At 37.3% G+C, this 72,089-nt stretch overlaps 5 protein-coding genes across 5 annotated transcripts in view; 1 reads left to right on the plus strand and 4 right to left on the minus strand.

The window, feature by feature from the left end:
• The window catches only part of nck2a (NCK adaptor protein 2a), a 35,930-nt gene extending 14,106 nt beyond the window's left edge, over positions 1-21,824 (minus strand). Inside the window, exon 1 of the mRNA XM_087804305.1 lies at positions 21,592-21,824. The gene's annotated coding sequence lies outside the window, so the exon portion shown is untranslated. The remainder of the gene's footprint in view (positions 1-21,591) is intronic.
• Positions 21,825-34,228: 12,404 nt separating this feature from the next.
• Positions 34,229-40,675, plus strand: fhl2a (four and a half LIM domains 2a). Its single transcript, XM_087804060.1, has 6 exons — positions 34,229-34,312; positions 37,352-37,529; positions 37,596-37,770; positions 39,675-39,844; positions 39,910-40,096; positions 40,163-40,675. Exons 2-6 carry the CDS (start codon positions 37,374-37,376, stop codon positions 40,312-40,314), a joined length of 840 nt encoding a protein of 279 aa, XP_087660186.1. The 5' UTR covers positions 34,229-34,312; positions 37,352-37,373; the 3' UTR covers positions 40,315-40,675.
• A 54-nt stretch (positions 40,676-40,729) lies between these two features.
• tslig2 (tRNA splicing ligase complex subunit 2) lies at positions 40,730-43,927 on the minus strand. The gene is made up of 4 exons (XM_087804230.1): positions 43,799-43,927; positions 43,579-43,715; positions 42,887-43,112; positions 40,730-41,570 (listed from the first exon to the last, which is right to left on the minus strand). Exons 1-4 carry the CDS (start codon positions 43,922-43,924, stop codon positions 41,514-41,516), a joined length of 546 nt encoding a protein of 181 aa, XP_087660356.1. The 5' UTR covers positions 43,925-43,927; the 3' UTR covers positions 40,730-41,513.
• A 2,940-nt stretch (positions 43,928-46,867) lies between these two features.
• gpr45 (G protein-coupled receptor 45) lies at positions 46,868-50,166 on the minus strand. Its single transcript, XM_087804111.1, has 2 exons — positions 50,079-50,166; positions 46,868-48,341 (listed from the first exon to the last, which is right to left on the minus strand). The coding sequence occupies exon 2, from the start codon at positions 48,245-48,247 to the stop codon at positions 47,099-47,101; it is 1,149 nt and encodes a 382-aa protein (XP_087660237.1). The 5' UTR covers positions 48,248-48,341; positions 50,079-50,166; the 3' UTR covers positions 46,868-47,098.
• A 5,872-nt stretch (positions 50,167-56,038) lies between these two features.
• Positions 56,039-57,300, minus strand: pou3f3a (POU class 3 homeobox 3a). Its single transcript, XM_087803780.1, has one exon. It carries the CDS (start codon positions 57,298-57,300, stop codon positions 56,083-56,085), a length of 1,218 nt encoding a protein of 405 aa, XP_087659906.1. The 3' UTR covers positions 56,039-56,082.
• Between the last annotated feature and the right edge of the window lie 14,789 nt (positions 57,301-72,089).

Raw genomic sequence — 72,089 nt, forward strand, 5'->3', positions numbered from 1 at the left:
TCCCTGGAATAAATAGAGGAAGTGGAAAATTGCGAAAGAACAGGGGCTTTCTAAAGATTGAGAATGAAGCTCCACGCTATTAAACTCCCTATTTATAGCGTGAATAATCCTGTAAATTTGCTTTTAAATCCAATCCGCTGCATCCATTTGATTTATGGAAGCCGTCAATAAGCTCCAGTGTTGTGTAACACTCAGCAAACAGCTGTCTGCGTGTTGTGATCTACATCTCGTGAGCTGTACATCTCTGCTGCAGGGCCAACGTCAGCAGCTATGAGCAGCAAAACAATGCATAGAATCCTGGATAGTATCTTTATTTACTCTTTAAATCAATTAGTTACCGAGCAGCAGAGCAAGAATAAGTCATTGATATGACATTTTATTTGATTATTAGAGTCTGACTTTTGCTTTATTCTAAATACCATCTTATTTGATTTATTTTATGTATGTGTTTTATTTAAATAAAAGTTTCTGATTCTGATTCTTCATTATTCAGTTGCTTTATTCTGAAAAACAACCACATTTTTTCCACTAGGGGTGTCTGAAAACATATATGGTGATATATCGCAATATTATTTTACACAATAGTATACATTTATGGAAAGCAGTTTGACATTTTTTTCTTTACAAAATAAATAAATAGATGTATTTTTTCATTTTTGGATTGTAATATATACAGTATTTTAAGTAATTTATAGATTACAGTTCAATAAAATGTGTGTAAAATAAAATAACTATATACATTTTCACTTTATAATTAACATTCATGCAATGTTCTTTTTTGTGTTGCAATTAAACTTCAGCCCGCTAGATGGCAGAAGTCATTACGTCCTACTGCAGCTAAAGGAACAATTAAATCCCGCAAGATCCCGGCGACGACTGAGGACGAGAGGATACAGTTGACTCCAGCCTCTTTTTAAAGTTGATTCTTTGGACATATTTTGGTCTAAGAACAAATGAAAGCAGTTACGACTCTGGTGTTGCAGAATTTACAGACGACATGAATCTTGACAGAGTCAAGTACTTGGACAATACTACAAATATATCCTTGTTACTACTGTATCAGAATATAGAATAATATATCAAAATATACCGTAGTTTTGCCCGTCAATCGTATTTGTGGTGCCAAATTCTTGCTTGTACACACTCCTATTATCCAATGTAACAATGTAACATCAATAAACTTGTCTGGGTCATGTGACACTTTACTGAATAGTGAAGTGTGAAAACGAAAATGAGCAACAACAGCAACAACAAAACGTCTTTGTATGACTGCTAGTGGCCGGAAGTTTATTGCAAAAGAAAAAGAAACGGTGTGAATTTGTAAATACTTTTTTTTCTTTTTTTTTCTATATTATACACATTTTACCGATTCATAAACCATAAAATATCCATTTTAAAATGTGATTTGAAAGCAAAAAATATAAATTGATTCAGTGCCGTTTAATAACAAAACAGTATAGTAAAAACCACAGCTATGTTCAAGTGTATCAATATATTATTACATTCCTAGTAAAATGTAACTTAATAGTTTTCAACGGAGGAATGCTGGAGCTCTTCTATGTAGGTTAAGGATAATCAAGCAAGAAATGAAAAGTACATTAAAAAAAGACACGCTGAATTATTTAGTAAAGAATGTTGGTCCTTTAAAAAGTCACAGCTCCGAAGTGTCTCCACCATGTTTGCCATCTACCACAGGCTGCCGAGATTCAAGCGCAACAGTTTCGCTTGTACTTGTGAATCTGCCCCGGCTTGTTGCCGCGGAAGCCGTCCGACCGGATTTCTGCTCAGGCTGGAGACAGCAGAGAAAACACTTTCCCCCCCGAGAGACGACTTGAAGTCGACCGTGACTGAGGTTCGCGTGGCAACCGTGGACCGAGCCCGACGGGGTCAAGGCAGAGCTTTAATGAGCGGAGATGTTTGTTTCCGACCGAGAGTTTACAGGCGAGTGTCAAGGACGAGTGGACGGTGATGTCACCAGATTGAGAAGCAGAAGGTATCTGCAACGCCTCAGGCTGCAGAGGCCAGGATTATAGTGAGCTTTTATTGCAGCCATGTGCGTGCATGACAGCTGATAGAGGTGTAAGAAAATATATATACACTAACGGTATCACGGAAAAAAAAAAACAGTATCAATATTCAACAGCATCGTGTTGATTCTTCTAAGGGGTCTTTCAAATTGCATTTTTTTTTACCATAGTTTATATTTCTATACAAATACATTATTTTTTCTTTTTTTACAATTATCACGCAAATATTCACTGTGGTTGTTCATTTTTGTGTTGCAATTATACTTTCATTACGTCCTAAAAGCAGCTAAAGGAACAAGTGAAATCCTGCAAGATTACGGTGATGACTGAGGATGAGAGGATACAGTCGACTCCAGCTTTTAAAGCTTTTGGTTTTTAAAACAAATGAAAGCAGTTACGACTTCGTCAAGAGTCATGTGGTCTGTAAGTTATGCAACACCAGAGTCAAGTACTGGACGATACTACAAATATATCCTAAATTATCTTTCTTTCCAACCACCATCAGCTAATTAACCATTTACCTCCTGACAACTCTTGCACCAATTGTGCTTTAACTTGTTTTACGTTGTTATGTTTCTGTGTTTTTAGATTTTAGTTCATTCAAATGTATATATATTTATATATATTATATATTTAAAGAAATAATTTCATGGTGTGCAGTACCTATGACAATAAACGCTTTGAATCTCATATCAGTTACCCCTGTATTGTGATACCAATCGTTTTACCAGATTCTTGCCGATTCACACCACTTTTATCATGTGATACTCAAAAATAAAGCCTGGAAAAATAGGCAAAAAAAAAAAGTGTTTTTGTAATTTCATTTTTCAGTAAAATGTCACATGACCCAGACGAGTTTCTTGATGTTACATTGGATAATAGGAGTGTGTACTGGCAAGAATATGGCACTACGAAAACGTATCGCGATTGAGGGGCAACACCAAGATATATTTTGATATATTATGATATATTGTGATACTGTAGGAACAAGGATATATTTGTAGTATTGTCGAGTACTTGTCTCTGGTGTTGCAGAATTTACAGACCACATGACTCTTGACGAAGTCGTAACTGCTTTCATTTGATTTAAAACCAAAATTTGTCCAAAGAATCTTTAACTCTTTAACTTTAAAAGCTGCTGGAGTCGACTGTATCCTCTTGTCCTCAGTCACCTTGCGGGATTTAATTGTTCTTTAAGCTGCAGTAGGACGTGATGAGTGCTGCCATCTAGCGGCCAGAGATCCAATTGCAAAACAAAAAGGAACAAACTGTTAATTTGTAAATACATTTCTTCTTTTATAAAAATTGAATTATTTTATATTATACAAATTTTATTGAAATATAAAACATACAAAACTATGATAATAAAAATAAAAAATGGATTTGTAAAGCAAAAAAATAATTAAAATAATATATATATATATATATATATATATATTTTCTTGCCAAAACACCTTTACTTGTAAATAAACCCGATTAAATAACCAAAAATACATAAAAGCAGGTCATCTGGTGGATGGAACAGAAGGAGCAGAATCTTCCAAATTAAAATCATAAACAGCAGATATGCCTCTCGATAGTGTGGGCTGGTGTCATAACAACGTGTAACGTGGGAGTGAAAAGCGATCATCTCTTGACAAACGACGAGGCGACAGGTAGCAGTATCGGGGGCGCCTAAAGCTCTGGAGGCCTCGTGCGATAATTAAAAATGTCAGATAATTCTTATAAATAGCTTTTCGGCATATCACGCGGCTCCTCTTATTTCCGTATTCTTTCTAGAGGGAATACTGCGTTCATCAGGTTCCCGAGTCGGCACCTGAGGCCGATTACATTATCGTCTCTAACTGAGAGTTAAATGAAGACTTGATGAGCGACTCGTCATCCTTGATACGACCTGATTTGGAAAATCGAAAACTATCCTGAATATGCATTCCGGTGTTCCCTAGGCAACCATGTCATCTGGCATGAGAGAGGAATCCACTTCACATCGTCTTTTTTCCACGTGTCAAGAGTGGACGCTTTTGTTTTCGGAACAAGACTCAATCACACGTCTACAGAGGAGCCTCCATCTTTTAAAAGAGTTAAAAGGGATTTGAACTAACAACTCGAATCCAAAACGCTTTTCCTCTTGAACTGATTTCATGAGTGACTTAATTAATATATTCAACCAACATCCTGTTAACCATTTCGACACCACTCCCTTCTCTGCTCCACAAACTTCATTTCTTTCCTCAAATCTACATCCTCCGCATTCTTTTCGTCGTAATCCCTCTCGAGTAAATGCCGGACCACTTCCTGCCATAACTATTGTTCCTTGAGAGTTTACCTACTTGTCATTTTAGAGATTAAAAAGCGACATTTTAAAAGTGGTCTGTCGATAAACATGGCGTCGCTTTTTGATACAGTTATCGAGATGTTTTTAGCTACTGTATAACACAGACTAATCCATCCTGATTGTTGTTTCCAAGTTGTTTTAAATGTAGGCATTAGCAATACTGTTAGCATAAAGCTATCTTTTTTTATTTATGGGAATTTAAGATAAACAATATACACCTTTTTTGTCAAGCAAACCATTGGGGATGTGTCTTTATATGTTCAAATAGTGGTGTGAGAATATCTATACACTTAAATATCACAACTTTTAACAGGCAAATAGTTACTTTATTTATCTGGTTTATTACAAATATAGATAATACAATTTTAATCCAGTAAAAAAAATTAAATGATTTAAAAGAAACTCATCATATATTTGTTCCTACAGTATCGCAATATATGGTATCGTTGCCACTGTATCGTGATACGTATTGTATTAAAAGATTCTTGCCCATAACCAACCCGTCTTCCATGATACAGTTGTATCATTTCACTTCATATTGCTCAGTGTACTGTCAAATAAAAGCTTGAATAATGTATCACTTTATCCTCCGTAGCTTCAGATTTTACATTAAATCGTTGTGTATAATTGTGTCATTAAATAAATGCCGCTCTTGCGTAACTGCTGCGGTGATGAAAGAAGGTCCAGATTCCCAGAACCAACCACGGAGCAGCTTTCATGTAAACGGTGAGTCATGTCGCTCTGGCTTCGAGCCCGGCTGCCTCGGAACTGGACCACGGAACAATGAGGGAAGTTGACCCGGAATGATTAATCATATCAGACGCTGAATAACAACTGAAGACGCTACAGGAGCGACGAAAAAACATGAGGTAGCTGGTCACGGTAATAGAAGTTTATCAGTGCCATCACAATATTGAAAGGTTAAATTTAACCCCTTGTGTTATCGCAGGGTCAAGGTGACCCAAAGGCTTGGAATCAAATGTGTTTGTAGTATCCCTTGTGTTGCCTCTGGGTCAAGAAATAACACAAAGGGATACAACAAATATATTTCTGGGGAGGAGGCTTCAGGTCACTTTGACCAAGAGATAACAAAAAGGTTTATATTAAAATGTTGAAACTTAGATTATTTTATTTGTTTTTTCAATAATCAGATTCAATAATTTGCATATTGAAAGGTTGTTTTTTTTAATTATGGAATTAAAACATTGGATTTTTTTCTTCAGGTGAACGTTTATTGTTGTGTTTTTTTTTGCACGTATAGTTTGATATTCTTATTCCAATAATTCGAAAAAAAATTGTCAAAATTTATATATATTTTCATTTTTAGACTTTTAAAATTCAACTTTAAAATGTTGGTATTATAGTGACAACCCTATGGTTATTCTTTAGAATAATTTGGAATATTTTTCAAATGTTATTATTTAAAACATAAATAAAAATAATCAACCTATCAATATACAAAACTATAAAATTAAATGATTCCATATGAACAAATTCCACCTTTTAATTTAGAAATAATTGAATTCACATAATTCCACAAAAAAAACAATTCAATTCCATCAACATTTCGATAAAAAATAGTTGAAATGTTAAATACAATCATTTATATTCTGATGACACTGATCTACTTCCATATAAAAGGCATCACACGTTTTAGTTATGGTGGTATTTTTTGGCTGATATTGGACATTAGTTTTAATAATTCAACTCCACAAATGCATCAACAAAGCGTTTCCCACAAACACAAACTAGAAATGAGATATATTTCAGCGACAGCAGCTTCCTCTCTGAAGGAAAGACGAGATGCTGAGCTCCTGTGGCACTTCAGACCTGCTGTCAGTTCAGGGGGAGGCGTCGCTCAAAGGCTCTTTCAGCAACACAAAGACCAGAGGGACGGTAAAGAGGATTATAAAAAACGAGGGGATGTTTAAAGGGGGGGAAAAAAGGTCTGGCAAAGCTTTCTGTGTTTGGAACTCAGGTCAAGCACGATCACAATTCAGCCAATGGGAAAATATTTGAGTCCTCCCCCGACCCCCCCTGACTGGTCCCACACGGGTGAGACGAGTAGAAAAACTGACTCAGTGGCAAATTGGTGAATGTTGTGGTGAAAGAAAGTGAAACTAGAGATATTTATTGGACAATAATAGAAATAGGAACAGTAATAGCTAACGTGGAGTTTGTAAACTGTAAAGTGGTTTAAGACGCAGATAACATTTAACCAATTAAATAAATTTCATGTTGTTACGACCATTGTTTTCTCAGATTATCACTATGTAATAACATTTAATGGTTGAATTTAACGTTTCAAAAGTTGAATCTTCCTTTTTTTTTTCAACAATTGTATTAATTAACTTTCATTTATACATCTTTGTTTTTATTGAATAATACAATTCAATAATTTGTATATTGACAGATTGAATTAGATTTTTACTTTAATTATTCCATTTTATTTTTTTCTATTTGAATACTCTTAATGTTTTTGTTTGTTTTCTTTAAACAAAAAAAGTATAATACTCTAATTCCAATAATTCAAAAGCACATTTTCTTTAATCAACATATTAGGAAAAAAATCCCTTTAAATTCAATATAAAATGTTGGTTTAATGGTACCACCTTTTTTTGGCTGAATTATACATTGTATTTGAAAAGGCTACAAATTATCAAAAATATTCTGTTTAGAAAATGTATTTTTTCATTAAAGTCTGAAACTCAAAAAGTAAGAAAAAAATGATTCAATTTATTTTTTAATTAAATTATACATTAAAATACATCAAAAGATGTGCAACCTCAAATCAATTAAGAAGTAATTAAACTACTCTATTTATTCTAATTAAAGCTTAATACAAACATATACATTTGAAATGTTTATTTCAACCATTCAATAGTCTGATGGCTCTGATATACTTCCATAGTTTGTGTTGTGGGAACATACGTGTTTCTTAATGGCTAATCTATGCGTGTCCCAGCCTCTCGCCCTATGTAGCTGGGACACGTTCCAGCCTTGCCCCCGACTATAAAGAAATGATTGGCAACCGTCAGAGACTCACTGGCACGTGAAGAAAAGGTAAACGCATCAGTCGTCTCGTCCGGCTTCACATCATTTTCCAACGTCCGGGCAGTTTAGGAGCAATTTGACATGAGATGTGTCGCACCGAGCCGTCCTCACTTCTTAAGCCCTTCTCACATCAATACATCCAAAGATTGTTGAGCCAGTCTCCATGACAACAATCACCGTGTGGTCCCGGAACCGTTGACAGAGGGGATTCTCTCGGGAATCCAAACCTTCAGCCGCTTTTTTTCGATTGCCAATATGGCCTCACAATGGGAAGATACAAACACTCCTCGGTCATCTGGCGTGGTTTAGAACAGGATTCATTCAATCATCATCATCAACATCATCATCACTCAGACAAAAGCAATAGAAGCCAATTATCCTTGAGTCTGTGTTTGCTCTTAACTTATGACGTACATTTTCTTCCATGGATTCAATGATTATCCTCGTCTACTTTCTTCTATTAAACATATTAATGAGAAAATACATCGCAACCTTAAATCAAGAACGGTTATTGTGATTAAACAATGGCTTGTGTGAAGAAATTAAAAAATGTTATAATTAAATATACTACATCTTTCTTCATGTTCTGTTTTTTTTGTTTTCATTTTTAGGGACAGAAATAGCTTTGTGTAAAAAAATTAATTTCTATTAGAGCTGCACGATATTGGAAATATGTGCAATTTTCGATATTGGTGTTTTGAATTGCGATATCGATATTAATGCGATATTTAAAAATTGTATTTCTTTCACCCATAATAAAAATATTGCGAGTACTGTAGTGGAGGTCTAGGGGTGTATAAAAGGAAAACTATGAGATATTTCCCTTTCGTTTATTTCCGCGCTTCTGTGCCGACACAATCGTAAGAAAATATCACTAATAACGCTCAGTTTCGCGGGACTTGCATCGGTTTCCCGATAAAAAGGGCGACATCAGAGAGGAGCCGCCGGCGTGTCGCGATATCATAAATCCACCTCCTTGTACACGGACACATAACATAAACCACCTGACGCTAACAACTTAGCTTGTTAGCATACGGCGAAGACAGACAGGTTTACACTTGTTTGGAGGTTACGCGATCTTATGAGAAAACAACTGAGACGTGATGAAAATTACTTACAATATGTTGCTTTAACAAATGAGGTTGAAAGAGATGAGTGACTGGATCAATAGTGTTTGAGAAGATTATAAGTTAGTCTTACTTCCGTGTATATACTGAGCCACGCTAAGTCAGCGCGCCAGCAAGATGCGTCGCCATAGCAACCGAGCCTAGCGAGCTGCGGTACACAGCTCACAGACAGACGGAGACGTAAATGACAACGAGACATAAAAGTACAAATTGACAACTTTACGTGCGCATTTAAGAAATGCTTGATTTATGCAATGAAAAATTATAAATGATCGCACATGTTTTCGATATGCATAACGCACTTGTCAATATTGCTATATCGTGGAGCCATAATTTCTATTGGATTTTCTTTTTTTGATGAATATAAATTTGATTAAAAATAAATGTTCGATCTACAACTGACAAGTACTTTTTGACATAGATTAACTGTTTTATCGGAGGTCATTTTGAAATTTCCATTCTACAAATTCCAGATGAATCTTTGTATTTTATTACGTTTTAAATCTAAGGAAGGAAAAAAAAAAGCTTCTATTTAGAACATGGATCAAGACTTTATCTTATTCAGGACAAAGTCTGTGTAAGTTATTGCATAATAAAACATCTATTTAAATAAAAAACATTGTCTAAACAGATTCTTAAAACAAAACAACGTAGAGTAGATCATGTGTATGAAATAGAAAAAGTAGCAAATATGTGCGAAAAAAACCCACGATGATTCTTGTGAGATAGAACCTTTGAAAGGTTGGAGTTTGTGTAAACACAAAACAGGATATTTGTTTGCATCAACAGGTGTATGTTGGCAGAGCTGCGGTGAGAAAAAAAACACTGTAATGTATGTGTTACTTTGCGTGGGTTACAGTTACCATCACTTCAAAATGTAGAACTCGTTTCTCAACTTCACTTGACAAAATATGAAAAGCATTTTGCTAATCATTATAATAAAGGAAATACATCATCTCCATAAAAGTATTGTTTATAATTATTTTGTAGTATTTAAACAAATATCAGTACGAGTTGTTAAAGAAACGAGAAAAATATTACATCGTTTCATTGAAACCCTCAGAAATCAATCATTGGAGTCTTTCTTCAGCCACGAGCTTTTAACATAATCCTTTGTTCCGACGGCGGAGGAGAAGCTTCTATTTTTAATTTCTTCGGCGCTACATGCCGTCTGGTATCTGCGTCTCCTGGCAAAACAACCAAAGGCAACAGCACGGCGGAGCAAACATCGCGAGCTCAGCTTTGATCTGCAACAACGCTTGTTTTTTAACTCGACTGGAGAGAAAAAGAGCCGAGAACGCGGAGCTGCTGCTGCGAGTGTCGGACTAAACGGTTTTGGAAATGTCATTTTGAAGCGAAAAGCTGGAACTGCAGTCAATTTTAAAGCAGGAAGAAGATAAAAAAAAAATATTCTCATGACTCAACAGACTCTTAGTAGATCAAGTAATCCTACGACGTTCAAGGAGTGGCACATTTTTTTTTTATTGTCTGGCCGTCCTGACACTCGTAACCGTTGCCCAAGCAACGTCTTTACAAGCGCTTTGGTTTTACTATGAAGAAGGTTCTTGATATCAACAACTGTTTCTTTATGATAATCCTCATATTAACTCGACTTGTTTAACACACGTTCAAGTTTATTCTCTGGGTGTGATTCAGATTCATTTAACTTCCGGAGATCTCCTTTAAAAATGTCAGTTTTTTAAATCAAAGAAGCAAGAGAGAAAGGGAATCTTTATTGTGGAGCTTCCATGGTGACTGGTTTACACCAGTGATGGGAAATTAAAGTTCATAAAGGGCCACAAGGCATACAGTATCTGTTGTGAGGGGCCATCAAGCTAAAAATAAAGGAGCCAAAAATATCTAAAATAAAACTATATATTCTAAAATTATTATTTGATTGTATTTAACATATTTTTTTATTTAAAAAGAAAGCAATTTTTAGTGTTTTATATGCATTTTATATTCAAAATAATCTTAAATATGTGTTAATTTAATGTGACAGAGCTGAAGATACTAAGGTTTACTTCACAAAAAGAAGTTCAGAAATGACTTTATTTTGGGAGACAGTTGGAGACAATGTCAGTGAGAACAAATTACCAAGATGGAAAATAGGAGAAAATAAGAATTCAGGCATATTTGGTGGACGTACTAAACCAAGTTTTAGTGTAACATGTTTGGTTCTTTACAAAAACAAAAGTATAGAACATGATGAAAAAATAAAGCAACTTTACATAAGGAACTATAGCTAAAAATGTATGTATTTTTCTAATCCTACAGTGGGAAAATGTTTACTGAAAAAAAAAAAAAACACAAAACATTTTCAGGACCTGTTAATCATGAATAAAATATGTCAAATTTTAGATTAGTGTTGCTCTTTTTTTAAGACGGAATAGAAAAAGTTATTACATTTATAAAAAATACAACAATTGTATAAAGACAACATTACGCAGCTTAAAATGTCTAAAAGTCTATTATTATTCACCGTCTGACACAAAAGTGAATCAATGAAATCACGAGGGAATCGAACTACAACATCAGTGGGGTGGAAAAACTTTGCCTGCAGCAGAGTCTGAAGGTTCAAGCATCAAACAACAAATCTACATACCTTCAGAGGACTGAACGTTCGCAAGAGTCTGCTGGAAATTAATGAAAAATGACTTTTAATGAGGAGAATCCGAAAGAAAAGAATCTATTCCAGTGTTTTGTTTTTTTACAGCTTTAAGGATGTTAGTTACTGACTTGTTGTCATTTTGTCTGGTCATGTGATGATTGATGACGAAGACACTTTTATTTCTAAGCCTAAAATACCTCAAAACTAGAGTAAATAAGCGATGAACTCATTGATATCCAGCACTTCAAACTCACCTTGCACCACACAAACTGGTCTATCTTCGTACCTCCTGATCCACGAGTCTCCACAATCCTCCCTGAGCTACAGATTGTGAATTATTCCCTTTGATCACCTTCTACCTCCAGGCTCGGAGCGAGGACACACTGGTGTGCGGTGAAGACATGCACACGTGTTGAATGCTTAAATAACTCAGCCCAGGAGAAAGTGGGTCTGGACTTGTTCACACATTGGGATCCAAAGTTGGTCGACTTCAAGCCACCGTGATGAACAAATTTAAAATCAATTTCCGAAAAAAATATAAATAAAATCAACATTTTTTATTTACAACGAGATCAATCTTAGGATAAACAAGGAATAAAAATCAGAGGAATGGGTAAATACTAGGGACTAGTGATATAGTTTTTTTTTTCATGATGCTGTACAAATATTTGACGGCACTGTATTGGTTTTCATGTTTTATAATATATTTTATAATATTTAAAAAATGAAATAATCAAATGATGTGTATGATTACTACCATAAAAGTGGATTAAAGTCAAGTGTATTTTTAAAAAATGTAGGTTAGTAAGTAAAGTGTATAATTACTAATTTAAAAGTGCATTTAATTTAAGTGTATTCTAAAAATCATGTGTATAACTACTACCATAAAAGTGAATTTAATTTGAGTATTTTAAAAATTGTGTGTATAATTACCATAAAAGTGAATTTAAGTCAAGAGTATTTTAAATAGTATGTGTATAAGTACTACCATGAAGGTGAATTTAAGTCAAGGGTATTTTAAACATCATGTGTATAAGTACTACCATAGAAGTGAATTTAATTTGAGTATTTTAAATAGTATGTGTATAAGTACTACCATGAAGGTGAATTTAAGTCAAGGGTATTTTAAACATCATGTGTATAAGTACTACCATAGAAGTGAATTTAAGTCAAGTGTATTTTAAAATGTATGCGTATAATTACTACCATAAAATTGAATTTAAGTCAAGGGTACTTTAAACATTATGTGTATAATTACTACCATAAAAGTGAATTTAAGTCAAGGGTACTTTAAACATTATTTGTATAATATTACCATAAAATTGCATCAGAAACAAGTTCAACTGCTGAGAGATGAGCTGAGCAGTTAAGCGATTGTTCTATCAAATCAGAAAGTTGTGGTATTGTATTATAAAAGTGAAGGTGCATAAATAAATAATGTGGCAAATGTGAAATTCTAATAATAAATTATTCAAACTAATAAACACATAAATAATTAAAAAATAAACTTGTAATTTATTTAAATGTAATCATTATTTGGAGTTTAATTTTATTTTTTTCACTGAGAATGTCTAACCTTTTTGGCAGTATATTTTTGGTGGTCAAAATTCCGTTGCCTCCCAAGTAAGTACATATCTTGTACAACCATACACATGACAATTTGTATTTGGGTTTATACCCCCTGAATATTGAGGGTAAACAAGAAAAAAAACGAAACGTATCATAACTATCTTCAAGAGATTCCACAGATATCCTGCCTCAGTTTATACGTTGCATTTATTCATCTTTCTTGCACAGCCTCGTGTTTAAGTCAGAAATATGTTGGGAATGTTGAACGGAAAAAGCATTTCATGTTCAGCGGAATTTGTTCAGTGCATCATCGCGTCACCGGTTTAAAACCGGTTTGGACGACTTGAAAGGACATGATAAGAGTCTGGAGCTGCAACACTAAATGGAAAAAAACTGATTATAAAGAGTTGTACAATGTTAGGAATTACAGTAGTGGTTGGTAGTACTGTTAAACTACTCAATAATACGTCTTTCACATGACAAATAGAAAGTTGACTCTAAATCATTTGAGCTGGTCTGAAAATATAATTTCAAGTCAGTTTGTTTAAACAGATACTTGATAGGAACATGAAAAAAACGTAACGTCTTCCAGATAAATCTGTTTTGGTCTATTTATGAAGCAAATAGAAAAAAATATTAATAAAATCAAACTTTATTTTATACAATGAGATAAATATTGGGATAAAGAAGGAACAAAATGACTATATTTCCCATTTATTCCCCTTCACTATTGAGGCAAACAAGGGAAAGATAATGACTTTCTTTATGGATTCAACAATAACTTACTGCAACAATAATTTAATTAAAAACTATTGTTTAAATTAATGCAAATATTAAATTAGATTGACTTTATTAATCCCTCTGGAGATCTGCTTCGGGAAATTGGGTTTCCAGTTCACCGCAGACAATTGTTTCATAAAAACAAGAACAAAGTGCAAATAAAAATAACAAAGTGCAAGGGATGACAAAGTGCAAATAAAAAGAAAAAAGTGCAAATATAAAGAGATAGATCAAAGGAAATAACGCAAAGAAAAGGATTCAAAGATCAACATGGAATAAGAGTTGCAATCATTTTTTTTTAGTAAATGACTGTAAATTAATGTTTTTATGATCTTCTCACATCCGATTCAACCATTAGTCGAAAAAACAATATAGTGATTAAACAAGAGCTAAAGTAATTACACCTAATGATGACCATGAACAACAGAACCATGACGAAGAAACAGAAGGAACAATCAATGAAGTGGTTCGAATGTTACCTCCAAGGACTCCCGAGTTATTGATCCGTCACTGGTGCGAAAACCTCCACGACAACTTGATTGATCATTTATTGACCTCCCTCTGCCACATTCTCTTCATTCCGGGCACCAGTTTGTAGATTAACAAATAAGTTAAAGATCCGTAACGTCAAGCTACATCGTGATTGGAAGACATACAGGGCAGACCCGGATACATATTGAAACAATATAACTTATCCTGGCACTTTTAAGTTTGTATCTAGTCATAGAAGGTCTGACTATAAATCAAAAGAAAAGTAAGTACTATCTAAGGCAACACCAGACACTCCATCATGAGATGATGAAACTAGAGCAGCATATTCTTAAAATAAAACACATATACGCTGATTTCTAAATATTAACAACTTGCACGGTTCAGAAGAAAAGTTAAAAAAAAACAACTTGCCAGCATCTGATAAATGTTGAAAAGACAATATAGGTCACAGTCCAGTTACAACAGCAGATATTGAAAAAGATGCCCTGAAGCTGAGTTTGACAGCGAGTATACAGTATTTTTAAAAGAAATTATACCAGAAAAAAAAACTGTTGTGTGCTCGGTCGAACCCTCTCGGGAGCCCGGTGGCACTTCAGAAGCTCATAAATAAAGCAGGATTTCCTTCAGCGGCAGTCATGGGTATCTGGTTGAGAGAGCGTGAGCGGGAGAAAAGACGGGGGACACAAATAGATCGAGTCTAATAGATTGTCCCATTGAGAAAATTAATCCACTCCCTCGCAAACAAGACACGACATGTCCTTTTTAGAATCCGTGTTCCAGATGAGCTCGGTTGACAATTCTGCTCGGTGATCTCGACAATCGTGCACGTCTGGAATTTGTGCCGCATAAAATATTAAAGGGTTGATTTAGACAAAACATCGAGTCAAGTGCTCTTTTCTGGATTGAGGGACTCCATTTCCTGCTGAGGGCCGAGACCTCGCAGCTGTGGTGGGCCTTCTTGGATAATCCAAGACAAAGGAAGACAGGAAAAACTAAAACTAAAAAATAGGGAATAGAATAATGGGAGGTGCTACAAGGAGTCGTTAGAATTGTAATAGTGTCACGATAACAACAGTTTTGAGTATGTACCAACATGTATTAAGATACTTTTTCAAATAAAAACAGTACATAAAATTTTTCGATTATTTCAATTGGAAATCTAAGCATGTACAAGGTTTTAAATGATGTACCAAATTAGTACCACCGTATACCGAACAACCTTAAATTTGAACAAATCAAAATTGCTGACAATAATCTCACCTCTGAATTTTCCCCTCAAAGGGATTGAACTTAACTTTAATAAGTACTCATTTCTATACTCATATATCTACAATTCAACTTGCAAATTGGGGGAAACCAAAATAGACGCGAGTGAAAGTCATCGGTCCGTCAATCCATTACCGGGATGGAGCGGATCACCGTCATCTTCCTAAATGGCACCTTGGACTTAACACTCCCTGGGGGGTCGTGCAGTGGCTCTTTAATCGGCCCTGAAACATTATATCAATCCGGTGCCGGTCTCAGATCATACCTGGATACATCTCGTCAGATCCCAGGGGTTTTCATACCGTCAGGTCCCTCTGACCCCTATCGGGGTATTTCATTTGTTTTTAAAACAAAAGTCTGGTTTATTAACAAATCCTTCTAAAGAGTATCAAATCTTTTACTTAAACGTTTCTCAATAGTCGCTGTAAAGACCCCCCCCCCCCCCCCCCCCATTCTAGTTATCAAGAAGCACAATGTCGTGGCCAACAAAGGTCTTTCTCAACGGCTATATAAACTCGACCAACACCCATTGCTTTGTCTTCGGCAGCCCTTGGGTAGAGTTAGCGACCGCACGGTTTGTGACAACAAAGTCCACCAACACCACAGTTCTGCCTCAAACACAAGCACTGGTTTGTACTTTGTTTCCCTTACACATACAACATTCATATAAAGTGCTTATGAAGCCATGATCTGAATCACCAACAACATTCAGCCTCAGTCTTCTCAACAGGAAAGGAATAAAAAGGACTGTTTATATTTTATAATAGTAGTAATGCAACAACAAAAATATGACAAATATTTTGTATCTGGAAATGAACATAATGGGAATATAAAAGGCCTTGAGTATCGATAAGCTTCATTATCTCAATATTTTTTCGCCCGATACTGTATTAATATTCAACAGCACTGTATCAATTTCCCATATATTGTGTGTGTCAATGGTTATTTAACAATTAACATTCGAAATATTTATAGCATTCATTCATTTTTATTGTTAAAAATTAAACTTTCTTAAATGGCAGCAGCTAAAGGAACAATGAAATCCCGGCGGTGACTAAGGACGAGGGGATACGGTCGACTCCAGCAGACGATGTCTGGACATATTTTGGTTTCAAAACAAATGGAAGCAGTTACGACCTAGTCAAGGGTCATATGTTCTGTATATTCTGCAGAGATGGCAGCAGTCATTACTTCTTCAGCAACTAATGGAACAATAAAATCTTGCTACTAAGGACGGGAGGATACAGTCGACTCCAGCAGCTTTCAAAGGTGACATTTGGAAAAAGTTTGGTTTCGCAAATAAAAGTGGTTATGACTTTGTCCAGAGTCATGTGGTCTGTAAATTCTGCAACACCAGAGTAAAGTACTCAACAACACTACAAATATATACTTGTTACTACAGTATCACAATACGTCATATTGTTGTCCCTGTACGTATCATGATACATATTGTATCCGATCCAAATATACCAGTTTCTTGTCAATAAACACTCCTAATAAGGCCTATTTAGAAGTATTTACAAGTCATACAGATTTAAATCTTCTTATGTAGTAATTTAATGCGAGAAGGTGTTTTCTGTAGCTATGCACTTTCACTGCAACTTTAACTTTTGTAGAACTTCTTTTTTTGTTTGGGAAAATGTAATGTAATGTAAAACAAAAAAAAATGTAAGATGTGAATCCAAAGAAAGAAAATTCAATATCAAGAAAGCATTAGTTCTTATTTAAAACACAAGATGCATTTTTTAAACACAAGCTAAATACAACACAGATTGCCCATATTTTTAAACAACAAAGTTCAAATGAAGACAAAAAGGATCAGTAGGACTAAATGAAGCATCTGGTTTTCAAGTATAGATTCACCGCCACTCTTCAGGGAGAGCTCCTCACAAATGTGAATCGGATCGTTTACTGGAGGATTTGCGCTTTTCCGACGAGTCGGCAAGAATGGCGAAGGATTGTTAATGAAGCTCGACCTCCGAGGAAAGAAAAACCAAGCGTGGGCTGCGGAGCTCTGGAAAGTGGTTCTGACTGTCAAAATACAGATAAGCAAAGTCCAGGAGCTGAGCTGGATATGATTCTGTCTGTGACCCGCCTGGTCGTCCAATAAACAGCCATGGGGGGTGAAATCAAATTAATTAAATCAAATAGAGCATGAAAGGACGTTTGGAGCAAAGTAGAGAAAAGGGGAATAAATAAAGAGAATATAAAGACACAGATGTTGTTATTGTTATTGTTACCATCTTGAAAAGTTTATGCTCTGTTTGCGAGTGTGTCCATCCCAGTGTTTTGTCAGTTTGGTTTTTGAAGTTTTGAAGAAACAAAAAAGACCAAATACAATATTCTGAGAAGAACAAAGCTCGTCCTCAACATTAATAAATTATTACCAAGTACATGATTCTGGTCCAGGAAAGAACAAAGAGAAATGTACATATAATCGTAATTGTAGGTTGTATTTTCTTGACTCATAACTAAGATTTTTTTCTGTGAATACCTTCTCCATGATTTTGTCTATGAATACACGGTTAGACCGTTTGTTAAACAGTAACCAACGCAATATATGTTCTTTAATTATTAATAAAGTTTTATTGACCAGAGAGGTTGAGTCGTCCGAGTATTTCACGTCCCAATAAACACTGCTGTTTGTAACTTGTACGTCTTATATATCTTCAGAGAAACTACTCTTCAGAGACACAAACATAATTTCCCCTTATTTAGCTATTTTTTAAACACATAATTGAGAGTAAAATTGAGGAAAGAAACATGATCACCTTCCTTTTCAGTCAAAACATTTATTCTCAATGTGAAGACGTGATTTTCAACTTATGGTTGTAAAACCATGATTAAAACCTCCATGATAGACTAGATCGATAGATTTTATTAAACTGAATGCATTTTAATTTTTTGGCTGGCTTCTAAATCATATTTTAATTAATCATATAGTTATATTATAGTTTATAGGTGTGTAAAATAATAAAAAATGTGTTTTTTACTAACAAATAACATGCAATATTGTTTATTTTTGTGTTGCAATTAACTTCCTGCCCCTAGATGGCAGCAGTGGTTACTTCCTCAGCAACTAATGGAACAATAAAATCTTGTCAGATCCCGGCACAACTAAGGACGAGAGGATACAGTCGACTCCAGCAACTTTCAAATGTGCAAAAGATTGGTTCCGCAAATGAAAGTAGATGTGATCTGTAAATTCTGCAACACCAGAGTCAAGTACTCGCCAATACTACAAAAATATCCAGTATCACAATATATCCCATCAGTGCCTCTCTATCGCCAGATTCTTGTCAAAAAACACTCCTAATTATGACCAGGTTTTAACTCCTAAGGCGACAACAAAACAATCTGTGACTTGCAAATGCAGTTTGAAGACTTAAAAACTTTATTTGAATGCGTTTTCTCTGACCTTGAAGTAAGCAAAAAAGTATCATCGACGAAACAACGATTGACAAAACAGTCCCGCTCCATCTTAGACGCCTGTAGCATCAACACCACGACCGACGCTTCGCTAGTTCACTCTCTACACCTTCATCCATCAATGGAGCGTCTCTGCCAGGCCTGGATTAGGCCTGAAGCCCAACGCTGAGCAAGGACGCTGGAACTGAGGGACGCTGGCGTGGAGTTTGGGGCTGAAGTCTGGCTCTTCTAGAGGACGTGGATAATTGGAATGAAGGACCAAAAAAAAGTGGACAAACTTTTTTTAAGAACTAGAACAAGTTCAATGAAAGTTTCACTCCGAGTCTGGTAAACACCGTAGAGCGTCTCCGGTTTTGTGAGCGACTTCGTATCTGAACCATCAAGTTGAACACACAGGAATCCATTATTGCACTCTTCTTCCACATACCTGACATTCTGAGCAAACATTGTCTCCGGGTCTTACAGTGGTGCCTGAGCTGAAGGGTGTGACTGCGGAAGAAGGTGCGTCGAAAGAAAGTTGAGCTTAAATCTGCTTTCTATGGGGATCAGAAATACTTAAGTGATCAGAATCTACCTCAGGGAAATCTCCAGTACGTTTAATAGACTATTCCGTACTAGGGGAAAGTTGTTTTCTGTTCAGGCACCAAATGATTTGTCCGTATTCTGTCCCTAAATGGTCAGATTTATTGAAAGAATGATAGATTATGTTTTATGTTGATGTTAGCAGGAATGTGGAAACAACTTCTTGGTGACCAATTTAGGTTGTGTTTACCAACCTTTCTAAATATTTGCAGAAAATCACTTCCGTTTATAAAATAAGTCAGGCTTTATTGATGGAGAAAATGTTTTCCGTTAAAACTGACACTCGTTTAAAACTTGATTTTGCAATGTTCGTTTTGCAAAAACTCGATAAATAATCTCTATACTATCCATTTTTGTCCATTTGTCTTGGGCTATGTGTATGCACCGTACACCAATAGGTGCATGAAAATATTTTATAGACTTGTTTATCGCAATATTTCTCTTCATTGTAAGATGTCGATATTCAACAGCACTGTATTGATAAAGAAAAAAACATTCTACTATTCAGATGGAAGAAGTCATTACATCCCGCCGATGACTGAGGATGAGAGTATACAGTCGACTCCAGCTGCTTAATAAAGCTCAAGAGTCATGTGGTCTGTAAATTCTGCAACACCGGTTCCTACTATATCGTAAGTTGACGTATAATTGCTACTGTATGGTGATATGTATTGTTACTTCAAATTATTGTCAACACGTTTCATAAATACACAACTAACAATAATGACCAGTTGAGGACATGAAGTTCTGCTTCAAGAATGAAAGCGACATATAATAATGTGACATCATCACCAGTAGCAGAAAAAACATCAGCACTTAAACACAAGTATACTACTTTATCGCGGCAACGAGAGACAAACAAAATACCCTGCTAACTTACAACACATATATTTAGGCCAAAAAAGGTCAAATTAACAAAGTCAAGTCAGAGACATCTTTGCTAGCAGCAAAACGATTGGCCGTGTGAACCCAAATAACTAGAAGAAAACGAATAAATGACAACATTAAAGTTCAACAAATGTCTTAACTCAATCTTGGACCTCTTTGTACTCATCAGTATCTTTTTGTACAAAACTCTCTTTTCATTCAATATTTACATTAGAAAATGTACTTAAGCCCCGCCCACTGAAAACACTGTTTTTCTAGAGATTAAATATTGTTTACCACACCCACTCCCCTGTGACTGGTCAAAAATGTATGTTTGTCACTGCTCATCGTCAATCCTGAAGTCTCCACCTCCAAAGGACTCGTTGTATAAACAAAGCGGGGTGTGATTACAGCTAGGTATGATTATGGTTCCACGCACACGGCTCAGGACCAGAGGAGAGAAATCTTTTCAGGCTGTTGCTCCTAAGCTTTGGAACGATCTTCCTCTCTCTTTGCGCTTGATGGATCTACTGACTCCTTTAAGAAACACCTTAAGACGTTTCTATTTGTTCAGGCTTTTCCTTGAATTTCTCGAACTCCTGTGTTGTTCTCAGTATTATCTTGATCTTTAAAGTATGTACTTTTTTTTTAGTATTGTTTTGATTGTCTAAGCGCTTTGTGACCCTGGTCTCGAAAAGCGCTATATAAATAAATATTACTTACTTACTTACAGCTGGCTGGAGGAGGAGTGTTAAGGCCATTATTACATCATAATGCCCTCGTAACCTCTCGTTCGCTGAGATTTCAGAGGGGAGATAACTTTATAAAGTAATACGTTTAAAAATACTCATTATGAGGGACTTGGAGAGGAAGACTTTAACGTTTGAAACATGAGAGTAAAGTCAGTAAAGTCGGACGTTCACATTTGTTGCCATGGTCAGTACATATACACGACACATGTTGTAGTACCTTCATCAGCCACCAGCTACAATTGACCATTTATAACGCGCACCAAATGGTGACATGTCATGTCATATAAGAGGTTTTTCACACATAAAGTGAAACAAAACCACGAGTAATGTGTGTAAACAATATTAATATTGTTATATTAAAGAAAAATAACCTGGGAAAATAAAGGATTGTACACCAGTCATTGAGACGCTTTGGCTACAAAGTCCATTCAAAAAAAATACACAACAACATATCTATGAATACTTGCTCAAAATTCTACTCCCAGAGTGACTGAGGCTGTTAAAACAGGGTTGCTGGTTCAATAGCGAGACGGTGTTGTGTCACTGCAGTTACAGACAAAGACCCTGCGTCAAGTCCACGACAACCTTACTACGGAGACGCAACTTTCTCCACCGCGATTCAAGTTTTTCCTCGCGAACAAAAACCCGGAGAAAGTGTAAAAACAGGGTGAAAGTGCGAGTAGAATCCACAGGATCTTACCTTCGTGTTCGCTCCTGGGAGAAGACACAGCGACACACTTGACGCGAGAAGCAGGAACGAAGCGAGTAAACAAAGAGTAACTTGACCCGCATGGAAGCGTCACGTTTGTGACTCAAAGTGTCTCAGTTGAGGGAGTATAAAAAGTGTGACAAACAAACGTGGACTGAAGAAATACTACTGGAGCTTGTTTTTCTGTCGCAGGCTTGACTGCTGCCTCCACCTCGACCGCTCGAGCGAGGTAGCGCGGCTACACAGCTAACTTCCGCCTTCAAAATAAAACTCCCGGTGAGTAAATTCAACACCGTTTGTTTTTTTTTTGCTCGTTCACCTTCACGATTTAATAGAACAAACATAAACCCTTGCGTGTTCAGAGATATACTATATAACTGTTAGAATGGACTGTCAAGAACAAAATGTACACAATTTGAAACAAAATTACGATTTCTTGAAACAAATGTGTTTTAGGAAATTGTAATATTTTTTCCCAAAGTTTGTAGATTTGTTTCTGGAAGTTGTATTTTTGTTTCAGAGTTTGTACATTTGTTATATGAAATTTTACTTTTGTTTAAGAGTTTTTACATTTGTTTCAGGAAATTGTACATTTTCAGAGTTTGTTCATTTGTTTCAGTAAGTTGTATTTTTGTTTCAGAGTTTGTTCATTTGTTATATGAAATTGTCCTTTTTTTTCAAGAGTTTGTGAATTTGTATCAGTAAGTTGTATTTTTGTTTCAGAGTTTGTTCATTTGTTTCAGTAAGTTGTATTTTTGTTTCAGAGTTTGTTCATTTGTTATATGAAATTGTCCTTTTTTTTCAAGAGTTTGTGAATTTGTTTCAGGAAATTGTCCTTTCTTTCAGAGTTTGTACATTTGTTTCAGTAAGTTGTATTTTTGTTTCAGAGTTTGCACATTTGTTTCAGGAAATTGTACATTTTCAGAGTTTGTGAATTTGTTTCAGTAAGTTGTATTTTTGTTTCAGAATTTGTTCATTTGTTATATGAAATTGTCCTTTTTTTTCAAGAGTTTATGAATTTGTTTCAGGAAATTGTCCTTTTTTTCAGAGATTGTACATTTGTTTTAGGAAATTGTACTTTTTGCTTCAGAGTTCGTAAACACTTCTAGGCCACCGTAGTCAAGCCAAGAGAAAGAAGAGGAAAATACATTTTGAAAATAAATAAATAAAAATACATACTTAAATATGATTTATCTTTAATCTGATTTTATATCATTTAATAAATTATTTTTAGTTTTATTCACAGATTCTAAGTATTTGATAGCTTCTAAAATGGAACATAAAATACATTAAATGAAAAAAAAAGTTCTGTATATATATAAATTCGATTTAAAAATGTGATATAAAAGGGCATTATTTTACCCCAAAGTACAAAACATTGCCTATAAAAAAGTTTGCCCTTTAAGAACAGAATGCATTGAATTTAATCAATTTTATCGACCTTAATATGTTCATAAAGAAAGTTGTTGTAAACTATCGTCTCACCTGGAACTTCTACTGAACAAAGTTAAATATTGGCTTTATTTTGAAGCACTTTTTCGTTTCCGTCTGTATCACAGTGTAGCTCGCTTGATCGCCGGTGTCTGTGGTGACGTCACAGATGTCGGAGAGGACGAGACGTGGTGAAAAGTCAAACAATGTCGCCTCCTTCTGGTCAAAGCTTGAATCGCTGAAGAGATTTTAAAAAATGAATTAAAAGATTTTATTTACAAAAAATAAAAACAACAACAGATGACATTACATTTTCTTTTAATCAATACCAGGATTATACATTGATCCATTTGTCTTTAATTTAAAAAAAATCAAATGTAAAAATGCAGGTGACGGTCAAACTACTCAAATGTGAAGTACGTATTTAAAAAAAATACTAAACATATTAAATCTTTAATATAACTTTGGTTAAATTCTGTCCAGATTTCTGTTCATCACAAGAAAGCTTGACTTTCTACGTAAGAACATCTGTGACGAGGTCAAGGTCATTCACCCCCCCACCCCCCAACCCCCCAACCACCCTCAGGGACTCGTGACACAGCAGCCCCCCCCACTGAGGTCCTTCTCCTGCTGCAGCTGCTCCAAACACCATCATCATCCACACGGATGCATCCTCCCATACTCAGCAAACGTGATAATCACGTGTTCGTTTGCAGCTGATAGACCCACTGAAGAAAAAAACCTTTATCCCGTCTTGTTGACAAATGCTGTGTTTGGCAACAGCAAAACAGAGAAGTCACGACATCGCAGTTGCACTGTTTTGACACTAGGGGAGCAAGAATCAATTATTTTTAAGGTATGTTTGATGAGAAAGTTTTCAGATGAAGATGTGTCGACCATATGACGTATTAGGGTAAATATTGTGCCTCAAACATTGATGTTATTTACATTTATATAAGTTTAGGGGACATGATGTAAATATCATGCATGGCTGCTGAAGCTGTTGCACATGGAATGTGACCTTTCACTGTTTACTGTCTCAAATCCAACTCATTGAAAAGGAATTAGACGGATAACTGAGGGCACATGTTCAGTAGTAGCGTCGCTGTGTCTCTGTAATTACAGGATACCAGAGTACAGTTTACTGTAGTCAGGGATTATTAGCAAGGAATCTCCGGAAAAATCTTTGTATTTAGAATTATGTAGGATTGTTTTTATTTTGACCCTAATATTGTCGTTCTTCTCAAATTATATCTCTCCTCGAATTCCACTTTTTCAGTTTTTTTTCTACTTTGTTTGATATCTTTATCTGTCATTTCCCATCTCTGGACTGATAAACGTCGATCTGTTGAATCTAAATGGGTTTATAATTTGTTTTATTTCATTATAGTTTCAGAAATATCTCGTAGGTTCGAATCCAGAGTCGTAATCACATCATCCTATTATGTTATATTGGATATAAACTAGGTGTGGGTGTCAAAAATACCAGGATTTTAAACAGTTTATAACCTGAACCTTCTTTAAAACGTACCTACAAAAACGCTTGAAGATTGTAAACATTTTTAAGACATGAAACTTTAAAGGTAATGTAGTTTTTTTTCTCATTAAATTAATAATGTTTAGTATCTCCTGCAGACCAAATACATATATATGTTTATCATTATTCTCTGGGTTTATTATTATATAATTCACTAGAAGAAACAGGTATTTATAGAGTGAAACAAGATAAATGTTTATCTTCACCTCTCAAAAGTTAATCCCAAAGAATCTGCTGTGGAAACTGAAAGTGAAGACCCTCCGCTGAGAAACTCTTCCAGCATAAGACGAAGAGGATTTCATTAATACTTTCATGTCATCGCCATTTTTTTCTTCCCTGCGACTCGGATGTCTTCCCTCTGCAGGCCCCGCCCCCTGATATCCTCACCTGCCACCACTAAATGGCCTCGTTGAGTGAAGGTCGCTGAGCTCAGGTTCGGTTTCAACTCCGAGGAAAACTAAATGTTTATCTTCGCGGAAAGAAGTTCCCGGTGATGACGAGGAGCTGAGCCGAAGGCCTTTTTTTTTGGCCGTGTCGGCTATTTCAGGTCATAAACAAGAGCTGTCACTTTATAATATATGCAGTATGGGGACCAAATATATGAGACCCGTTGGACTTTTTTCAAAAACAATTTGTCCAAGAATGACCAGATTAATAGGAATAAAAAAGTATATTGGGAATATATAAATTAAACAAAATTTAGTTCTCTAATTTTCTCAGAATTGCAACAAACTTAAAACATTCTGCCAAAAAAACAGCGCCGTCCTTTATATCTGAAGATCTAAAAGCAGTTTTTCTTATTCAATCGACACGTTTCAGGTACAACGAGTAGAATGCATCTGAGCAGATCCTGAGCGAACATTGTGAGTACAATTCCTGGACAGAAAAGTATTTTTTGTGTGCGGCAATGCAAATTTTTGAATCATTGATTTATTTGATCGTGTGCTGTTTTTTATAAAGTGAGGTTGAATGAGCTCCTTGGGGGAGGCATGCTTTGAAAATATTAATATAATGATACATCACGATATTTTTTATTCCCGATAGTGTATCGATATTCATTAGCACTGTATCGATAATTGAAAAAGTTTTGTATTATTGTTAAATTTTTTAACCTTTTTGTCCTATTTAAGTTGTTTAAGGTTTATATTTCAATAGTGTGCGGATAAAAGACAATTATTCTATGTTTTATTTTACAATTAATACTCAAATATTTGCAGTGTTTATTCATTTGTGTGCTGCAATTAAACCTCCGACCACTAGTTGGCGACATTCGTCATTTCCTCCGAGCCAAAGTAACAACACATCCTGCAAAATTTCGGCAATGAGTGAAAAAGACAAGTACTTTCACATTTGATTAAAGAAAGTATTTGCTCAATTATTTTTTGTTAAAGTGAGAAAAACTGATGTTTTTTTAGAAGAAAAAAATATATCTTGTTACTACAGTATCAAAATAATATTGCAATATATCATATTGTCGTATATGTATCATTATACGCATCGTATCGCCAGATTCTTCCCAATACACAGCCTTAGTACGCACTGTCTCTATTCTTTCTAAATACTTTCCGACTCAGAGTATTCTGGTCTCCATGGACACGAGTAGTTGTGGAGATGGTTGAGGATGGAGGGAACACAGAAAGATAAGTCACAGAAATCTGTCCCAAAATACTCTCCTACGTTCTGTTGTCTATTTGTTTTGTGATGGAAAAAAAATCCTTCATGAATTTCACACGACAGAAATTAAATCTAATGTGTCACAAGGCGGTAAATGGGGATTTTTTAGCGAGATAAGTCCCTCGGAAATAAAACCATTTTGTCCTTAAATCAGTCTTTTTTTTCTTCCTTTGATCTCAGACAATCCTGGGTCAAGTCCGACTGACCTGGACCGAACTTTTCCCATTTTTCCATTAATAAAATTGAGTATTTCATTGACGATAATTGGATCCGGAACATCACCAGATTTCACGTAAACGATCGGGCGGGGGAGAGAAAATGGGAATTGGTGAATAGTCGGCACATCCTGCAAAGAAACAACCGAATTACAAGATCATAGACGCCTTGAAATAGATGTTTGTGCCGACAGTGAAAATTGTTTTTTGCAGTTTCTGGAATCGTGCGGTAATTTTTTTCATTTTATTTCTTTTTGCCACTATTATTTTAGTTTAATAAAAACAGAAAGTAGAGGTCTGTCATATATACTGTACTTATATCACCCTTAAAACCCTTATTTATTCAACCCATACATTGACCCATTTCAACAGCATTTTTAGTTTAAAAGAAACAATAAAATAAAATTGGAATGAAAACATAAACATTTAAAATAAATAATGAATACAGTTAAAAAACAAAACAAATAAAACACATTATTTAAAATAAATAGTATTACATTTGATACCTATTTTTTAGAGAGAAAAGAACCGTGAGCAACTATGTAGCGACTAGCATTTAAGTCGGGGGTGTTCAAACTTTTCTGTCGAGGAGGGCCACATTTGGGAAATCTAGCTGGGGTTAGCAGGTACTATTGAGATTATAGAGTCATCTCAATCAGGAGTTCCAAATATTTACGTAATACCTTAAAACCGTTCGACACAAAATTGCAAACTTCTTCACGGAAAGTAAAAAAAAAAGAATTAGCATCAACGCTTACATTATGTCTTTTTCCTTAAGATTCAGGGGAAAATGTGCAACATTTAAGAGTTTTATTAAAAAATAATTAAGTTCTCTGGTTGAATACTACAGTTTATAATTATGGACCTGAAATGCAGCTAATAAAATGAATCGTCTCTCAACATCCAGGAGCCTGGCATGAAATTGTTGCAGCTGCGATGGACGGTAAAGCAATGAATTAATCAAAAGATTAAAAGTGTTTTGGGGGAATTTTTTTGCTAGCCAGCACCAAGTGGAGACTCAATGAACTGCACCTTAGTTCACTCCAGCATTTCTTTTTTTAAACTGGATGTTGCCTGTTGTTGTAGGCTAGCGAACGAGCTAGTTTAGCGTTTAGCATTCATTAAATTTGATTTAGCAGTTGATTTATGATGCCAGCTGATTAATAAAAGAGTAGAGGGAACAATTTTTGTAGGATTTAATCTCCCGCTGGCCCGCACACGTTTGGATCAGTATTCCGAGCCTTCTGGTCCGAGCTGCCAGAGAGTTCCCGCGACAGCTGCATCTGCCGCGCAACAGACAGAATTAGCAAGATAAACGCCGCCAAGAACACAAGAGCCCAGTTGTTGCCTTGGAAAGGCCTGGACGGTTCTGCACGTCAAACCCACGACAGAAGAAACAAACCAATACTTGGATCGCGAACAGTTTTACTCTAACTTTTAACCGGATCGTGACAAGATGGCGTCAGAAGCTATCAACGATATCATTTACATTTCAACACGGTCCGCTTTAAACTCTGAAAAGTGAGTGCGAACAGAGTTTATGGAGAAAAAGAGACAATGAAAAAACACGTCTAAATAAAGTGACACCAAGGTTGAAAGATTCCATCGATCCTCGTGAGGATTTAGTCGTCTGGAAACACAACACCGAGCTAAAGTAGCGGGATTTGCTGTGTCAGATTTAGATCGCCACGTCGGCCCCTGGGCAGAGAGGAGCACCATAACGTTTATCGACGGTTAAAGCTGAAGCGAGTCTGAAACAAAAGAAAAACCAAAAAAAGAGGAATAATGCCAGATATTTTTGTCTTAATACTTTTAGCAAAAGCTAACGAAAGTGGCGCCACTGGAACATTTTTTGTAAACATTTTTCAAAGTTTTTGGCTTTCCAAGCCGCAGACTGAACCACTTATAAGGCCTCCTCGGGTCCCCGGGTCGAGGCCTTCACCTCAGCTGCTAAGGCCGAGGGATAATGGTGCAGCTGTCCCGGGAACAGAGAGGTCCTGGAGATGCTAATGCTCGGCGCTTACGTCCGTCGAAAATACAGCCGCGTGTAAAGGTCAGACCCCATCATCGCTCGCCGACCATTAATCGTTAATTCAAATCAATTGGTCGGTCGGTCCGTCTAAGATCTGATACGTGGGGTCCCGTCAGACATGTCGGTGGGGCGGGGGGGGATGCCAGAAGCCGCAGAACGTGGTCTGGCAAAGATGAGCGGCAGCTAATGAAGGGATGGATGTGCCTCACTGGGCACATTAATGATCATAAACTTAGAGCTAATAGTTTATGTTAGAGGGTGAAACATTGTTTCTAGGGGTGTGTACTGCCAAGAATCTGGCTATACAATATGTATCACGATACAGGGACAAAGATACGTTAGGAACAAGTATATATTTGTAGTATTGTCGAGTACTTGACTCTGGTGTTGCAGAATTTGCAGACCACATGACTCTTGACGAAGTCGTAACTGCTTTTATTTGATTTGAAAACCAAAAAATGTGCAAACATCAGCTTTAACTGCGGCTGGAGTCTCCTGTATCCTCTCATCCTCAGTCATCGGCAGGATTTCATTGTTACTTAAGCTGCGGAGGGCGTAATGACTGCTGCCGTCTAGTGGCAAGTTTATTGCAACACAAAAATGAACAAATGCAAGAATGTTTATTTTTAGTTTGTACTTCTATCGATACAGTTTTCTTCTTAGTGAAGTTGAAGTGTCGGCGCTAAAAAAAACATCTGATAAAGACTACACTGGTAACCTGTCCCTCACCCCGAGTAGCTGGGATAGGGTAACATCCCATTTGACCCCACTACGGAAAAAATAGAGGAATCCTCCAAGATAAGATGTTGAGTTAGCGTTACAAATGAACATGCCAAGTATTGGACACGGAAAATAAAACAACCAGACGTCTTTATCAGCTAGAGATCTGTGTTATTATTTTAGCGTATTACAGGATATTACCAAGACTATACACATAAACAGTGATCATGTTGGGTTAGAGGTCATGTGTCGAGGTCAGGTCACCAACGCATGTATATAACATTATCCTAAACAAATTTACCAAAGGAGACCTTCTGAGGGATCAATACAATTCTATCTATCTATATGTTGCTCAACAGGTAGGTTTCAGTAAACCAAGTGAAATTACACATTTCATATAAACATGACAAAATATTGTTTTTTTGGGGGGGAACCATCTTTTTTCAAGTTGTAGCCTCATTTCCTGGAGTCATAACATGACAATCCACATCTTCAGTTTCGTCACAAGACCGTGTATGAAATTCTATTCCCGGATAAAATCAACCCAAACCATGATTGGTGATCTGGAATTCTAATGAAACCAAACAACACGACCGAAAACATCAGCTGACTTAACTCAATTTAAATATAAAAAATATTTCACACAACATGCGTCGTACGAGCTCTTGCCTCCATGTTCGGTCACAGGGATTCACTTTATCACGTTAGTGATCCCGTTTCCATATTCTTTTCAATTCATTTGAGTTCTATGGAGATGGATATATTTAAAATATACAAGGAATTGAAATCTCTAAAATGTGTCTCTGGTGATGATCGGATAACCATCTGGATCTACAAATAATTTGAAGGAACACACACGATCAATACATTTTATATCCATCCATCCATCCATCCATCCATCCATCCATCCATCCATCCATCCATCCATCCATCCATCCATCCATCCATCCATCCATCCATCCATCCATCCATCCATCCATCCATCCATCCATCCATCCATCCATCCATCCATCCATCCATCCATCCATCCATCCATCCATCCATCCACCCACCCATCCATCCATCCATCCATCCATCCATCCATCCATCCATCCACTAGCTCTCATTGAGCTCTTCGTTATAAACATAATTTCAAATGCTAAAAAATGTATTTGAAGTAAACATATGAAATAAATGTTATATCTTGGTGGAATCCTGCAGGATTTTATTTTCAGAATCCACTTGTACAACACACACAGAGATAAGAAAGAACGTAAATTCAAATCAGATTGCAGTTCCCGACAAATCCTTCAAAACAATCTTGGATCCAGTTTGTAATCCGGTGAACATTTATTCAACTGTTCCGTCACAAAAGTCTCTTGAAAAATACGCAGAATTTCTATTTAGACAGACAATTACAAGTCACATTGTCAGAGGAACTAAAAGGTTTTTTAGTGAAACTATTTGGATAAATGAACTGTGTCACTGTCATTAAAGCAAAAAAACCCTACAAATCTTCATCTTTTCTTCTTCTGAAGTAAGAATGGATTTAATTGTGCGTGAAACTCTTTTGAAAACAAGTCCGTCCTTGTCTTCCGATCAAAACGTCTTCTGACTTCAATTTGTTAAACGCTGGCTCGTCCACCGCTAGCAAAATGGCCGCCAGCTAGCTTTAGCTAACTAGCTCACAAAGAAAAACGTCACTTGTTTTTCTTATCAGTAACTTCTTTGAGGCTAAACTGAGACTTTTTATATCTCCACAACAAGATAAAACATCTGAAACAAATAACTATTGTGTGTCTGAAGGAAAGGAGGCGCTTGTTTTATCCACCGTCAGAATCCATTACTGTGTTTGCCAAACATTTTCCATGCATCCTGGAGCCAGAGCTGGAGGTGGAAGAGCAGCTGTCGCTCTTCCTCGCTTTGGAAAGTCACACCGACAGATTAAAAGTTCACCCGGTTTAAATATTGTCTCTGCTCGCAGATTTTTATCATATTTATTTGACATATAATCCGAATATTTTTCCAATAATTAAATATCCTTCACCCCGACAACTCCTTTTACAGACATCTTTGAAAATTATTGTTTATATTTTGTTGTTTACTTTGTGCATATAAAGTGTATGTAACAGTATTTTTGGTGCATTTTTCATCTAAAAAAGACATGTTTTAAGTGAATAAATGGTTTTAATGTTTGTATCTATTTGTGTGTTTTTTGTGCAATCGTTTTGAAGTTAGTGTTTGGTCGTGTTAGCATGCTTATTACATTTTTGTGTGTTGTCTTGTATATACTTTTTGTCTATTATTGAATCTAAACGTTTTGTATGTATATAGGTGTGTGTTAGTCGTTAGTTAGTGTTATTTTTTAGTGTTTTCTAATGATTTTAAAGTATTTTTTCTTATGACGTGTGATTTTTTTGTGTATTTGTGTCTATAAAAAAGAATTTGAGAATGTATTTGTGTGTATTTTTTATTGGGTTTTTTTCTGTTGTTTCCAGTTTATATACATTTGTTTTTCCTTCATGGTTTTTCTTATGACGTGTGATATTTGAGTATTTGTTCACCTTTATGTTCAAAAAATTGCAAAACACAAGAGTTTATTTGTGTCTTCTCTGTGTTTGAAAAAAAGTTCTTTCCTGTTCATTTTAAATGTCTTGTTTTGTTCATGGCGGTTTTACGGCGTGTGATCTTGGTCTATCTTTATTTTTAAAAGAAAAAAACAAAACATTTTTTGAACGTTAAAGTTTAATTGTGTGTTTTTTCTGTTGTGTTTTGTTTGTTGTTGCTTACTGTTTATAATAATAATAAAAAAAAGTATGCATGTTTGTTCCTACAGCGTGTGATTTTGTGTATTTGTGTTTCTATGTACCTTTATTTAAAAAAAAAAAACTTGCTTTGAATGTGTATTTGTGTTTTTTGGTGTTTTATTATTATTCCAAATTATTTTTTGTTCATGGTTATTCTTAGGAGGTGTGATCTTTGTATAGTATTTGTTTGTCTTTATTTTAAAAAGCAAAAGAAAATGTCAACGTCAAAGTCTATTTCTGCTTTGCTGGTGTTTTCAAGTGTTTCAATATGTTTTGATTCTTTTTACGAGTGAACATGTGATCTTTGTGTATAAATATCTGTATGTAACTTTATTGACAACAAATTAAAACATTTTTTGTCAACTTTGACAGACTTATGTAAGTTTTGTGGGTTTTTTTTTGTTTGTGAAAAGTTGTTATCTTGTGGTTCAATAGATGTTGTGTTAAGATGTAGATTGTGACTCCAGACAAAAGCAAACGCTCAGCAGACTCACAAATAGGCGACATGATCTTGTTTTGGTCTGAAGAGGCTCAAAGCACTTGATAGTTTAAATGATGTGCGACAAAGAGACGATTAAACTGTTGTGTAACGACTTCAAGAAAAGCGGCTTCATCAGGATGTCGTGCGAACAACAGGGACCGATATAGCATCAGGGAGACCAGGAGTCTGTCATGAGCCACCTTGGATGGTGGAGGTTTATGTGGGGGGGGTACATCGGGGGGTATTCCCAGTGAGGTGGGACGAAGACATACGAGAGGAGAGGGCGCTCACAGGACAGGTCATGTGACCCTTGACTTACATAAGATAAGACGTGTGTGCGTCTCATGTTTATCGTCGCTGAGGGACGACAGAGAAAACGAGGGGCCTCTGAGGTATAACTACAAATATAATCATTTGTTTTCTGCCATTTACTCTCCACCCTCTGTAGCCTTTCCCAGCTACATGGGGTGAGAGGCAATAGAAACCCTGGACAGATTATTGGGCTCAAACTAGCCAATGTTTTTGAACGAAAAGAACATGAAAACATAAAACATAACCCAGAAAATTAATTTAAATTAACTCACCTCATGAAATCATGCTCTGATGCTTTAGCACTACACACACTTTACTAATGTTGTGTTGTTCCCTGTTGTTTCTATATGTAGTTCTGTATGTGTTTTTGTGTAGTTTTTTTCCCCTTTTCCTTAATATGTAGTTTTGTTTGTTCTTGCGTTGTTTTATCTTGTCGTCTCTATATGTAGTTGTGTGTGTTTTTGTGATGGTTTGTTGCCCGTTTTCTCAATGTTACTGTAAGTGTGTTTTTTTTCAGGCTGTATCTATATGTATTTTAGTGTTTTTATGTTGGTTTGTTCATGGTTGTCTCCGTATGTAGTCTGTTTTTTTTTGTAAATACATTTTTTTGTGCATGTATTTCCTGTGTATATGTATCTTTTCTTTTTTTTTTACTAATTTTTTATTTAACCATTTCATCATTTAGTTTTTCCATTCTAGTGTGTGTTGATTATGTGAATAGCTTGCATTTTAAAGTATTGGTTTTTTATTTATCTGTGCTTTATGGTTACTTTTTAGTGTATTAGTGTGGTTTTTTTTAAATGTTTTTTTTGTGTTGGTCTGTGTTTCTGCACATATTTATGTGTGACTTGCTGCAGGTGATTTCTCTTGTGCAATAGTTCTTTACCATGTATGGTTTTGTGTTGATTTCTTCTGCTTGTGTGTATGTTTTGTGACATGTTAGTACACTGTGTTCTTATGTGTACATTTTTTCTCTTGAGTATTGTATGTTCTTGAGATTGGTTGTTTTGTGTGTTGTCATTTGTGTGTGGCTAGTGTTTGTGCGGTTTTCAGTTCTTTGTGCATGTCTATTAGTTTGTCCTGCATGTTTTGTCGTCCTAAAGTATTTTGCGTGTTTTTAGGAAGCTTCACCTGTGTGTGTAATTGATGAGCGGCGTGCAATGTTTGTGTGCGATGAGCATGAGTGCGTGAGGGTGAACATGCATCTGGACGACTAGCGACTCGGAGACGGATTCGATCGTGAAGTTCTTGAGTCTTGGAGTCTGAGGTGACCTTAAAAGGCCACTCGGTCCCACTAGAGTCCGCAGGGTTGATAGAGACGGGGCCTCGGGGTTATCTCTGTGGAGCTCCTCTGTATTTATAGATAGGCTTAAAAAAGAATTCCTGCCCCCTCGACCGCCCCCCTCCCACATTTTCAATTAGCCCCTGATGGGTGGAGTAATGCAATCAAGTTCTACCCAGCCGGGCCGGTCCGACTCAGTCTGGCCCAGACTCCGCACAGGCACACATTCCTCTGACAGGAAGGTAAGACTATCCATCCCTTCACCCAGTCATCCCGATCCATCCCTTCATCCACATCTGCCTCCACGCCTGCTTCTCTTCTTGCTTCCTCCCATCACTCTCCACCTTCATCGACCATCCTTTCCCCCTGAAAACTTCACGCTCCCTTTGAGAAAACATGCTTTGATTTCTTCTTTGTGCCGTTTAAAAATGATTTAAGGAGATAAATCCCAGTCAAAATCCAACAGAGGCGTTTAAAGTCAATTTAGTCACTGCAGCATTAATTCAGTCTCATGAAGAGAAACCAGTTTAGAGCCAGAAATAGATCTTTATTTGCTTAACTTAAATTAAGAGTTTAAATTCAATCACATGTCATTTGCGAGTCACTTACGCTGCTATTCTTAGCGCCGTTATCGCCATGTGAAACTCTACGAGTTTAGAATAACATGCAGTATTTTTTATGTGTTTAAATACATCCGCAGTGGTAATGACACGTATCAGACGACAAGCGTGTTTTGAAATTATTATTTTTAGTTTAAAACAAAAGGCTTAAAAAAGTATTAGTGAGTCAAAAGTTATAGCGAAGCAATTTATCATTTTATATTATATTATATTTTAATAAAAACAGCAATAATTCATAGTAATAGGTACTTATTTGATGACAAGTCAATTTAATTTTAAATATTTATTCTCCTTAAATACAAGTGATGATTTTATTTCTTAAAATATTTATATGGTGCAACTGATACTTTAAAAAAACCTTTAAAAATAAACTGTTAAAACCTTTTAACAATATAGTGTAACTGTTACTTTAAATAAACCTTTAAAAAACAAACTGTTCAAACCTTTATACTAACTAGTGCAACTGTTACTTTAAAATAACCTTTAAAAAAAATAAACAGTTCAAACCTTTTAACTATATGGTGCAAGTGTTAAATTGAAATAACCTTTAAAAAACAACAACTGTTGAAACCTTTTAATTACACAGCTGGTTAAGAATCTTAATCACTCTGGTGTATTTTAAAGTATTAAAGATGACAAAGTGCAGCAGTTTCGTCGGCGCAGCATCAAAGCGAGGCGACAGCTGCGAGACGAGATGTCAATGTTTTATTTGTGGCGTTTCAGATTAGCCGTTTTTATTTTGGAGAGGCAGATAAATCCGTGTTTAAGCTGAGGTGAGTCACGATGGGAGCGACACACAATGAGGGAATGTGGAGCGAGAATGGGGGGTCGGGGGTCGGGGGTGGGGGGGAATGCTGCAGGATGCATTTCCAGATCGACTCAACCGTTGAAGGGACTGAGACGGATAAAGTTTTAATTTGAATTAGCGCTCAGGTTTGTTGATCTCTTAATAGGTGATGAAGCTAAGAATAATTTCTCATTTGATCCAACGTATGTTCAGACTAGCCTGGCGGTAGTAACTCTTGCTAGCATAGAGCCGCGTAGCTAGTGAGTTTTGCTAACCCTCATCACACAAACTTTAGTAAAAATGTAAGTAGTCCAGACAAGTAGATCCCTAAAAGAACGTCTGATTTTAAAAGAACGAAGTGCTGAATGATATTGATCAAGTTAAAAATGTAACTGTATAGCATTAGCGTTAGCGAGCTAGCGCTTGAAAATCCAGTGGTGATACAGTTGTGTTATTAAGAACGATGTTGGTTTAGATACTTGATTTTTCAAGAATAGGATTGTGATTTGAATAACGACGATTCAGAAAATATATAAATAAAGTCGGGAAAGTTTGCGTTGGGATAACGTGTCGGTTGCATCGCTAGTGTCTTTGACGTCTTCGTTGTCGACTTGTCAAGAGGTTTTTACTGACTTGGAAGAATCTTTAGTGACTGACAAAGATGGTATCGCCTTCCTCGACTTCCCACCCAATTACCCTCCACTTACCAGGATATAATTATTCGCGGCACCATCCGGGGGAGAGTATTTGGACGCCGTCGGAAAAGAGAAACCGCAAAGGCTTAGCGGCGCGACCACCAGCAGCTGCCGTAATGACCGGTGTCAGTGAGACCCTCGCTCACGGTGACAAGGGGTATCTGGTGCTGACAGCTGGAGGTGAGGGGACGGATGGGTGCGCATGTGGCGGCAGGGTGGTATGCAGCTACAGCCCCCTTAAACCCCCACAGAGGACTGATAGTGGTTATTTATACTCGCTTCTTCAGCCGTCAACGACCCGGTCGGGAGTGAGGGAAGGAGATGAGCTGCTGAGAGAGGAGAGGAAAAAAATGGCTCGGCTTTGTTGCGCTGCCAGGTGTTTAGGGTTTCTAAGTAAATATAACCCGGCACGCAGGGCGATGAGCTTCACCCAGGGGGCGCTGAGACAACATGGTCGGGCGCTAGAATACTCGCTTCTGCGCCTGTGCCGACCGGGAGAGTTGTTTGGGCGTCCACTTCCAACATGGCCGACATATTGAATTACAGGGAAACGATGAGTGATGGACGAACAATAAAAGTTACAGTTGTCTTAACTAAAGCATTCTTGAAACTTGAGAAATGAATTCAATAGAAGACGCATCTTCTCACCATAATTCATGCCTAAAAACATAATATATTTTCAATATCTAATATTGAAATAAAATAAAAAACATAAAGAATAAAATGACAACTAAACTACGAAACTAAATGTCGTGCACAGCATGTGGTCCCCGATCTATATTTGCACCGTAGACAGGTCTAATGTGGGCATTATATTCCAGACAAAAAATAAAATTAAGACTAGTTTACAGGTTGATTTTTAATAAACTAAATGGAAAAGAGCCTCTTGGCATCATGTTCAGAGTCACAGGCTAATGTTACTTTAGAGAAAATGGCATCTTTTTTAAAAAGAAAACATCTGTAAGACAGAAATAATGAAAAGAAAATTAACTATACACTTTTTTTTTGGCGGTAACAAATGCCACTGCAAGGAGCTCAATCTGACAGCAGGGGTCACTAGCGTTCATGACCTCCAGCTGCAGCTCTCTTCACACAGAAAGTGTCAAACCCTTCAAAAGACATGTTGATTAAAAGGTAACCCTGAAACAGATTGTGACAAATTCCATCCTCTCCTGTCAGGTGACTGACCCTTTAGGTCAAAATGACTGAGCGCTACGACTGCCACTACTGCAAGGAGTCCCTTTTCGGGAAGAAGTACGTCCTGCGGGAGGAGAATCCCTACTGCGTGAAATGTTACGAGAGTCTCTACTCCAACACCTGCGAGGACTGCAAGAAACCCATCGGCTGCAACACCAGGGTCAGGACTCCTGCTTCCTGTTTACCACCCTCCTTTCCATTCCGTTAACCCCTGTGCCTCTTGCAGGATCTGTCCTACAAGGACCGGCACTGGCATGAGGGCTGTTTCAAGTGCTTCCAGTGCAAACGCTCACTGGTGGACAAGCCGTTCTCCACCAAGGATGAGCAGCTGCTCTGCACCGAGTGCTACTCCAACGAATACTCCTCCAAGTGCCACGACTGCAAGAAGACCATCATGCCAGGTAGGAAGCACCGACAAACTTCCAAATCAGGATCCGAAATGTAAGTCACAGTATCCATCAAAATCCTTCAATACTGGTTCCTAAGCAATACTTTTTCTGATACCAATGCCAAAGATCAAGGCATGTTTCAATACTTGGAACTCACAAAGCATTCGGTCGGTACCACAAAAGAAACAAAGTTTGGTCCCAGCTCTATCCAAATATAGAAACAATTACGTGTTTTTTAAAGAGACAATTCAACGATTCAGGCCACAGTGGAAAGTAACAACCTCGTTGATCACGATGTGAAAGAAAGAAAAATCGAATACAGATTAAACTAACCTAATCTTAGACGTCCCTTGTGGTCTCTAGACTGAGGAGCTCCTTAATTTCATCCCATCACTTTGATCGTCCCTGTTGTGACGCCTTTGTGGTGGTAACTTGATTAATGAAGGTAAAATCTAATCAAATACAATTTGAATGTTCCAACAAATAATTCTATTTGTGAGTTACATGTGACTGCGATAATCCCAAAAGTTGGCAGAGAGATTTATCACGAAACTAGACTCCGAAATATCCGAGATGACAATCTGGTAAATTGGTACTTGGATAGTTAGTAAGAAAGTAAGTAATATTTATTTATATAGCGCTTTTCCAGACCAGGGTCACAAAGCGCTTTAACAATCAAAACAATACTCAAAAAAGTATATACTTTAAAGATCAAGATAATACTGAGAACAACAGAGGAGTTCCAGAAAATCAAGGAAAAGCCTGAACAAATAGAAACGTCTTAAGATGTTTCTTAAAGGAGTCAGTAGATCCATCAAGCGCAAAGAGAGAGGAAGATCGTTCCAAAGCTTAGGAGCAACAGCCTGAAAAGATTTCTCTCCTCTGGTCCTGAGTCGTGTGCGTGGAACCATCAGTAGATTCTGATCCACAGACCTCAGAGCCCGAGCTGGGGTTTAAGGCTGGATCAGATCAGTGATGTAAGGAGGAGCCTGACCATGAATAGATCTGAAAGTAAGAACCAGAATTTTAAAGATGATCCTGAAAGAAACTGGAAGCCAGTGAAGAGTTTTAAGGATCGGAGAAATGTGAGTTCTTCTACTTGAGCGGGTTAGAATTCTCGCTGCAGAGTTCTGAATCAACTGCAGGCGAGACAGATCCTTCTTGTTAAGACATGAAAACAAACTGTTACAATAGTCCAGACGAGAAGAAACAAACACATGGATTACAAGCTCCAGATCATGTTCCGACAACATTTTCCTAAGTTTAGAGATAGAGATATAGAGATAGAGAGAGTTTTTAGTGTCAAAATGGTACCGTGGGACAGTTTGTACGGTACCTGCTCGAACTGTTCTTAGCTCCAATTGTTTCCAGTATATAACCCTGGAGTCTTCTTGTTCCATGTTGGAGTCCAGGATCATTTTAATACCTTCATCGAGGCTCGTGTTTTGGGGTCGCTCTTAACCAGTTCTTATCCCAGATAGACAAACCAACGCTGGGGTCTCAGCTGGGTAACAAATCATGTGAGATTGGGCCAATCCATCACAGAGACAAAAGCTGCCACCTGGAGGTCTACAAGACTCCCGGGACCAATGACCAACCAACTGCGACGACGATAATCAATCACCATATCTCCAGATTTCCTTATTCAGCGGTAAATCTCTGCTTCTAAAAGAGGTCCCTGAATGTCTACTCAACTGCTTTATATTCTCTACGATCCTGGCATTGAAAAGTTACGGTAGCACCTCACCAAATTTTAAACACTGGGCTGGATGCGGTTCCATTTTGGATAGGAACTGACCCATAGCAGACCAGGAAGCTAAGGTTATCGGTCTACAGCATGGGTCTCAGAACCAGTCCTCAAAGGGCCATGGTGTACAGCTAGTGTCTATATTAACCACTCGCATGTGTATTTGAAGGCTCTAGGAAGATGGAGCACAAGGGCAACAGCTGGCACGAGACCTGCTTCACCTGCCAGAGATGCCAGCAGCCCATTGGCACCAAGAGCTTCATCCCCAAGGACAACCACAACTTCTGCGTGCCCTGCTACGAGAAGCAGTTTGCCATGCAGTGCGTCCACTGCAAGAAGGTAGAGATCGACAATTGACTTTTTTAAGAACCAAAATCTGAAAGTCCTTTTCCCGACGTGCTCAGCCCATCACCACCGGTGGAGTGACCTACCGTGACCAGCCGTGGCACAAGGACTGTTTCCTGTGCACCAGCTGCAAACAGCAGCTGTCCGGTCAGAGGTTCACCTCCAGAGACGACTTTGCCTACTGCCTCAACTGCTTCTGCAACCTGTACGCCAAGAAATGTGCCTCCTGCACCACCCCCATCAGCGGTAACCCTAAGAACCCCTCAGAGTTCAAACATGAGAATCATCTCTAACTCCTCGTTTGTGTCCCAGGTCTTGGCGGCAGCAAGTACATCTCCTTCGAGGAGCGCCAGTGGCACAACGACTGCTTCAACTGCAAGAAATGCTCCGTGTCTCTGGTGGGCCGCGGCTTCCTGACCGAGCGCGACGATATCCTCTGCCCCGAGTGTGGCAAAGACATCTAGTAAACACTCTGGAGAGGAGATCCACCAAAGAAACAACGAGCAGAGCTGCAGGAGGTTCAATGTCGAGGGCAGAAAAAAAAAGCAAATATTTCAAAATAAGAGCTTACAAATGACTTTCGTCTAGAAATGTCGCGGCCTAGACTCAAATGCTACTAATGAAGATAAAAGTTGGCTGCATTAATGTAAAGATTTTAAGCTTTTTAAGGATAATTTAAAACACTAATTCAATACAGCTTCCATTTCTGCTTCCTGCATGGACTAACTTGACTTGTGAGGTTTTGTGATCACAGTATTGCAAATGAATCGTGTGTTGACCGAATGTAAGAAGAAGCATATAAAGAATAAACTGATGTCAAAGATGTCGAGTCTTATTGTCTTTAAATCGACTTTATTTATAAACAAAACTGGCATCAAACAACAATTTCAATCACACAGTACAAACATTGTGCATTAATAAAATAAATATAAAAACACTTTTTGCTTTAACAAAATTATGTACAAGCAGGCTGTTGTTTTTTAGAGCGGGAAAGAACATCTTTTAAACAAGAATAGATCATTTTTGTTATTAAGAGTTTGATGTGAATTTAAAGTATTGGAATTAACAAACAAACCTGAAATTGAGCTTTAAAAAAAAATCAAGAGCGTCGTCCTTTGGCTCAGCTTCTTTTTCCACAGAGGCAGAACGTACTCGTACTTTTCTCCCTCTACTCATGAACAAAGACGACACTTGAACTCCATCTGTCAAACTGGGAGGAGTCCCCAGGACAGACGGGCATAAATTGAATAATTAAAAATGCTTATTGTCGAAGCATTAAAACACTTCCTAGGTTTAAATCATTTGTTTAATGTGTTATTATGAGGAATCCAGTGAGCATCAACATACAAGAAGTACGGTGCGTTCAAGGTCAGTAAATAATCCGGAAACCTCAACACGGTAGTTGCCCTTTTTCATCATTGTTGTCTGTGGATTCGTCCAAGCTAGCCAGGGTCACTGAATCGTAGACATTTCAAACCATCAGTACAGTAAAAAGTGGATAATGGATTTTTAAAAATAGATAAATGTTGATTGAAGGGCACTTCAAGAGGTCAAAACAGAATTGAGGCTCATAAAAATAGCACCAGCCTAGGAAAAGGTTAAATGCTGTAAAACCGTTTCTTCAGTTACTCTGTCCGAGGTCAATGTGATGAGAGGTCAGAGGTCAGGGCCACGTCACATGGTGGATCTTTTTCTTGGCTTCTGGAGACTTGAGTTCACCCTGAGGAAGAAAAGTTAGCATCAAATACCTGTGAATCGGCTTTAAATCCCATCAAACTAAAGAAAGAAAACTTTATTTACATCAAACCAGCAGATGGAGCATGAATGCTCCTCCCATGATGCAACACTAATAGACTCAGGGACTCATTCATTCCTCGTGCTATTAGGTTGTTTAATTATGAGTTTGGGGGCAGGAGTGAAGTGAAAATATGATTCTATTCCATGTTAATCTTTGTCATTTGTCTTTGATTTATGTTCCTTATCTTTAGATTTAGATTGTGTCATCTTGCACTTTCTTTTTATTGTTAACGTTAGAGGTTAAAACGCAAAAATAAAATTACTTTGATAAGAAAATTGACTTGTTTTTCAGCAAAAATAAACATTTTAAACCACTTTTAGAGAAAATGTGTAAAACTATTCATGTTTGGTCCAAATATCAGAATCAATGTTTTTACTCAAAATAAATGTTTACACTTGTTTCCTTTCTTAATAAACTTTTTTAAGAATACTTTAATTCACATGTTTTAAAACTCAAGACCCGGCAAGTCATGTGACATAGCCGTAGGTTGTAGATTATTGTGAGCGATAAAGATACCAGAGTTGAATTCGACAGTTCTGTGTTGATGTTTTTTTATATGTTATTTTTATTTCTAGCTTTTAAAAATTACATTTTATTTCTGTTATAATTCTTTAATGGTTTATATTTCAATAAATGGTGAAAAATAAAATAATTACTGTTTAAATTACGATCCACACTAGCAGGGTTCATTTTTGTGTTCCAATTAAACTGCCGGTCACTAGATGGCAGCAGTCATTATGACCTCCGCAGCTAAAGGAACAGTTAAATCCTGTGAGATAGACAGACTGGCGATGGCTGAGGACGAGAGGATACAGTCGACTCCAGAAAGCTGATGTTTGTACATATTTTGGTTTCAAAACAAACAAAAGCAGTTACGACTTCGTCAAGAGTCATGTGGTCTGTAAATTCTGCAACACCAGAGTCAAGTACTCGACAATACTAAAAATATAAACTTGTTACTACAGTATCACGATATAGTGTAATGTTGCCCCTGTACTGTGATACGTAATATATCGCCAGATACCTGCAAATAAATTACTTACAATAACAGTAAAAATGAGGTTGATAGGAAAGTGTTTTAGACAGTTTGACAAATATAAAAAATAACTAAAGTGCTAAAAGATTTTTGCCCCCTTGTGAGATGCTTCACTTCATTGTATTTGTGTTTTGCTCTTTAACTGATCACGTGATGGAATTTTTCAGAATGTCACTAAAATACGAGCGGCTGACGATCCTACCAGGTCGTTGTTGGCTTCACGCTTCAGGCTCACGCCGTCGCCGCCGCCGCGGGCGTGATCGTGCAGAGACACTGGCGAGGACGGCGTGTTGCTGGCGAGGCGGCGGATGGGGTTGGACAGGTTCACCGGTGGAGGAGGTTTTAACCTGTTGGCGGACGAGCCTGTGACTCTGTCTGGACTTTGGAACTTGTGAGCAGCAGCAGCATTAGAGCAACGACGTTGATCCCTGACACACAAAAAAACATGAAAATCAAATTTTAGTTTAATAAACATTTGAAGGCAAAATCATCAAAAGGACATCATGAAAAACATCCATAAACTGTATTCATTTATGTCACTAGGAATTAAACATACCTTTTAAAGATTGGTCAAAAAAGTGACAATTATATCCATCTTATTATCAAATTTAGGATTAAATATGTTTAAAAAAAAAAACAGATTTAACCAGTCTGGACTTTTTATAGTCGTGTGATGATGCCAAGAGTAGTCATGACGTCACTAGGAAATCATACTCACGATAACACGATTAGAAACACATCATTTTAAATTATAAAGTTTAAAAAAAGAGCTTCCTGTCAACACATCTGAAACTCTTGAAAGGTCAGAGGTGAATTAAGGAGGATTATTTTACTTGAACATCCTTCAGATAAAAAGAACACATGATCCTTTATTATTATTTTACTTCCACTCACACGTTTGTCCTGCTCCTCTCCATCCTTCTGCCCCAGCGGTTGTCGGGTAGATTCCGCTGAGGCAGTGGGATCACGTGACGAACGAAGAGATCCGTCAGCTGGTCTCGATCCTCACAACCTTCCGTGTTTACCTTTTTCTGAGCAGACATGAGAATCAATGAACGTCAACATCAGTCAAAACTCTTGACGTGACGCCACGTTTAGATGTTTCCAGGCTCACCTCGCGCAGGATAAGATGCAGGAAGTCTTTGGATAATAACTCTGGGTGAAGCAAAACATCGACGTCTGACATGTGAACACTCGTGTGAACACCTTTGATGGTGGAGTTAGCCATGTTAGCAGACATGTTGTCAACACCTTCTTCTTCTGTGGCCTAATGAGGACGACTTTGGGTGGATCGCCCCCTCTGGTGAGGAGAGGAACTACTTAATATATAAATAATATTGAATTTAACAATAATTAATGAGTGTTTTGATTAATCTCTGTACACGTGCATTGACACACACTAATGCACACACACAGAGGTACACATTCCTCAACACACACAAACACATTAGTACATACTCATCAACACACACATGGGTACACACTCACCGCCACACACATTAATACACACACACAAACACACACACAGGTACATAGATATACAATCCTCAATATACATAGCTACACAATCCTCAACACGCTTAGACAAAAGTACACACTTTTCAAAACACAAACATACTTACACACGCCTCAACACACAAATATAGGTACACAATCCTCAACACACACACACATAGGTACACATTCCTCAACACACACGCAAACAGGTACACATTACTCAAAACGCGCAAACACAAAAGTACACTCACCAACACATATTAATACACACACACACACAAACACAGGTACATAGGTGCATAATCCACAATACTCATACAGTAACTACACAATCCTCAACACACATAAACAAAAGTACACACGCCTCAAGAAACACACACATGCACACACCTGATACACACTCCCTCCTCAACACACATAGGTACTGTAGGTACAAACTAAACACAAATACTGTTTTTATGCACTCCTCAACAAACACACACATAGTTACACACTCCTTAAAAAAGGGTAGTAATACACTCCTCAACAAACACAATTTTTTCAACCTTTTTAGACTCAAAAGACACATGCAACAACAATATCAATAGCAGCCACACTAAAGGACACACTTTAACACACACACACACATGTGCCAGAAAACACAAGAAATCCCTGACACACACCCCCCATAACATATACACTCAACTACAAAGGCACTTGGTCACAAAAGATACACATTATATTTTTCAGGTGATGACATTTTTTTGTTTCTTTCTAAAGAAACACAAATGAACTAATAAACAAGAATAACAAAGTTTAGTATCACAACAAAATAAAGAGAAGGTTCAGTTTTATTCAGATGCTCGACAATAAAACGCGTCACATTTTCACATACGTTCAGCACGAGTCAGTTCGATGGTTCCAGCGACAGAAAGTCTTCTTGGCCTGAAGAAGGAACGACGTTCAGCCTGAAGCTGCTCCAGTAGTTTTCACATGACGGTAATTGAATGCATGAGATGATCTAATTCCACCGATAATTGAATCCGGTTGAGGAGGCGTCGTCACATGTCGCTGAAGCTTCTTCCATCATCAATGTGATGGAGATCAGAAGCATTGACTTTTCAAATATTCACTTTACTTTTATTCCAACAGTCACAGTATTACAAAATCCATGAAATATGACTGATCAAGAAATTTGTTATTTTTTAAAAATGTAAAATTTAAAGTGTTCGTTTAAAGTACTACAACATAAAGAAAATGTTTATTCTGGCTCCCCCCGGTGTCCGAATACTGTAACTGCAACGTCGTATGACCTCTGTTGCGATTGAGATAAAATTGTGTCGTGAAAATAGTTGTTTAAATGAGAGAATATCCAAAATTAAAAGCAATCATCACAGAAAAAATGGAAACAAAACAACGTAGGAATGTTACGTAAACAAGAATGAAGTCGTGTCACATCACTAGTCTCATTACAAACAATATAGTTGATCAAGTTTTTTATAAATTAAAACCGTCATAAACAATCTTTAGTCCTAAAAGCTTTTGCAAATAATGATAATAAAACATGACGAATTGCACTTTTGATAAAACATGACGAAAATAACTCACAAAGGCTTTGTGTGAAAATGTATAAATAAATAAAAAGCAGTTAAATGTAATTGTTTGAACAGGATTTTATGTTGTTTTTTAAAAAGTCAAGTCAGGGATGTGAGATGAACCAGAACTGAAATATGTGGATTCAAGTCAGCTTTGAATTCAGGTAGATTTGGTCGTTGCAACGATAGCAGACGTAGCATTAGCCTCAGTGGACCTTCAGCCAGAATCTCTGATTCAATTCTGTTTATCTTGAAATCTGACGCTTTGATCTCGAGTCGAGTGAAGAAAACACTGATCCAAGAAATTTAAAGTCTGATCGACTTCAAAGCACATGTTTTTTAACCACGAATAGACACAGAGGCTGCAGTGAGTTATTTTTAAATGTTCCATATGTTCGGATGATGACGATGATTCATCCGAGGACTGGAGTCAGGTCTGAGTACAACACCGTGTACTGATGCTGATGCTGACCAGGAGTATATAAATCAGTGCCATCAGAATATTGAATGGTTGAATTCAAAGTTTTAAATGTTGAAACTCTCATTTCTTTTTTAACCATTTTAATTATTTAGTAATTTAATTTAACCATTTTCTTAATTAAAGGTTGAATTAGTTTTTAGTTAAATAATTGAATTCAATTAAAGGTGTATTGAAAGATCCATTAAAAAATAAAATAGAATTAGACAATTCAAATATTTTGAAAAATGTATTATATATATTAATATATTATATATTAAATCTAAATAATAGAACCACCAGAAAATACCGAAAGAGTACCGACATTTTTATATTGAATTTATTATTGTATATACATTTTAATTAATAGATTAAGAATATTAAAATCTATGTTTAAAAAAAAGTTTAAAAAACATTAATTAAAAAAAACACTTTCAATATTGAAATGATTGAATTACATTTTTCAAAATGGATGAACTTTTTCACGTTCAGTTTGATATTGTAATCCCAATAAATCAAAAATAAAATATAAATTTTATATTTTTATGTTGGTATTTAAAGAAATATAACTTGTTTTTTTAAAATAATTAGAGTCAAATTACATTTTTTTTTTTTAATCTACGTTTCAATATAATAAAATGTATAATCTGTTGAATTTAATCATTAAAAAACCGAAGAAAATTAAACATTTAAAATGTAAAAATCAACCATTAAATATTCAGATGACACTGAAATACTTAAAACTTCCATTAAAAAAATTGGAACCTAAACTGGGAAGTAAAATGAAAAAGCAACAAATCGTCCGAATCCAAATATGCTTTGGGTCATAGTTGACCAGATGGCAACAAGTTCAAGAATAAAAAAGGAACCAGAGGATCAAGACTCTCTACACAGTGGACTGACTCTCGCTGCACACGTAGATGTTACTGGGTCTCACTCTCCTTCGGCTCCTCCCGCCCACCCTGGGACAGAGTCTGCAGCTCTTGGGGATGAACTCCTGACACGCCTCCCTGAACTTGGTGATCCTCCAGCAGTAGATGACGGGGTTGAACACCGTCTTCAGGTAGCTGAGCCACAAGGCGCCGACGCTGAGCGGGTAGAAGGCGTCGCTGGTGTAGAAGCGCCGGCTGAACACGGCCAGCAGGCTGACCACGGTGTGCGGCAGCCAGCACACGGAGAAGCCCACGAAGAGAATGAGGATGGTGGTGAAGGCGCGCGTCTTGAAGCTCATGTCCACCTTGATCTGCGGGGGGCGCTGTATCCCGTTTAATCTCGTTTTCCCCGCCTGGTTGAGCGAGGGCAGGCATGAGTGTTCGCTGGTGTGGCTGTGGATGCGGAGCGTGTTCCGGCGCACGGTGTTGAGGATGCACATGTAGGAGTAGAGCATGACCGAGAAGGGCGCGAAGAAAACCACCACCGCCAGCAGTACGGTGTAGCTGCGGTCGGCCAGGGACTCGCTGTAGCCCAGCACGCACTGCTGGACCTCCGGCGTCCTCGCCGTCCTCCAGCCGACCAGCGAGGGCAGCGACACGCAGACGCTCAGCATCCACGAGCCGGCGATCAGCAGCTTGGCTCGGTGCGGCGTCAGCCGGTCCTGCCGCTGCACGATGATGAGGAAGCGGTCCACGCTGATGATGAGGAGGATGGACACGCCCTCCAGGACGAAGAGCCAGTAGAGCATGATGGAGGCGCGGCAGAACTTGCTGCCGAAGCTCCAGTGGGCGCTGGCCACGGTGACGGCGGTGAAGGGCATGGAGAGCAGCGACAGCATGATGTCGGTGAAGGCCAGCGTGGCCAGGAGCAGGTTGATGGCCGAGCGCATGGCGGGCTTCTGGTACACGATCAGGCACACGATGGCGTTGCCCAGGAACCCGATGGTGATCATGAAGCTCATGACGGCGGCGAGGGTGACGCGGAGGGCGACGGACATCAGGGGGGCGCCGGCGTCCTGCGACAGGCCGCGGGCGGGCGGGTCCACGTCCTCCAGCTCCATGAACTCGCAGCCCTCCAGGAAGCTGGCGTTGCAGAACGACATGTTGAGAATCGAGTAGGATCAGAAGATATCGGGCCAGAGGCAGGTTCTCACACATCCACGTCCACGGATCAGGTCTTTGGTTCGAGTCCCCATCCTGTGAAAAGAAAACACATCAGTATTACATCTATTATCCATTTTTTATCTACCGTACGTTTCATGTTGGAATTATAGCCTTGACTGATCCGCGAGGCTCCGTAGTATTACTCCTGGTTTGCTACAGAGCCTTGCAGTACCATGGAGCCTTGCATAATAGTACTACGTGGTATGATTCTACACTGTCTCTCGGAGTATTACTATGGAGCTGTACTATGTACTATGTACTCCATGCAGCGGAGCCTCGTATTGCAATACTACAGAACCTTGAAGAGTCATACTATGGAGCCTTACGTAGTAACACTAAAGAGCCTCTCGGAGTGTTACTACGGAGCTGGGCAAAGTTATACTACCAAACCGCGTGGATTATTACTTCACGGGCAATACTATCGCCATGCAGAGTAATACTACAGTCTTCTACAGTCTTGTGGAGTAATACTGCGGAGTATTGTGGAGTAATACTACAAAGTCATGTGGAGTTATAATACAGGGCCTTACGGAGTAACACTATGGAGCATCGCAGAGTATATTACTATGGAGCATCGCGGAGTATTACTATGGAGCCTAGTAGAGTAATACTAAAGAGCCTCCCGGAATATTTCTACGGAGCTGCGCAAATTTATTCTACTGAGCCGGGTGGATTATTACTTACGCCAATACTACATAGCCATGCCGAGTAATACTACAGTCTACTACAGTCTTGTGAATGAGTGACTGCAGAGCCTCATGGTGTAATACCACAGGGTCTTGTGGAGTAATACTGCGGAGCCTTGTTGAGTAATACTGCAGGGTCTTGTGGAGTACTACTACAGAGTATTGTGGAGAAATACCACAGAGTCTTATGGAGTAATACTACAGAGCCTCATTGTGTAGTACCACAGAGTATTGTGGATTTATACTACAGAGTCTTGTGAAGTAATACTATAGGGTTTTGTGGAGGACTACCACAGAGTCTTGTGGTGTTATACTACAGAACCTCATGGTGTAATACTACAGGGTATTGTTGAGTAATACTAAATAGTTTTGTGAAGTAATACCACAGAGTCTTGTGGAATAATAATACAGAGCCTCGTAGAGTTATAATACAGAGCCTAATGAAGTAATACTATGAACCCTCACAGAGTGATACTAAAAAGCCTTGCAGATTAATACTACGAAGCCTTGCAGAGTAATACTACAGAGCTTCACGGAGTAACACTACGTAGCTGCGTGGAGTATTACTGTGGAGCCTCACGGAGTAATGCTACAGATAATATCAAAAAAGAACTCAAGGGAACAGGAGTTCCAGAACTCAGTAGCACAACAAACACGCCAGCATCAAGCAGAAGAGGGAGCTCACGTCGAAGCTTCACATATAGTAACTAATCCTTTAAGAGCATTAAAAAATAAACTGATAAGTTCTTCATCATTTACCGAAAATGACAAGATATTAAGATATTCCTTTTACGACCCGCTTAATATAAGGTTGGATGGATGTTCGAAACAGTACGAGAAGTCATTCATCTTGTCTGGCGAGTAAAAACCTCTTGAGATCATCTGATGAACGAGACTCTGATGCCATCGATGATAAACTGATGTCGAACAGATCAGCTGATGGTCAGTCTGATGAAATCAATGATCAACTGATATAATTCACTTTCTTCATTTGCGGGAAGAATGTGCAGCTCGGGTCACGTTAATGGCGAACAAATGACATGCACATGAGCACACAGAGTCAACAACCTTCTCACACACACACCTCCCGGATTCATCAGAATAACAGGAGTCACACCCGCAACTCTGCACCGGGTGGAGTCACAGCAGCAGATCCAGAGGAAGTTCACGTTGGCAAGGACTCCCCCTGGTGGTGGGAGAGCGAAGCGCTCAAGTCGTTTATTAGAGTTGAGTCTCCATCTGAACAGGAATTCAGAAAATTAACAAAAGTCAGACACAAATATCATTAAATCATAATTAAAAACGACAATTATTTTTGAATTATTTAAGACAAAATCATCTAATTTGAAATAATATTGCAGTAAATATATAAATGGACATATTGAATACAGAAGTTAATTCAATTAAATTGTGTTTCAATTCAATTCATTCATCTTGAAAAGTCAAATCGTCTGTAAAGTGATTCGCTTTGTCTCGACCAAAAAATGTGACCTCAACACGAAAGGCTCTCTGTAGATGCTGGTTGGCATGACAACAGGGTCAGCGGCTCCATGGCAACAAGCAGCCATACTTTCATCCGCTGTGCTGGGACAAAATAGCTTCTGGTTTGATCCTAAATGAAAGAAAAATACCTAATATTTTTGTTATTTATATTGGTGTCTAATTAAATATATTTATTTGATCTGCAATGTTGTGGATATTTTGTATTAAACCTCTTTTTAACGTATTTAAATCAGAGGGAAAAACAAGATTTACATGTAATTCATGATAATATACTGATTTATTAAATGTCATTTAAACCTGTGAAATGTCTTGATACGTTAAATATATATAAGGTTGCATAGTACATGTTACATATTCAAAATGCATTTCTAATAAACTGAGATGAAAATCCAACAACTAAAATAAAAATATTCGTGTTCCTGTCAACGTTTAAATGTTTAATGCTGTTTATCTTAAAAAAAAAAAAAAATACACAATAGTATTTCTCTGAAATCAATATATTTTCTCATCGATCCATCATGAACGTTCTCTGCCTTCATTTACAAATAAATCAAACACGGATTAAAACCAACACACGTTTTAAATAATAACACATTTGATCGTAAAAACTGACGATATTAACGCGGATCAAGACAATTTTCGCCGAACATAAACATTCCTACCATTCAGTGTCTTCTGTCCAGTTTCTTAAATGTCGTGTTTTGACACACGCGTGGTTTTTAGTTCGCTTCGTGACGAGATTTCACAGAAATATTCCACTTTGTCATTTTCTCGCCGCAATACATCGCCGTGGTGCGTCTGCTGACGTCATCAGAGCAGGTGGAAGCGCAGTTAAAGGCGCAGAGCGAGATTTAACGCAGAGAAAAGGTTCTATGTTCTTAACAGTCAATTATATTTTTTTGTTTATAATTATTTATAACTATTTGAAATGTATACATTCAAGTCAAAGTTATTTGAATGTAATGTGTAATCGTTTACATCCATTTAGGATTTGTAAGTTTTGTACAATTGTACCCTTCGAATAATACACAATTTTTGTTTGTATACATCATAAACATTCAATCGTAGAATTTTCAACTTTAATCAAATAACTTTTTTGTTATTAAATATTTTAAACTTTTTTTTTTTATTATAATCAACAAATTGTAAAACTGTAATCAAACACATTCCAACTAAAGTTAAACAATTTTCAACTGTAATCAAACAATTTCCAAGTATAGTTATAGATTTTTCAACTGTCATCACACTATTTTTATTATAATCAAACAATTTTCAACTATAATCAAAGTATTTTCAACTGTAATCAAACAATTTTCAACTATAATAAAACAATTTTCAACTATAATCAAGTCAAGTCAAGTTCTTATTATTGTCAAATATGCATGTATCAAGACATACAGCATAAATAAAATTGTTGTCCTCTCTGATCCACGATGCAAATATCAAATATATTCAAAATAATTTTAAACTATAATCAAACTATTTTGAACTATAATAAAACAATTTTCAAATATTATAAAACAATTTTCAAATATAATGAAACATATTTTTTAACTTTAATCAAACAGTTTTCAAATATATTGAAAATAATTTTCAAATATATAAAAAATAATTGTCAAATATATAAAAAATAAGTTTCAACTATAATCAAACAATTTTCAACTATAATCTAACAATTATCAACTGTAGTCAAACACGTTTTTACTTCAATCAAAAAATCAAACAAGATGTTTTCCTTTAGATTGAAAAGAAACAAAGAGTATAGTTTCTCCTCCTTATTTATACTTTTATTTATTTCGATTACTTCATATTTAATTAATTTTAAGGGTTAGTTTTATTAAAACAAACTTGTTTATTTAGAATATGTAACTTTATTCTACTTCATAAACATATAAGTTTGAGCAATTGTATCGCTTAAGTGGAAAATACCTAAGAAAAAATTTAAACGATGAATAAACCAGAAAATGTTTATTTCTTAGCTATGGATGTAATGTGTGTAGTAGCCTCTGTAGCCTCTAGATGGCGACACTTCCCTCCTATTATCGACGAGCACACGCCACCAGTGCTTTAAATGTTCTGTATTTAAACATGTGCTGATGAATCATATAATATATTCTAACAAACCATCGCGATGAAGCTCAAACACGTCGCTGTCAATCTTTCCAACAAACACGCAATAAATTCACCGTTTTAATTGAAAATAAATCTGCTGTTTTCCGGCCTCACGCACGTGAGCGTCTTTGACAAACGCTCGAGCGACGATTTCTCTGCTTGTCTAAATTGGCATCAAACCAGTTCCAGCCCAGTGACCCTGCACGCGCACGAGCCTCACGTGCGACCCCACACACACACGACACACACTTCATTTATTTATTCATTATTTTTGCTGATGTTTGCTCTGAGGACAATAAAATCACATACAATTGAAATAAAATAATCTAAGTTTGTCCACTTTAAATCAATGAAATAAGGAAAAACAAGATTTAATTTAAATTAAGATAAATTAAATTAAGTTTAGGTCACACAGCTTCCAAAAGAATGAGAGAGTTGCGTGTGTTGTGCACACAAGCTGTGACTGCTCTGACGATCTGACGATCATGAATAATGAGTTTATGTAAAGTGCCAGTGAAACAAACCGTTTAAAACAATTAGAGTCAATTAAAGACGTGAAGCAGGAACCAGAGCAAACACAAGCGGTTCCGCCTGCGACCGAGCGAGGAAACGACAGGGTTTTGTTGTCAGAACTCAACACGAGTTGAATCTTTTCTTCTCTACGCACCATCACATTGTAAACACTCGTGTTAATAGTCCTTTAATTAGTTAGAAAACAAAGAAGCCATTGGTGAGTAGAGCCTGTAATAATATGTGATAAAGTGAAGCTATAAATCTCGAGTATATCTTGATATATTCATAAACTGCATTTTGACGAGGGGTTACTGTATTATTGTTGGCGCCCTCTAGTGGCCAGTTTGTTTATCTAATCGTTCAGGATTGAACACAGACATACATCATTATTGCAACGACTCCACATTCAAACTTAGAAATGTATATTAAAGAAGACAATGTCATTTAAAAAGCAATGTTTAATCGAAAAGATTTATTTAAGCAGGTCAATGATTATTCATTATTATGTTGCCAAACCCAGATGAGCGTCTCACCTACAACTCAGGTGACCACTATAGTCAATATTTTAACTCTTTCTAAGCTTAAATTACAATTAAAATAATTCCACTTTCTAACTGTGGACGGCTGGATTCAATCCTATAGCTTCTTCTAAGTAACATGTCTAAGTTAGTTAACCCTCACACTGAAACTACAGTGCAAACATGTTGGATTTATTTTGCTTTTTAACTCAACAAGTGAACTCAAAACGGTACATGGATGTGGATCTAACTTTTGTCCGTGAAAACTTTACTTTGCATTTTCTTGTGATTGCTTTTTTTCTGCTTGTCGACAAATCCAGATGGATTTTATCTGTATTAAGAATGATCTATTTAGTAGCAAAGATAATTATTAAGTAATATTAGTTATTAATAGTAGCTGCCAGATTAAATTTACGACATACATTTTGTTTTGTTTTTATTTATTACAAAACAATGACAACAGTTGCAATAACTTGAAAAGGTGTATATCTTATTTTATCTGATGAATTAATTCAATAAAAATAAAAAAAGCTTCTGCCATATATATATATATATATATATATAAAGACATTTTTCGCCAAATCCAAAGCTGATTTGAAATTACATTAAACAACTTTGTTTGTATTCAAAAGAAACACAAAAAAAGAATATATGTATTAAATATAATTGATTGCAATAATTCCCACTTAAAATTATTCTACAATTTAATGTTATCCTTGCTTATATGTGTCCATTATTACTGCTGATATTTATAGATCTATATCTATATCTATATCTATATATATAGAGAGAGACATTTTCGCCAAGTCTAAAGCAGGTTTGAAAAGTACATTAAACAACTTTGTATGTATTTAAAATAAACACATATAAAAGTAAATATGTATTAAATATTTAATTGCAATAATTGCCATTTGAATTTCTAATAATAATATAAATATATGCCAAATTATTCTACAATTTAATCTTATCCTTGCTTATATGTGTCCATTTTTACTCCTGATTTCAATATATATATATATATATATATATATATATATATATATATATATATATATATTTACTGAAATTCATGATGCACTACATTAACATCTTTGTTGTTTTCAATTATATTTATTTTTAACTTCAGAAATATATTCTATATATATATATAAAACAAACAATTGGATGCTATGAAAAGTTATTTCTCTGGTGTTATATTTTTCAAAGGAATGAACATTAACTGTGAGCGTAAGTCATATCAACTTTTTTCAAGGTGAGCATACATTGCCATGAAAAGTTCACTCTTCTTCTCATGAATAAATGCAGCAGACGTAGTTCTCACTAAATACAACACTATTCTCAAGTGTCACTTTGTGTGTTGCAATAATGAAGAGAATTCTTTCAATTTGCATCAGTTTTATTCAAAATAAACAGTGGAAAAAATCAACAATAAATAGTCCAAATCATCACAAGAATACACTTAAAACACTCCAGAATTGTTGCTACGCAGTTCATATGTATGATATTAAGGAGAGGACGTGAGTGAAGAGTCACACCGAAAACTTGACTTGCACACGAAGGTGACAAAAGGAAGGAAGTGAAATTATTGCTCATCCAAACATTTCAAATAAAGCAGTTCAAAGTCGTATATGGAAAAACAAACAAAAAAAAAGCTTTCGTTTGGTACCAGACGTCGATTAATAGTGCAAGATGTAAAATATACCCAAGTAAATACACAAATATACCATAAAGAGTCGAGGGTCGGGACCAGTGCTGGGCGGCACACCACTGTTTATTAAATTATGGTGTTCAGATAAAACAAAACAGTATTTAAAAGTAAAGTAGTACAACAGAAAAGTACATTTTTACTATTTAGGCAGTTTATGTGACACAACCAAATACTCCTTACCAAGGTGATTCATTTCCCTTAAAATGTTATCTTTGATTAATTACAGAGAAATATTTAATTATATTCCAGATGTACAAATTAAATATATGTGGACCATTATATGGTCATTTACACACTTTTGTAAAAACTTTGTTCAACATTATTGTTTTCCATGACGGTTTAAAGAGAGACCAGCTTTAGGTTTATTTGGAAGCTGTGACCAAACTTTTCCATACTTTAAAGCTTGATTTTCATAAGAAAAGTGAAGGCAAAACTAGTGTATTCAGTAAAATGTATCACAACTCAAAACGTCCTCAACATTTGGTCATTTGTGATCTCTTTCATGTTTTGGGCAAAGAAACTAAAAAAGAAACAATTTTAATTTTTTAGGAATCAATATCTTTCTTGAGAAATTAACAAGTGCTATAAAACCCGTTATTTTAAAGGTTTTCTTTATCAAACCCAAAGTGCCATTTTTGGAATAAATGAGTAAAAAAAATACCGTAAAAAACCGCCCAGCACTCGGTTCGGGTGTAAAAAGGGGGTGAAAACACATTTGAAGTCAAGGGTCAGTTTCACGTGTCGCTGTACATCCTCTTGCAGTCTATGGAGGGCGACGGCGTGTCCGCGCCGATGCTGCCCACCTGAGAGTACGCGTCCTCGGGCGTGCGCGGGAGTCCCGGCGGCGTCATGCGCTTCTCCTTCTGCCGCCGGTTGCAGAACCAGACGCGCACCACCTCCTTCTCCAGCTGCAGATTGTCCGCCAGCGAGTTGATCTCCTGCGCCGAGGGCTTGGGACACTTGAGGAAGTGGCTCTCCAGCGCGCCCTTGACGCTCACCTCGATGGACGTGCGCTTTTTCCGCTTCCGGCCCTGCGTGGCGATCTTGTCGATGCTGGTCGGGCTCCCGGTGGTGGAGTCCGCCTCCTCCAGCCACTTGTTGAGCAGCGGCTTCAGCTTGCACATGTTCTTGAAGCTGAGCTGCAGGGCTTCGAACCTGCAGATGGTGGTCTGCGAGAAGACGTTCCCGTAGAGGGTGCCCAGCGCCAGACCCACGTCCGCCTGCGTGAAGCCCAGCTTGATGCGTCGCTGCTTGAACTGCTTGGCGAAGTGCTCCAGGTCGTCGGAGGTCGGCGTGTCCTCGTCCGAGTGCGGCTCGTGCGCCACCCCGTGGTGCTGCTGCTGGTGCAGGTGATGCTGGTGATGCTGGTGGTGGTGATGGTGGTCCAGATCCGGGGACTCCCCGCGCACCAGCCCCGGGTGCATGAGCCCCTGACCCGAGCCCAGCATGCCGTTGACGGTGAACCCGCCCGGCTGCGAGTAGACCAGCTGCTGCTGCTGCTGCTGCGCCTCGGTGCCCCCCCATCCTCCCGTGTGGTGGGCTCCCAGGTGCGAGGAGGAGGAGGAGCGGTGGTGGTGCAGGTGGGCCCCGGCGTGGAGCTCGTCCCGGGTCCTCTTCAGATCCTGCGGTTGCGAGTTGGACGCCCACGGGGAGTTGCCCTCGGCGGCGGCCACCGCTGCCGCCGCCGCCGCGGCCGCCGCGTGCGGGAGAGAGGTCACCCACTGGTGGGTCAGCATGTGGCCCCCGTTGCTGGCCACCATGGCCCCCTGCATGAAGTCGCTCTGCACCATCTTCAACGCGGGGTCGCCCCGGTACCCCCCGCCGCCGGTGCTGGTGGTGGAGACCGGCTGCATGCCGGCGCCCCTGCGGTCCGAGTGCAGGACCGGACCGGGCAGGATCCTGGAGCTGGCCAGGTACGGACTAGAAGTGGCAGTGGCCATCCCCCAAATCATATATGGTCGATGGTGAAAAAAAAAAGTCTCCTTTTTTACTTCAGAAATAGATCCTCAAAGTCCCCCAAACTGTGAGTGTGAAGGCGAGGAGACTCCACACATGTCTTGGAAACTTCGTGCGTAAAATCCTCAAGACTTTCGCGCGTAAAAACGATAGTTTTTAGATTTTTAAAAATAAAAATAAATGACAAACACTTAAAAAACTCTCCTTCTCTCGCGGGTGTCTCGCGCTTCTCTCCCCGTGTGCGTCCTCCACGGAGCAGAGGAGACGAGCGTGTGTTTACATTGTGCCAAAGTGTGTGTGTCTTCCAGCGCGTCTCCGTCCAATTACAACACAACTGCGGCGCGCACTTTGCGCTGATTGGATGCGCCCGCGGAGTGTGTGTGTGCGTCGGCGAACCTGCGTGCGTGTGTTTCTGTCAACATTGCACGAGCACATTGTAGGGAAAAAACTGTCTTTTCATTCAATTCGAATTCGTGTTTATTTTTCAGTGAGTCAACGTAAAAGCGTCAACGTTTGAGTCCATTTTATTTGCTTGTATTTATATTTATGTTTTAAAATAAGTGTTTTGTTTAATAAAAATATTGTTTAATTAAAACCTGTTTACAATCCGATTTAGTGTGTTTTTAATAGTTGTAACTCTGTCACAATCTAAGTTTATAATCGTAACACATTAGTAAATGATATATTAATAAAACAGTTATTCCCTGACAATTTAAATATAACTATATAAACTTTTACACAAGCTTATGTTATGAAGTTAAGTTAAATTTGACTCATAATTAAATACAATTGTATAAACCAGTATTTGAAAATCTCTATGTATTTCTCCGTAATTTGAATAAAGCAAATTGAGAACTAACATAATATTTGTATGTACTGGAAAAAAGAATAAAACATTAAGTCTGTCGTGTTATATTGATAAATAAAACTTAATGAATACACATTAAGTATATCATCAAAAATTAAGTTAAATCAATAAAGGAAAAATCAAATAAGAGTAAGAGTAAAGTCAAACTTAACTTCTAACATTTGCTACTTGACTTTTGTGAAAGAAAATCATACAAAACAGATGGAGGAAAAAAGCTTCAAAAGAAAAATGTAAGCGTAAAAACAAAATGGTATAAAACTTGAAAAACACAAAACAGATGTTTTGCATCCTAAGCTAGCCGTTAGCGGACGAAGGACGCAGTCGAACATCATTATTCAGTTCTTTCAACATGAAACACAAATAGTTGTGATTTAATAAATTGAATAGTAAAATATAGACAAATTCAATTAATATATTTTCTTGTGTTTGACAATATCCCTAAATCTTTTTAAAAACCCTGTTATTCATTGTCTAACATTGATGCCATCCAAGCTAATGGAAAGTGTTGTTCTGGTTACAGGCAAGAACAGGACGGCAGTTTCGCCGAATTATCCAATAATCATGAACGAATTAAAGTGGCTGAAATGACGCTGGAGGTTTCTGTGATTGCAGTTGTTCAGAGGCTTTTCGGTGCAGAGGGAGAGAGTTTTTTTGGGGGGAACTCGCTAATGTTTTTCATGTGTTGGCTGGTCACAGCAGCCGCTCCTCTATTTGTTATTCATGAAGGAAGCTGGGTGAAGAGGCCTTCTTATGATGCACATTTTTACTTTCTGCTCTCTCGCTTTTTCCCCGACGCTCCATGTTGCCGTACGAGGACCGACACGGACGCATTCAAAAAAAACAAAACGGGAATTAGTCGTTTTTCCTAATTCTGCCACCTTATCGCCATCATTGTTTTGTTCTGATCAACGTCACCCGCCCCTCTTTGGTGAGTCTTCAATATGCAGATCAACCATTTCTGCCCCACGGCTATTTTCTCTGGTAGACTTTTGGAAATATGCAAATGTTCCCAGCAAAAAAAAAAAAAAAGAAAAAATGCAAAAAGGAGAAAGAGAGGAAAAGTCTCCATCTGGGCTGCAGCAGGATTTCCATTCAAAGAAACAGATGATTTTTTTGTTCTTTTGTCGGTCCAGGATCTTATGACTGGAGGAGACCACGGCGCTGAGGCACGTGATGCCATCAGGGTCCACTCGGTACCGTCCCAGATCGGACTCTTTTTCCAATGACGGCGTGTTGTTGGAGAAGAAACTTGACACGTGGTTCTTGTAGTGGCCGACCCTCATGGTCACTAGCAGGAGTCTAATCATCTTGTAAGGTCACTCCATAATCATAGTCACCCTTAAAAAACAACAAGGGCCCACAGGGTCATTTTCTGTGGCCCCACAAGAGCTTAAAACAACTATTAGTCACTTATGTAATATACAATTATTACTAGTTAAAAATATTTGAGAATTATTGGTCAGTGTTTTTGTAAACTAGTCATTTGTCAACTGCATGACACATCATGATGCTTCAAGACACAACTCTTATATAGTAATACAGTCTTGAACTGAGATTACAGACAACGTATTGCATAAAAAAAAAATACTACTGCAAATTCAGTGTCACAACATCTCTAGGCTCTACGGGTACCACGATGACTACTACAACTTCATCAATAGCCAGGAACTGTAAAATCAGTAGTGATGTTACCAACATTTCAAACTATATTCTACTGCTATGATTAGTACTGTTGATACTACTAGGTCACTCGTCTTACCCACGGAAACCAACACACTTCCTGCAACTCAGTCAATCATTGAGTCGCTCAAACTCCTGACCTATGAAAGACGCTGAACCTAATTTCTACAAAATACATGAATCTATGGATCGGTATATTAAAAAAAGGAGGTAGGGAGGCAGCACGATCAGAGGAGCCGTCATATGTATGGGGTGAGTCATCATTAATGATTTCATGTTGTGAAAATGATATAGTGATATAGGGTTTTGAGATGTACTTATTTGAATAGTGAATAATAAAATGGCCAATTTTTCAATAATCGTGTTCATTTCACGTTTGTTTTTTTTAGAAAGAAATCTACGCAATATGTGAACACAAAACTTATTATACCACAACTACTGCTGGTCTAGAAAGGCGTTTTAAAAATAACCTTTACTTACTTACTTAATTTAAATGTGCTAATCAAGTAATTTATAATCCAATATAATCCAATTACTTTTATTTTAATAGTTCTGTTACACTTATCTGACCGCTTCTCTTATTAATACAGCAAAAACAAAAAAAATCAGCAAAAACATGATCATCACTTCCATTAACACAATGACTTTCTCTGTCATATACCTTCTATTCACCTGACTATAGGTGTGTGTATTGGCAAGAATTTGATGATACAATGCGTATTACGATATAGGGGCCACACTATGATACCTCCCAATACTGTAATAAAAAATATATACAGTATATTTGTAGTATTGTCCGAGTACTTGACTCTAGTGTTGCAGAATTTACAGACCACGTGACTCTTGACGAAGTCGTAACTGCTTTCATTTGTTTTGAAAACAAAATATCTCCAAGCATCAGCTTTAAAAACTGCTGGAGTCTACGGTATCCTCTCGTCCTCAGCCATCACCAGTATCTCTCTGGATTCCATTGTTCCTTAAGCTGTGGAAGAGGTAAGGACTTCTGCAATCTAGTGGCCGGATGTTATATTGCAACGTGAATATTTGTATGTAAATTGTAAATAAAATATATATATTTTCTATATTACAACTGTGTTCAAATATAAAAATGATCGGTAAAAAACAATACAGTGCTGTTGACTAGATCGATGTTTTGACTGACTACCATTAAAATGCTAATATTTCATTTCAACTGACTTACTATTACTCGTGTGTCCACTATCATTACTTCTGACGATAAACACATTGTTTACAGAACACAAGGCCCCACATTGTCCGTCCGCATTAAAAAGCGGAGACTCCGAAGTTTTACTTCCCGTATGCTCCTGGTATCCTTCGCCGTCAGAGTCATCCTGCTCTGCTGATCACGAGAGTGTTTGACCTTCAGCTCTCCCCGAGTCACAGAGATCCTTCGCAGCATGAGTCTCTACCCACAAACCCCTGCTGAGTGTTTGTATACGAGGGAGAAGTCACGGAGAAGGAGAGACCGGTGGGGGGGCAGGAGGAGGAGGAGGTAACTCAAGTGTGTTTCAGATCTTCTTAAAGAATACAATGTTGTGATGAAGCGAGATGATCGGAACAATGGAGACTCAGGATTCATTCGGTGCTGCCACGGTCACCGTGAGTAAGTGTGGTTCCTGCGACACGTGGAACGAGCAAAATGTGCCAAAATAACGCTCATTACACCCCCGAGAGTATTTGAACCACGGCCCAAAAAAAAAGGGGGAGAAGATGAGCGAGAGGAATTGTAAGAACCGGGTGTTTGTGTGTCGTCAGGTGTCGCAGGTGTGCGCAGGAGATCTCAGGTTTAAGTGTCTCCTTATGTTAGCATAATGGCCGTTAATGGTGCTAGTTTAAATATTTACCAACAAGACACGAGACATCTGGTTCATTAAGAGTTTGCAAAGACGTACACGGAGGGGATGCTAGCCAGCGGATGGTTAGAAAGGTGTGCTAACATGCTAGTTTTGGGATTTATCAACCCGAATTAGCCCTTTTTCCTTAGTTTGATGTGTTGTGATGTGACAAATTTAAGTTTATGGCCTGATAGGACTGGATTTATTGGATAAAACAGTTATAGAAAACACACTTTTCATCTAGATTTATTACTTTGTAGAATTAAGATTGTTTATTACCAAACTGTGTCTCTTGCAGTGACTTGTACAAATAGTGAGTCGGATTAGTTGTTGTTGTACGATGTTGTGCGACGGTGGAAATATCCACGTGCACTTGAATTCAACAGTTGTTATTGTGCCAGACTCTTATGGAAAGTTAAGGATTGGATTAGTGGTTAGATCTTCTTTTTCTTTTTACATCAATGGCCTCAAACTCTTTCTCTAGTGGATTTCAGATTTTATTATTATTCATATTCCTTTTTTCTTTCCACGTTGGGGATAATGTAGCCGTTTCAGCAGTAAATACACATCCTAGGACATATAGTACACCAATTAAAAAAACTATAAAAATATATATTATAAATAAAATAAAAACAACAACGTAAAGAAATGATAATAGTTAATGATAAATAAAACATTAAAAATCATTGTTAATATATCAACAACAATAAATATTTATAACCGGGTCGTAATCACCAACATAGAACATCTGGATTTTACAAGTGATCGGACTTAATTGAACAATTTATCACAGGTTTTGCAAGATTAGAGCTGAGCCAGAGGGCGAAGCATGTTCATTTCAATCAGTATCATCAGTAGTACAATCTTTGTTGGACTGAGGACTGGTCAGCATTATTTTCAAAGAGCAAAAATAAAACGTCTTTTATGATGCATCAGATCACATCGCTTTATCGGAACTAAAGAAAACCAAATGGTTTGGTTTTGACTTTTTTACGCTAGTTATATTGAACAAAATAGCATCTTGACTCGTCAAGATTCACATGCTATTACGAATTTGGAGAAAATACTTTCTCTTTTCTTTTTCAAAATAAAATAACTTTCTGACAGAGCTAATCAATACAATAGTAATAAAATAACTGATTTACTCTTTCTGTGTTGCCTGGCAACAAATGCCCCGCAGACCGGTACCAGCCCCCGTCCCATTGGTTAGGAACCACTGATCTCTATCACACTTGGAGTAGAGATTCTTTAGCACGTTCAAGATCCAGTTGATATTGTCTGATAATTTGTCGGTCTGCTGCCTTTCAAGGTCTCTGAGGAGAAACAGGAGTAGATGGAGGGATGACTGTTGCAGTCTGGCTGGAGAGCACTTGGTTCTGTAGAGATGTTTGGAAGAACCAAACAGAGTTTAGAAACAGATTAATCGGATAAAAACAACAATTTGTTGCGTAATTTAGTAGTTGTGTTTGTCTCACTAACACACAGACTTTCTTCAATATCGTTCAAATGTGTTTTTCGTTCTATTAAGTTGATGTAAATCCAGTGTTTTCCATGTAAAGTCAACAAGAGATTTAAGGTTTCGTCGCTTATCGTCTCACTTTGGGTCCGACAACATTTCATCCATGTTTTTCCCTCTCGCTTTCTTGCAAACGCCATGACAGAGAAATTTAAGCAGGAAATACCTGCAGTCCTGCAGTTTGTGGCCTCGGACAACTGCAGCCCTGTACCCGGACCCGAGTCCGGAGCCAAGGCAAACAGTCTGTGTCCCTGAAGGGCCGGTCCGGCCGAGTCTGGCTGCCTCTGCGCCCTTTCATGAATGGACCGAATTCTCTCTGAAGATCCCACAGAGGTTGGTGTGGTAATAAAGGGCTTTTCTGTAGTCGGGATGATTTCTCAGGTGGGTTCGGAGGAAGAGAAGGAAGTATCAGGCTGAAATATTAACAACTTTGATTCATCTTCCTGGGACCACAGTAGATCCTCGCTCTCGACATGGAAGTTTTGGGATAATTACAGCACGCAGTCATTTGAACTAAGAGCCCGGCACCGCAATCGGAGATCATTCTCTCCAATTTCATTTAAAAAAATATCTCTGGAAATCATTTTGGTGCTTCAACACTTTTTCCAATCCAGAAAATTTCACCAAAATGTTCCCAAATCTCGCGACCGCACTCATTTCATGGTAACGTTCTAAACGTCACGGAGACTTTCTTCCGCGCAATTAGCATGAAAATGGCGGAGTAAATGGATTTTCTACCGCCCAAAATTCTCATCCTGGACCAGAACCTTATTGAGATGTTTCGAAATCTAAGAATTGACTTTTAGATTTAATGGCGATGGTTAAGGATAATAGGCTTGAAACAGTGTCATCAGAATATTGAATGGATAATTTTAACATTTCGAATGAAACTGAGAGAAACTTTTTTATTTTTATTCAAATGTTGTTGTTGTTTTTAAGCATTGAGTTATATTTTTGAACAATGGAATTCCAGTATTTCATAATTTAAAGTTTTAACATGTTTTTATTGAATTGTTTAATTCAATAATTAGAATATTGAAGGTTGATTGTGTTTTTATTTAATTATTTAATTCAATAATTGAATTGAATGTGTTTTTAATGACTTATCTTACTCAATACTGTGTATATTTAAATGTTAAATATGTTTTTAAATAAATGAGGTCATTCAATAATTTGTTCATTCAAAAGCTGAATGGGCTTTCTTTAAATAATTGTATTAAACAAATACTACTAAAATTGTGCATTTTTAAATGAGTTTTATATTTGAATTCCAATGAATAAAAAACATTTTTATATTGAATTCAAAAGTCCATGAGTTTAAAAATATTGATTTTAGATAATGTATTTCTTAATTATTGGAATTAGAAGATCATATTCTATGTGTAAAAGAAAACAAAACATTAATTTCATAAACATAAATATTCCAATAACCACCCTAGAATTGAGATTAAAAACTCATCATTTATCTCCTACCATTATCACTGAATGCACATTTTAGTCATTTAAATTAAATTAAAAAGAAAGAAGAGAAAATGCAAGTTTTAATTAATGGCATGAAGTAGATCCCTGCAGGTGATCCACTTATCTTTTAACAACTTATTATCCAAAAGAAGCTTTTTTCAACCACGTGCAATAAAAATGTAACATAGATATTTGACTTCCTGTCAAAATGTAATTATCATGATCTGTGTGAGAGCAGCTCGCCATTGTTGCGTCCTGGTTTTATTGTGAAAGTCGGGTCACCTGACGGTGGAATCTAATTAAACAAACACGAGGGAAACGTTCGACTCAGCAGGTCAGCGACGACGTGCAGCTTTGGAATTAACACGTATTCTCAGCGCAGCTACAGGTAACTCTGGCAAACTCCCGCAGGGGAAGACGGATAAAAAAGACTATTTTTAATATTTGACTCTTCACAGCTAACGCTTTGTAAAGTCGATGCTTTTGTTGAAGGACAAAACAAACCACGTGAACAGACACTGGATTTCATTGGTATTTGACACATATTACCAAAATACTTTGTGAGCTGAAATCAGTCATATTCATTAAAAAAATATATTTAAATTGTAAAAATGAGACATTTTTCAGTAGGTCTCAAGTTACTGTTACATCTGTACATTTTTTCCTGCAGTTCATGGGCAGAATATTTGTTTCAGCTCTATTTAGTTTGACAGTAGTAGTTTGTTTGTAAATATACCGTATTATCACCATCATAGTATCAGCATATATGCATACTGTAGATGAGTCATGTAATAAAATATCGCTACACTTTTTTTTTTACGATACTGTAGCTATATTCAACACCACCGTACTGATTAAAGTAAACATGTTTTTAATAAATTGTTTATAGTATAACTCAATTTCTGAATTTACATTAACATGCAAATATCAACTGCGTTTGTTCATTTTGTGTTGCGATTAAACCTTCAGATGCCCATTTCAAATGATAAAATGTTATTATATTAAATAAATTATATTATATTATTATTCATATATTTTTCTATTAAAGTTCTTTTGTGTTTTTGTTTTCAATATGTTGTTTTTCAAATAAAAGTTGAATTCGAAACAATGAAATGCTGCGGGATCCCAATGATGACTGAGGACGAGAGGATACAGTCGACTCCAGCAGCTTTAAAAGCTGATGTTTGGAAATATTTTGGTTTGAAAACAAATGAAAGTAGTTACTATCTAATTATAGTCCTTTTAAGTAATATATTTCAATTAAGTTTGTATAAATTAAATAGTTTCTATTTACAATAAACATGCAAATATTAACTGTTTTTTTGTTGCGATTGCACTTACAGCCACTAGATGGCCGTCATTACGTCCTCTGCAGCTAATAAAATATCGCAAGATCCTGGTGGTGACTGGGGACGAGAGGATACAGTCGACTCTAGCAGATTTTAATGCTGATGTTTGGACATATTTTGGTTTCAAAACAAATTAAAGCAGTTACGACTTCATCAAGAGACATGTGGTCTGTAAATTCTGCAACACCAGAGTCAAGTACTCGACAATACTATGAATATATCCTTGTTACTACAGTAATGCGATACATTGTTGCCATTGTATTGTTATATGTATCGTACTATGAGATTCTAGCCTGATTAACGTTCATGTTGATACGGCGACATATGATATAGATAACATAAGGGCCAGAGATTATGAATAAGAGTAACATTAATTGTAAAGTTATTATTTTGGTGAAGAAGAACAGAAACAGATAATTAAAATAAATTGATCCTCAAAGAAAGAAAAGAAAATATTAAAATCGCACTCACATTATGGAGGATTAAAACATGCCACATCTTTCGGTGCCAACATTCCTGACACATGTGTAACCAAAACCTGATACTGTTTGGAGTTTCCTGAAGTAAAACTGATAAATGAAAAGGAGATCTGATTTATTTGTCAATTGACATAACTGATCTTATAAAATTTGTATCAGAAAAAGTTCAGGAACTGGTATCGAAGTGAAGATATGGTTATTAGTTATAACAGGAAACTTACAAATGCTTCCTGGTAGGTACATTCTGGCAGTGACTGGAGGAGTTTGGCCACTTTTCTGATTTACTTTGGCTCTGCTGCTGTGGATATTCGGTGCGGAGAGAGAGAATCCAGGTTGATCTTAAGAACCATCGTGTCAGAGGTTCGGGCTTCAGAGAAAACAGCATCGGATGAAGGGCACGACATCAGCCAGGGTCAAACCCTTTATTTTCGCTTCCAGCGTTTGACTCCTATGAAAGAAGAAGCATCACCTCCTGCCATCCGAGCGGCACCGAGCTCAGCAGTCACGTGTCCCGGATCACAGCCGACCTTGGCACGCCGGCAACGAAAAACACACCGTCTGCTTCATCGTCCCACTTTGATGTGGATTATCAAAAGACCTCTTGCATCCTCTCCTCCTCTCCTCCTTGGACCAAAGGCTACTATTGTTTTTGTTGTTGTTATTGATATTGTCGGGAGCTCCAGCGCGCACAAAAGCAAGTCTGACCATGACTCTGATGCTAATGTGGAGGTGGAGATGGGTGTTTTAATGAGCTGCTCGCCCCGGATCAGAGAGGCCCAGGGGGGGGTTGGAGAAGGAACCACCCAACATCAAAACACAAGCTACTGTTTTTTCCACCAACCGTGACCTTTGAGGCGCATCGGCGGCGAGGAGATGGAAAACGACGCCGTTGATCCGCGACGCAAACAGTTCCCGGTGAATTCTGGACGGAGAGGTTTGATTCCAGTTACTGACAGTGATGAAAACGCTGAGTCATGATCTTTCCTATGAAGTTGTTGATCACAAATCAAACCTAAAAAGTTTCCTCTGAAGGGCCTAAACACCACGAGTGGAACTCAAAATACCAACCACTTTAGCCTGTAGAATCATGTGGTGTTCCTAAATCAGAGTGCCAGGGGTGTCAAACTCACACTAATGGTCAAAATCTTTTAGCACTTTCACAGTATCTACTGTAATCTGCATCAAATTCCTTTAACTTTAACCTTAGTTTAATCGCTCAGTTGCTGTATAATTGTTGACATTGATAATGTAACTTCCTTATCTTAACTAAAACACTGGCATCTTCATAAGTTACCAACATTAACTTTTATCTACTTTGGTTTTAAGGCAAGGTAGGGAGGTCAAAAAATATCTATAAACCGATACATCACTATTTTTGAATCAATATTCATATGTTATTTATTTATTTGGCTTTTTAATATACTTTATCATATTTGTTCATGTTTTTTATTAAATTAAATTGTGTATATAATAAAATAACTCTTTTCTTTTCCGTTTACAATTAACATGCAAATATTCACATCGTTCATTTTTAGGTCGCAATTAATCTTCTGGCCTCTAGATGGCAGCAGTTATAACTTCCTCCTCAGTTAAAGGAACAAAGAAATCCTGCAAAAGTAAGCGAGTAAGCTCTATTTGTAAACCCTGGCGATGACTGGGGACAAGAGGATACATTCGACTCTGCTTTGTTCACTTTTGTGTTGCAATTTAACTTGCTGCAGTCCTCTGCAGGTACAGGAACCAAATAATCCCACGAGATCCCGAGGATGACTGAGGACGAGAGGATACAGGCGACCCCAGCAGCTTTTATAGGTGACGTTTGGACATATTCTGGTTTCAAAACAACGACTTCGTCAAGAGTCATGTGGTCTGTAAATTCCGCAACACCGAAGTCAAGTACTCGACAATACTACAAATATATCCTTGTTACTAAAGTATAACGATATATCGTATATGTCCTATTGTTGCACCTGTATAGGATTTGTATCTACGGATAATAGTAAGGATAATGTGTGTTTAGTATTGTTACAAGTGACTTAGGATATAACTGACGATCCGGACAGAGAGCAGCATGGAGGAGGCAGATGGCGGTAAAATAAAGGACTTGTTTACCTTTCCCTCCCCCTGGGGGTGGAGGGGGATTCATTAGCTGCCGTGTAAATCAATCTGTTTCTCCTTAAAGGCCTGTCAATTTGCCTGGCAGCCTGACATCACTCACTGGATATTTAACTTGAAAGCCAATTAATCATCATGATAAATTCACTCACAAACCACATGGAACTGTTGGATTTAACCTCCTGGCTCAAGAGCACGCTCTCCTGACGTGAGAAAATAAAGACTAGCCGAAAGGGAAAAACTATCCAAAGTCTCCGAGGCTCCGTTAATCAGCTCCTCAATACTCAGGTTCAGGTCCGTCTATGAACCAGAACCGCCGGCGACTGCTCTTCCAGAACTGTCATTACACACAGATGCTTGTAATGAACCTCAATATTCAAATGTGTTGGACTATGAATATGAATTTTCTGGCTCAGGTTATAAAGTGACTCTACCAAAAAAAACAACCCTGTTTTCTCGGTGGGCTAATATTTTCTTTGTTGAACTTAATATTTCCCCGTTTTTCAGCCGGACAACTTGAATGGTGATGAGAAAGAATATAATACAAAACTTCTTTGGAACTCCTTTGAATCATATGGGAAAATGAATCTCACTTTGTAGGGCTGTGACTGTGAGATAATCTGGCCATATGGTACGATACGATAATATTGCAATATTTTGATTTAGTAGGAACAAGGATATATTCCTAGTATTTTTCGGGTACTTGATCCTGTCGTTGCAAAATTCAGACACTTTCATTTGACACAAAATATGTCTAAACATCAGCCTTAAAAGCTGCTGGAGTCGACTGTCTCCTCTCGTCCTCAGTAGTAGTGTTAGAAAACACTGATATAGCAATATATCAAAATATTTTTTTCTACATATTGTATAGATATTCAAAATCTATATCAATTTAAACCCCCCTCCATTGATTTTTTAAATCAAATTATTATTATTATTATTTTTTTCTTTCCATTTTGGCAAACAAATCAAATTGTATGTGTTACCATGGCAATTGTATTGTTTATAGTTCAATAAAGTGTGTAAAACAAAACAATAATATATTTCTGTTGACAATTAACTATTCACGCTGTGTTCAATTTTGTGCTGCAATTAAACTTCCGGCCGCTAGATGGCAGCAGTTATAACATCCTCTCAAGCTAAAGGAATATTTAAATCCTGCGGGGTCCCAGCGATGACTGAGGACGAGAGGATACGGTTGACTCCAGCAGCTTTTAAAGCTGATGTTTGGACATATTTTGGTTTCAAAACAAATGAAAGCAGTTACGACTTCATCAAGAGTCATGTGGTCTGTAAATTCTGCAACACCAGAGTCAAGTACTCGATACTACAAATATATTCTTGTTCCTACAGTATCACAATATATCGTATTGTTGCCCCATTATCTTACTACGTATCAAGTCGCCAGATTGTTGCCAATACACACTGCTGGTCCTTAGTCATCAACGGGATCTTGCGGGATTTCATTGTTCCTTTGAAGAGGACCTAGTTATTGCTGCCATCTAGCGTCTGTATGTGTAATTGCAACACAAAAATAAAGAAACTGCTTGAGTATTTTCACGTTAATTGTAATAAAAATCAATGTATTATATTTTATTAACATGAAGAATAAAATAACTTAAAAAATAAAATATGATTTGAAACTTTTACACAACATTTTGGGGGTAAAAAGATCGTAAAATTAAGTAAATAAATAGGTGAAAAATAATATTCACGTTTGTCAATCTTGATAGGATGAAATTAAACAGTTCAGGGTCGATCCCAGCTCTATAGGGCAGGAGGCACATTAAGAAGAACTATTATAAACAACAATTAACCTCTGTATGTTTTTCAGACTTTGACACTAAAAATGGGAAAAAAAATGGCCTCAAACCAACAACCTTGTCAGTGAGAGGCTGCAGCACTAACCACTACCTACAACGTACATCTTATGATAAATATATGATATTTCTCTAGGTTGTTAATAGTAGTTGGAGTGATTTAGGGTCAATCAGTCAATCATATTTCTTCTGACAGGAGAGAAATCCTCAGAGAGACGACTGGACGCAGACGAATGACTTTCAGAGCAGCTCCTGATCAGTGTCGCCGTTCGATGACTCAGCTTCTCTCAGCTTTACTGACTTATACCTGATTGACTTATTATAGCCGTAACAAAGTAGACATGCATGCTAGCACGATATATAGATATACTTCAATAGAACGTTTTATAAAATAAAGTTCAACTTTAGGATAAGAAAAGTGAAACCTTTGTAAACTAAGGTATTTAAACACATTAATTGAAATAATGAAGTTTAAAATGAATTTATTAAGGATTTTTAAGGATTTAATGAATATATTTAAACTTAAATATCACAATATCCAATTTTATTTATTTTTTGCTTTTCAATCATGGATTTTTGTATTATAATTATAGTTGATGTATATTTAAATTATACTCTATATGGTTTCTATTTTCAATAAAGTGTGTATAATAAAAATAATTTACTTTTTTTTTTTACAATTAACATGCCAATATTCACTGTGTTTGCCTATTTTTGTGTTGCAATTGAACCCTCATTACGTCCTCTGCAGCTTAGATAACAATGAAATCCTGCGAGATTACGGCTGTGACTGAGTGTGACGAGATGATACAGTTGACTCCAGCCGATTTTATAGCTGATGTTTGGACATATTTTGGGTTACAAAATAAACGTCAACACATTCTGCAACACCAGAGTCAGTGGTCGGAGCCTAACCGAGTATCCTCTTGTCCTCAGTCACCACCGGAATCTCTCGGGATTTCATTGTTCTTAAAAATACAACCATTCACACACACTCGTAGCTATGGACAAGTTTCCAATCCACCTCTGTATGTTTTTGGTGAGTGGGAGGAAACTTGAGTAAACCCACGCAACACAGGGAAAAAAACAAACTCCACACAGAAAGGCCGCAATTTGGGAAGTGAACCTGCATCCTTCTGGCTGTAAGGCCATGAGCTAACCTATGTGCCACCGTGCCAGATAAATTGATATATTGGTCGATTAACATATCATACATTTTCTTTTTTGAGCAAGGTAGACATATTTATGAACTTAACTATGACTTTTATATACTTTATCAACACAATATACACAATAACATTTTTACAAACAGCTCCTTGGACAGAAAATAAGACTTGAATTAAGCCTCTTTTTTGAAGCACAAACTAAAATACAGTATTAAATCAGGTATAGAAAACAACATTTTTTGACACACGAGATCTACGAACTCCACAAAGACGCCTTGCTCTAGGGTAAGCCTGCAACCTTCTTCCCAACAGCAACATCAAGCCTCTAAGTTAAACGACAAAGAAGTTGAACAATGGAGCAACACTTGAACTACCAACCCTTTTGTTTCAAGTTCAAGCGTCTTCCAAGGGTCTCTTAATGATATCAGTGGATTTGAAACGAGTGTAGATTCTGATCAAGAAATATACGGAGTTT

This window comes from Callionymus lyra, chromosome 12, assembly GCF_982586985.1.
Source record: "Callionymus lyra chromosome 12, fCalLyr1.hap1.1, whole genome shotgun sequence".
Classification (NCBI taxonomy): domain Eukaryota; kingdom Metazoa; phylum Chordata; class Actinopteri; order Syngnathiformes; family Callionymidae; genus Callionymus; species Callionymus lyra.

Bases quoted from the DNA above. Each gene is read 5' to 3' on its own strand.
- fhl2a (XM_087804060.1), top strand. From the start codon at position 37,374: ATGACTGAGCGCTACGACTGCCACTACTGCAAGGAGTCCCTTTTCGGG. The intron at 37,771-39,674 runs GTAGGAAGCACC...GTGTATTTGAAG, and splicing joins CAAGAAGACCATCATGCCAG to GCTCTAGGAAGATGGAGCAC. The intron at 40,097-40,162 runs GTAACCCTAAGA...TTTGTGTCCCAG, and splicing joins CTGCACCACCCCCATCAGCG to GTCTTGGCGGCAGCAAGTAC.
- tslig2 (XM_087804230.1), bottom strand. From the start codon at position 43,924: ATGTCTGCTAACATGGCTAACTCCACCATCAAAGGTGTTCACACGAGT. The intron at 43,716-43,798 runs GTGAGCCTGGAA...ATGTCTGCTCAG, and splicing joins TGCATCTTATCCTGCGCGAG to AAAAAGGTAAACACGGAAGG. The intron at 43,113-43,578 runs GTGAGTGGAAGT...TTTGTGTGTCAG, and splicing joins GAGAGGAGCAGGACAAACGT to GGATCAACGTCGTTGCTCTA.
- gpr45 (XM_087804111.1), bottom strand. From the start codon at position 48,247: ATGTCGTTCTGCAACGCCAGCTTCCTGGAGGGCTGCGAGTTCATGGAG.
- pou3f3a (XM_087803780.1), bottom strand. From the start codon at position 57,300: ATGATTTGGGGGATGGCCACTGCCACTTCTAGTCCGTACCTGGCCAGC.